The 72089-nt window shown below is 40.9% G+C and overlaps 1 protein-coding gene across 9 annotated transcripts; it reads left to right on the forward strand.

Moving 5' to 3' along the window:
• The first annotated feature begins 16198 nt into the window (after positions 1-16198).
• On the forward strand, positions 16199-50091 carry PCDH10 (protocadherin 10). 9 transcript variants are annotated; one of them, XR_015258536.1, is made up of 8 exons: positions 16199-19932; positions 21235-21293; positions 21872-21978; positions 30429-30734; positions 43728-43823; positions 45779-45853; positions 47033-47079; positions 48193-50091. XR_015258536.1 is itself a non-coding variant. In XM_086747567.1 (7 exons), the coding sequence occupies exons 1-6, from the start codon at positions 17332-17334 to the stop codon at positions 45811-45813; spliced, it is 3204 nt and encodes a 1067-aa protein (XP_086603693.1). In that variant the 5' UTR covers positions 16199-17331; the 3' UTR covers positions 45814-45853; positions 48193-50091. The 9 variants fall into 9 exon arrangements, 5 of the variants coding, with proteins under 5 accessions (XP_086603693.1, XP_086603694.1, XP_086603695.1 ...); XR_015258537.1 differs by having other exon boundaries at positions 47037-47079; XR_015258538.1 differs by lacking the exon at positions 43728-43823.
• The last annotated feature ends 21998 nt before the right edge of the window (positions 50092-72089 follow it).

The raw sequence follows: 72089 nt of genomic DNA on the forward strand, positions 1-72089 counted from the left end.
ACTAATTAATCATCTAAGTTTGCCATAAAAATGCAGTGTAACTTCTATCCCCTAAGCCTGTCCCCACATCCCTGTTTCACTTCTGTCCCTGACCCTGCCAAGCCAGCTGCCAATGCCACCAGAGACTGCCTGCTACTGCAGGTGTACTCCTAGCCAGCTGAGAAGACATGAAGTTATAGCTTGGGAGCCCTGGACACCTGGAGAGGCAAGTAGAAAGGTTTTCTGTCTGGTCAGTGCCCAGAGAAGTCCTGTAATAATGCAGGTAGATTGAAGATCTACTTCCAAACCCCTCCTCCTAGCTCCTGATGCCAAGACTGACCTCCCCAAGCGGCACACTCACCCTCACACTCCTGGTGGTCAAGCCCCAAATCTTCATCACCCACCACAAGTATCTGTACGCCAATCCTGCCACGGTTCCTGATGCTCAGTCATCTGCCAAAACCAGCAAATACATGGATCAAGCCAAACCAGCAACAAGAGGAAGTATATAGATCCACTCATTGCCAAGCTCACCCAACCCTGCTGAATGCAAGAGCTCCCCAGGCACCATGGTGGAGACAGGCCCTGCCTTCCCGCACCCCAAGGACGGACCCCACCTCATCCCAGGTTGCATGGGATATTGCCAGGGCAGGGAGAAGGAAACACATTAAAAGACTCAGTGGGACAAAATTCACTTTTTTTGCATGACAGCTCTGTAGTTTTAGTGAGCATCTGAGGGCTCACCTTCAGAAAGGCTCATTTTCTCATCATCCACCTTCCACGCAACTCACAGTGCAAGCAGTAAGGACCAGTTTGGTTGAGAGCAAGCAACCTTTGAGGCAGTTACTGGACTTGGGCTCAAAGAGCCTGTGCAGTTAAGTAGGGCTGGTAATCCTCCAAGTGACAGGGCCCAGGCCACCCAGGGGCAGGACAGGACACCCACAAGCAGCAGGCTGGTGGGAATGGGTGCTGCCACTGCACTGGGTCTCACTACAACTCTGTCTGGGGGGCCGCATGTGAAAGCAGGGTGCCAGGCTCCTCTGCGGCTCAGGTGCCGGCCCAGCCACTGATGCTACTACAACACCGGGCAGCCACAAAAATAATGAAAAATCTTTGTGGAGGCATGCGTAACTCAGCCACTCAGTTTGGTGTATCAGATGTGAAGGAACACGGACACGGTGGCTGTGGTTGTCACATACAATAGAAATGACTACAGTCAGCTGATGGCTGCTACACATCATTTATTTTTTTTTTATATATATAGGCAAACTAAGCTCAACTTCTGGTTCTTCTTTACTTTTAAGCATTGACCAGTATCTTTATTTAATTATATATGCCTTTCAAACACTGTTCATGAAAACTAAGTTTCTGTAGTACCTTGTGGCTGCCTTCCCATTAACATTTCTCAGACTTCCCATAAAAGTGTGATTTATGGCCTTATTCTGCAACCACTCAGTGGAGGGATTTTGAATTCACTGAGACAATCGGCGTGAGTAAATGTTACTCATGTACATTAGCGGTTTCCAAGTCAGGCAATTAACTTACAAATGTTTGCAGGCTCTTTCTTCATTTTTTTCATACCATAGTCAGGCACAGCATTAATATCCAGTACTGAGTCTAATAAGATTTCCATTACCTTCTGGGGTTAATAATGAACACAGCAGGGACAAAATCAGTATCACTGTATTAACTATCATTAAACAGGGTATCTAAGCATCAGCATCATAGCGAGCGAAAAGCTTAGTGTATATAAAAAATTTGTATTTGTCTACTTAGCTCATTCAAATTCCAACTTTACCATTAAGCCTTGGATTTTAAAATTAGTAACATGCAAACACATTGTGCACGGTCAATTAAACTGAACTCTACTATTTCACATAATTGCAGAAACTGTGAAAACCAGAAGCAAACTTCGTTTGAGCCAGTTTCAAACAAGTATTTTTTTTAATTAATGAAAAAAGTTGTCTGGATCAATCAATTTTAAATACTGAATTCTCTGAAGAATTTGACCCTACGTATGACCACTTTAAAACCAAATCCATACTACATACTATAATAGTAAAATTAAATTTTACTACATTCCTTCATAGGCCACATGCAGCCGTGGAATTAAAATACTTAGACTTACCAAATCTGAAGCAGGTATTATATCTGGTCTAGCACATGGAGGTCTGCGGTAGGCAGTTCAAGGCATATTCCCCACTGGGTAACCTCAGGCACTTAAATTAAGCGTTGGTGTGGACAAGCAGGCTCCATACAGCCTGTCAAGCCAGCAAAGAGAGACAAACTCAAACCACCTAAGTCTGAAGTCACCTCCAGAGAAGATAAAATGATGGCAGAGCTAACATCTCCTGCAATCTTCTCCCATGATGGGCTCAGGATACAGACAAAAGCATAAGCCCAGAGGTCGCACAGGGTAGACACAACCCAAAATTAGATGATGCCTATGCATGGCTCTTCCCTGCACTCTTCTCTATTAAAAGCTTGATGATGGAAAGCGAGGCACCACATGAGCGCTGGTTAGCTTCGAAATGCAGAAGTCCGCACAGTTCTGGTCTGAGTAAGTTTGTTTATGGCTGACCCCTGTTTGGGAAGACCTGCTCATACTGTTCCAACAGACTGCAGCCGCTACAGTTTTAAAAGCAATCCTGCTGTCCTTAGTGTGAACCACACACCAACACCGTAATTAATTCTAGCTGGCATTTATTAGCAGTTTGAGATACAAGACAGTCTATGGGCTTAGAAAGTGTGACCTCTTAAGGCAGGCCTCTTCAGAAAAAAAACAGAGGTAACACAGCAGAGAAACACAATGAGACTTTGCTTGCAGCTTCGTAATCTGGGTTTTTTTGAGAATGAATCCACAGGTGAAATACACAGAGCAATAAGAGAAACTTTCTAGGACTAAATCTAGACCATCCTTGAATACTAAACATCTTTTAAAATACACAATTAAAATGAAATCGTTTCATAAGTATCACGATTTATCTTCCCACATAAATGAGAACACAATTAGTTTTAAATATCTCAGAAGCAAATTTTTTCCTCCTTCACAATCAAACAGGGCTGAGTACTTTTTGAACAAACAAAGGGATCGACAGCAAACACCTGCAAGCATCTGTAGCAACATGCATTTCTCATTTACATCTTTATTTTTCTCCTTCTTCCTCAAAGTAATTAAAATCTTTCTTTTCCTGGAAGGCCCATGGGGAATCATCACAGGGGATTTGCTTCGAGAGAAGATGAGATCCTGAGGTGAACCAGCCCCCTCCAGGTCCTCAGTCAGCACCATCTCCGCTGTACTGCTGGCAGTGCTGCAGTCCTGGTAAAGCCTTCTCGGTGTTGCCCCAGCAAGCACTGGTGGCACACGGAATGCCATTTCCATTGCTCCATGGACTTGAATCCAGGTTTGTGCCTCTGCCCAAGGGCTGACTCACTCGACTGACTTCCACGTTGACTGACCTAGCCTCACTTTGTCTGTAGAAGTCAAGCTGTACTTTAGGTAAGTGCAGCTAAATTTGGGAGATGATAACTTTGTTTCTGCATGGCCACTCAATTAATCTGTTCCTGGACTGACAGTGATAATAATTCTCCAAGAATTACCGATTAAGTCATACACTTAAAATTGTTTTCTCAAACCTCCTGTTGTCATCCAACAACTTTGACAGTGACTCTTGTCTTTACAGCTCGTTACCCTTTAGCATCATCACATCCAAAATAAGGGTTATGGTTTTGCTCGTTCATTCGCAGGACTATAAATGTAGTGAAGGGATTACCACTTCATATTCTACTTCTTATTGCCTTATTTCCTTACCTAATTTTCCCTCTGGGACCTTTGCAAACATCTATTTCCTTATTCTTGTATGGCATTTTCTGCAATTCCTCCTCATCTCCATTATTGCTACTGAAACTATTCACTGTCTTTCCCTTTCCATTCTGTAAAAAACCTTAAATTCCCTCCCTTCCTCAAACTGGTTAAGGGCTTTCACTTCTGGATTATATCACATAAGCTGAAGCTCTAGTTTTCTGGTTTGCCTAATCCTAATTAAACTTCTGGCCCACATACAAATGATGCCTATTACCTCTGTGGCAGCTTTTGCTTTTGACTAATCTAGAAATACTTATTTTCCTATATATTTTGTACAAAAGGAAGTTGTCTTTAAAGATGAGCAACTTTGCTCTTCAAACACTTAATCAGTGAATACCATGCAGAGATGTAATCTGCTTTCATTCCCTGCATCAGTCCAGGACGAGGCGTTTTGTGCTACCTACGAACCAGAAGACTACTTAGGACTATTTAAGCATGATAGGGCATAAATATTCAGATTGCAAAATAACTAAGTGAATTGAGAAGATTAAAAAACAACCAAACAAGGGAGAAAATTAATCCTGATGTAAAGCCAGCCAGTTAAACTGTACTCTCACTATACAGCCACCATTAGCCAACCCCTGCAGTTTCCAGATGTTTATTACAGGATATGCCTGGACAAATCTTCTTTCATAAAAGCTCTTTGAAACAAAGACATTAAACTTTAAGTACCTTAACACAAAAGCAGACCTTTTAAAGGGGATTTACTTGAACTTTTTATATACAAAAACAGCTGGAAAGGGAATAGAATGACAATGAAGTAAAACAATACTCAGAGACAACCAGTTAGTAAATCTCCATCTTCTCCTTTTGGCACATACACCATCAGCATCACGTACACAATAGTCCTATTAAGTTCACGATTTTTTAAAGATTAAGGGCCTGATCAAAAGAACTCTGAAATCACTGAAAATCTCGCTATTTGCTTGAACAACTTTGGATCTGGTCCACACTGACTCCGTAAGAATAACTGCTCATAACAACTCAGCTTAAAGCTGTAAGAAAACAACTCTGGTTATAACCTCCATAAAAATACAATAAAAAGGAACACATGCTTTCTTTCTATTTACTTTACTTTCCATAATTTTTAAAATTGAAACTTCCAGCATTTTGCTCCACAATGTAATCCATTTCATTTGGTCTTGGGAAGCAAAGGGAAAATCCAACAAGGCACAGAAGTTTGGTTCCCTCTTCTGAGATGTACCATTACTCACAGTGAAAATAACTACTATTTTATCCCTCAGTTTGAGGCTGAACCAAAAATTATTTGCCAAAAATTTAGGGGACAGTGGAACATACTTTTTCTTTCTTGAAAATTCTCTCTGTACTGCTGGTTCCAGGGTCCTGGTTCTGAATTTCTTCCCCGTCCTAACTACCTACTGGTTTTCCACCATAATTTCACGTGTTCATTAAATGCAAGGTCAGACTTCTGTAACCGACAGTTTTCCTTCCACTTGTATGTATGTGTGTGTGTGCATGTATATATATTGTACAGCAAGACCAAAAAATGAATACAGCATCAAAAGATAAAAAACAAGGAACATGATTCCAGAACATCTTAACTGAAAAGTTAGTTGGCTGGATACTGACCATTCCTAATTTCAGACAAGGCTTCTACTTTTGCACTGAGTGCCAGGGAAAATGCATTTATATTGTTCCTGTAAGAGAAAAAAAAAAAGGAAAAAAAAATAATCAAAGAACAGTTGTCCACTGGCTGACAAACACACACAGATCTGTAGGACAAATGAAGCCATGTCTACAAGCAGGATCTCATCTTACCCCAAGTAAAAAAAAAATCTGTGTCAAAAACTCCGGTGTTTTAAGTGGGACTAGAACAGATGCCAAAGTTACGATGCTCTTATAGCCAGAAAGGTTAAACCATTTTGTAAATTTTTTTTCTACCACTCTCACAGACTGAAAGCTGTTATTGCCTAATGACACATTTGGCAACCAGATGGTACTGAGGAAACCTCTACTCTAATTTTACAAGTATTTTAATACATTTATGCTAGGCTTCTTAGATCACTAATACATGATTGGCATCTTCTATACACGAGTAGATAGATGATATACATGCCATCTGATCCCCCAGCAATGACAAGCTGGATCAGGTTCAAGCTAATCAGACCAAAACAATCCTAGTAAATTAGACTAATGGAGCAATATGGAACATCTACTGACTTCTTCCAAGTCAAGACAGATGTTACCTGTGGTCCAACATACGAGGGGCAAGCAGTAAACCTTGCCACTACAACATTAACTTATCTGTATATTCTGAAGACATTTGAATAAGCCAAAAGTGTTTATATCAGGCTGTATTTTGGCCACGGCCACTGCATTTTTGATGCAGCTCTGACACTACATTTTTCACACCGCCAATCCACACCAAGTTCCCACAAAAAGTTCCCAAACTTCTGCTGTTAGGATGCCCAAAGCAGACAATTCTACTTCTGTCTCATTTCAGTAGGCAGGCTTACAGAAAACCCTTCTTGGATTAAACTCACACACAGTAATGAAGTCCAATTCCTGTACAGGACCTTCTTAGTCATGGACTTGATTCAGGTTTTTTTCATGTTATGCCCATTATACATATATAAAGACTGAGGCATGGAAAAGTAAAGCAGTTCTTCCAAATCACCACCACTAGCAAAGCGAGGTCTTCTGCCTCCTAACTTTGGTACTACATCAAATGGCAATTTTTGCCATTCTCTAAAAGCGCATAAGCTCTGGATACTGTTTTATTACAGCAATCACCTCCAGAAATGTTCAGAACCAAATAGTTACCCAGAAAGCTCATTTTGGCAGGAAAAAAAATACAGTTAGATACTTTTTTTTTTCTAGACCTATTTTTTGTGATTTCTCAGCTTAGAATACCGATCAGGTATTATCCTCCCTCTTCCTACAGAGACCAGAACACAAGCTGGTTATTTATTACCTACTGAAAATTCTAAAAAGGGGCATTAAAATTTACAGTTTTATATATACAGTTCCATAGATAAAGGACTTCTGATGATGCTATAATTTTCTGACTTCTGGACAAGGATTTTCAGTTAATATTCTTCAGTACTGCCTTGTAAGCCTATAGTTACATTGCAAAATCAATGTATACAACTATTATTTGGCTTTTCTATCTTTGCTTGCAATACGAACCGCATTCCTGAAGCTATTTATTTTTACACTTTGGTAATGCTGTAAAGGCTATTTCTTCCTTCCTAATTGTGCTTCTGTTCCTTTCTGCGCTGAGCAAAATATGGCAAAGAGTCAAAAGCATATATCCTTTCTTTCCAGCAAATGGAACATTATAAACCAGTTTCCTGGTCACCTTTGGATTCTTAGAAACTACAGAGCAGTGGAAACTGGGGGACACAAGTGCACCCCAGATCCCTACTGCCCAACATTACAGCAGCACGGGAGAGCGGCAGACAACTTCCTAAGACATTCTTCCAGAAGAGGCTTTCCTAGTTAAAGCCAATAGTAGGCCACAACCAATAAGAGCGGTAAGTTTTTCCAAAATATTCCCACTCTGCTATTAACCCTGCCTTTTACAGGAAGCAACAATCCCCCTGCACCAAGCTTCCCCCAATTGCAGGGAAATCTATGGGAACCACTGAAAGCCAGCAAACTCTCGAACGCTTTTCAAAGCTCAGAAAATCCAAGCCTTCCTACAAGATTTCTGTCATCTTCCCACTCTACCCTAAATCACATTTCCATGACTCATTCTCCCATTTTACACTTCCCACAACCTGAGTCCTTCCTGTCTTGTCTTCCTTTTCCCTCCTTTTCCTGCAAATCTCTTCACTGTCATGCTCAGCTCACACAGAGCTATCACAGTGCCTGTGTTATATTTTATAAATTGATTACATTTTAAGTCAGCTCTCTGCCTCTGGAGACAGATGCTCCTCTCGTGACCGCACAGCAGAGCAGATTACCACACAACAGCACGCTGCATCGCTGCTTTTATTTGTAACAAGCACAGTTCCCGTTTTCGGGGGGGTATTACATGGCTATCTGGCAATTCAGCTGCTGCCTCCCACAGCTGCAGGATTTTGTGGGACCACCCCTTTGGAGCGGCAGCCGCTGCAGCTCGCAGCTCTCTGGGAGCACCAAACGCAGCAGGGGTGCAGAGCGGCTGTGCTGGGGTAAGGATGCTCTCCCTCCCGGCGGCAGTGGGGCCCGGCACTGGTACTTGGTAGCCCAGAGGAACAGCCACCGAGGCCATCCAGCTGCTCTGCTGAGCTCTGCCGTGGCGGAGTGACCCTGTCAGTCACGGGGATAACGTTTTGCTGCCTTGAGTGGACGTGTCGGTCAGCCTCTCCCTAGAGCTTGGAAGTTCCTCGAATTAAAAGACGTTGCCTCTCGCTAGAGGCAGGATCGGTTCCATCTTGGCCGTTGCTCCTGCTGAACTCGATCGCAGCTGCATTCCCCTCTCCCCCCACATGCACATCTTGCAGTACTGTCATTTCTTTCCAAGCTCAACATCAAGGTTCGTGTAATTACATAGGAGCATATGTATACGATTGCATATGCATACGTTACTTCAAAAAGATTTTGCATAGTAAAGCCTGCAAAATGAGAGAACACTGGTATTAAAGGAAGCAGGTGTGATTCAGCAGCTTGTGGTGGGCATGTTGGGGCTTTAAGCGACTTCGTCCAGTGGAAGCTGTCCCTGCCCACGGCAGGGTGGTTGGAACTGGATGATCTTTAAGGTCCCTTCCAACCCAAGCCATTCTACGATTCTATGCCAGGAGACAGGCCCATGTGGCTACAGAATTATTCAGTGCATATCGTGCCAATTCTCCACTTCCTATAAAATTATAATCACCTCTGGAGCTCTCCTCACTCTATCCAAGTGATCTAGATCTCACTATATCGCAAGTATCCATCCATTCATGCCAAAATACATTCAGCCATACTCTTACAGCCTTTCTTAAAACAGAGGAACTGGGGCACACGTTACCTATGTTAACACACAACAGCATTTGGCATTCAACATATTTGACTACAAGACCTCTCTTTCCCTTCCTCACGCGTTGCACACCCTAACAGAAGCCAAAGTCCTGCAGCTACTAACCCACCCTGATTCAACATCAGCAGCACTGCTTGTTGTGTACACCAATGAAACAGCAGCAGCTTTCTTGGAAAAGATCTCGTCTCAGAATAAAAACCTGGTACCGTTTGAGTCCCTCGTTCCGATGAACAAACCGCAGGACTGATAGGCAGTGGAGAGGAGTCTTTTAGCAACAGATCCCCACAATGGACAGGCTCATTGGAAGCGACAGCACGATTAACTTTCAAATCAAACATTCCTCAGGTCTGATTATGCAACTTGCATACTGTCTTGATAATTTTTCCAAAGTTTTGCTGAGCGAGGCGTATCATCCCTGTCCCCCATAGCTTCAAGATCCTGCTGATCAGAGTGACCTTGCAGCTACATGAGGAGGTGGCTGCTGGGCCGGCACAGCCTCCAGAGATGCCCAGTTTAGCACCGACTTCTGTGGAGAGAGACAATCTTTTGGTTTGATTTCTTAATTGAAAAACTGTGATTGTAGCAACAGCAAGCCCCAGCCTGCATAATGAACAGAGCCTGGACCACTGAGATCTATAGCACAGACTACTCCTACTTCACCTAATTAAGAGCTAGCAGTTGTGAGCTTTTCCATATGCATATGTAAAGCCTGCTGATAAAAGGGAAAGGGGAACTCTGACAGCTTCTGTTGTTGTTGTTGGTAGGCTGCAGGAACTTAGGAAGCTGCTGAAAAGTCTGGTAGGATATTTAGCTTTGTGGTTACAGTCTGATTGCCGTTTCTTTTAAGTCTAAATGCTTTTTTAATTCTAAAAGCTTTTTTAAATTTTTCTCTCCTACCATTTGTTTTGCTGCACTTACACTTTTAGTAATTTCTCTATACTTTAGTACTTGTCACCTCCTTTTTCTGCCATTCTATGTGTTGTCCTGTAGGCATACTTTACTTTTTCTGCTTTCTCCTGCTTCCCTACCATCAGCGAGAGAAGCAAGTGTACGGATGATAAGTGGACGCATGCTTTGGATCTATATCCAGCTCTACAGAGGAACCTGCAAAACCCTGGAAAAAGAATTATTCTGAGAAAAATGGTGTTCATCCTCCACAGCAATTGTGTGGAACACAGGAACTTGCACAGTTTCTGTCATGCCGTCCAGCCACTAAGCAGGAGTTGTGAGAGGAGATGTCTAGCACAGATTTTTCACGGACCAACTTACAAATTTCTGAGAGCGTGTAAGCTGAGGCTTTTCAAGGACTTACCACTTTGGTGTATCTTCCTGAGAATGGCAAAAAGCACTCTTGAGACCTCCATCTGCTAAAGTCACTCTTACAAAATGTGGAGGTGGTGAAATTTCTGAATTGAATCTTGCAATATTTTTAGCATAGACAATTTTTTTTTCCTCGATTATCTCATAAATGACTACACTGGTTTCCAATGGAAACTCCCTCAACACTCAAATTGAGGTGGGTAATGCTATGGAAAAGCTGACACTAGCCAGATGCAATGCGAGGAGAAAAAGCATCGAGTATAGGGTCTTATCGTGTGAAGACTCAAATAGAAAAATGCAGTCTTAACTATTGGCAGTGAAAGTAGCTCCACCTAGAATAGTTACTAAAAAATACAGATGTGTGCTCTCTTCCCAAGTGACTATATAATTGTAACATCATTTTTCCCGTCTTTCTCCTTTCCCTTCCTCGTTGGTGCTATTGTTATCTGTTGTGTAGCTGGCATGACAACTCAGATGACAGAATTATGCTGGAGATTGTGTATCTATGGAACACTGAGGCCCAAGAATGCAAATTCTTCTGGGCAAACAATACAGGGGTGTTTTTTTTAATTTATTCTGCCAAGCACTACACATAGAATATTATAAGGGGAAGAATAAAAGTTTCATATTTTTAACTACTGCTTTTCAAGCTGAACCTCAAACCAAGCTATGCTTTAGTTCAAGGCTTGACCTTGCTGTTGAAAAGAAAATCAACAGAGTAATTTTCTTTATCTTGAGTAACTACATCTACCTATGGCTTTGAGTGTATAATAAGAAGCTTAACAGTGTCTCAAGCAACTGGAGTTTTCCACTGCAGTTTTGTCCTCATTTGCTCTAGTAATCATTCAAGCTTAGTAGCATTTCTTAAATTCAGATACAGGTCAACTGCCTTTTGATGAAGTTCAAAGAAATGGGTGCAGTTGATTGAGCCATATAATAAAAAAAGAAATTTATACAGAAAATAGTGGCTTGATGATGCCTGTCTTGATAAATGTGATAATATTTTGCCTCTCAGCTGATGTAATATCAGGTTTCTATCTGTGGAGTAAACTATCTTTCTGAAAATCCTAGCTACATGGTAAGTAATCTGCCTTAGTAAAGAGTATTTTGTCAAGAAGTATCTTCTGTGAGGTAGGTTAGATGCAGATGTCATCTCTCTTCTCCAAGTAAACAGGTGAATTAAAAGGAATATGTAACTTTGACTGATCACCTTGTGTAAAGTAATTTCTGTTGGTTTATCTGCAGTGCCATAATAAGCGTTAAGTTCAAAATTGGCAGATTTGCCACTAATTAATAGAGTGAAAATAACGGGACATGAGGCAAGCTTATAGGAATCGTGCCCAATGTATGTCGGTTAGTGCCGAGCTGTGCGTACGGAAGTGGGTGTTTTGAAGTGACCAGGACGTTGGGTGCTCCACTATGGACCCTGTAAAGAGGCCTGGTTGCTAGAAAAATCTGTTGAGAGCTTAACTGGGGAAACATAGCGTTTTCTTATATTTATCTCAACACAGCCATGAATCAGCTAAATACACAAGTCATTAAAACAGGCTGGGATTTAATTTTTTTTTCCCATAAACATTATGATAGGCTTTGAATGCTGGAGAAAGTGGAATAATAGCAATGGATGCACTGTTTCACACTCAGCAGCCTCCTGCTGTTTGAGTGGTCTCCCTGAAATCTGTACGAATGTTTTGGGGCAAAGAAAAGGAGGCGGAAGCTGGCCTTAAGAAACCTCTGTGGGACGCAGCCACCGTAATTCTGTTCTGGACTGTGGTGCATTCACTGCAATTCTTAGTCAGAAAAAATCCCAGCAGCTTCTTGAGAGGCTCCATCATATCTGATCACTGCTGCAGTACAGAGCATGTAACGAAGTAACACTTTATTGTCATTTATTAAAACAGCTGTCTAAGGCCATAAATACAAGAAGTTGTTTTTATCACCAGGAGTCCTCCCATAAGCATGAGGATGATGATTAACATCGTATCTCCAGTTCTGCTTACATTTGCAACCTCGCAGCAGATGCTCGGCTCCAGTGTTGTTTAAAAGCCAGCAGAAAATGTCTTGATCACTGGTGACCTCTGCAAGAACTTTGGTGGCTGCTACATCGATCTGACCCAAGGAGCGCTCCTCGGGCAAACGCGAAGGCAGGCTTTTTTTATTGATTAGCCAAATGGTCTAGCCGCCTTGTTTTGTCTCTTCATTGGCAATTAAGAGAGAAATCCATTGAGGGAGTGGTGGCAGTGAACCTTTCCCTCTGACACAAATAACCTTAATCAGGCCTCTTAGTTAATTTCTGAAATTGTTCTGTATCGACCCCTCTTTGAAGCAGGATTTTCATCCTACGGCCCTATCAGTAAAACATACACATCTTCCTGTTAGCAAAGCAGGCTTTTTCGACTAGTGACATCTTTTACTTCTTATTTACAATCCTAATCACATCATTGATTCCAGTAATCTTTTCTGCACTAAGAGCTGTTATTAATTCTCTCAAAGGAGAACCTGGGTGGGTTTTGTTGTTTTTTTTTTTTAAGCCTAGATAATTAAAATTAAAACAAGTAATGACAATCTAAGAGATTTGCTGGGGGGAGGGAGGATGGAACAATTCTCAATGTGTTTTTAAGATCCAGACAGTAAAGAGACCACAGTGTTCCTCAGCCCAAAACCAAGACTGATGCCTCAAATAGAACCAGAAGATCATTTTGGTGACTCAACTAAACAATGGGGATTAGCTTTCTATGATTGTCTAGGAAAGTGATAGTTTAATCAAAAAAAAGTAGCACTTACTTACTTGTGTGGCTCTGTTTGTGTCTGAACTACGGAAATACTTCCCTTGGGTAATGAGATATGAAGAATTTCCTGACCTCTTCCCCAATAATCACTGATTTAACCCTGCTAAACGAATGCATTAATCCTTTACCTCCACCTTCCCCATCTCTGTTTTATACTGTTTCATGAAAGGCCAGGACTTGTTTGTCCTTCTTAATTTCAAGTGATATTTCAGACCAGGAACCACTGAAATAATTTGGAATATTCATAGCTTATGTCACTATGACTTCATCGCTGCGCTGTGATGAAGGGCAAAAAGAACTCAGCTGCGGGCAAGGGGAAGCCCTGGCCGTGAGGCACTAATGCAGGCCGGATCTGGGGCTCAGCCCCCTCCCTACCTGACAGCTCTTCTTCCCCTGACGCACACGCACTCAGTTGTTCGTGTCGATTCACTCTCCCAGCACGTGTGAGTTAAATGCCAAAGTTTTTTTTTATCTTTAAGCAAATCTGTGAGATTTGGTACATGAAAATGCTACGGAAGTTCTGGCTGAGCCAGAGTATTATTTATCACATGCTGTCCTTGACAGAAAATGCCCTTTTGTACTTGGGGTGCCAAAAAGGCACATAAGGATTTTGGCAGGGAGGAAAGGTTTGACTTACCCAGGTGCTGTCCCTGTCAGCACGGCGGATCTACAAACCTGATGTCATCTATTTACATTTCTAAATCGCAGCGTGGAGCGAAATGCAGCGCTACGAAAGATTAGTCTCCATTCGGCCAAGCAACCGCCAAATTAAATGATGACGGACAGAAAAAAATAAAAGCCATGATGTCAGGGGCCTGATGATAGCCCTGTGCTTTAGCAAGAGGTAAATACATAAACCTCAGCCGGTGCCTAGAGAAGATACGCGTCCGGTTTAAAGACAGCCCTTGGACTTTTTATTTAATCAATACCCCCTATCGAAGAGAGCAGCGCACAGCATTAGAGCTAAAACAGTGTTATTAGAAAATGATATACTGCACATTAGGATGTATAATTCATGTCGCCTTCATTTGCTCAGACCGTCGTCAAAATCCATAAATCATTTTCTTGTTCACGTATCGCCTAAGTGCAATTTGTCATCTCGCATTAGAGGGCTGCCTCAGATCGTTGTCTATCAGGATCTCCGGCGCTTTCCACTCCCCGCCCGGGGTTCAACACAACGCGGAGCCGGCGGGGTGGGGGGGCCGCCGCGCCCTGACACAAAATGGAGACCCGGCCGCGCTCTGAAACGCGGGGTGGGACGGGGGAGTCGCGGCGCTGCCCGCTTTCCTCGACGGCAAAGGACCCCGGCTTTCCTCGGCGGCGGGAGCCGGGCTGCTCCCGGTCCCCTTAGACCCCGGGAAGCGGCCGTTTCCCCGACGGCAGGCCGGCACCGCGGCCCCCGAGTGCGGAGGTGTGCGGGAGCCCGGCTGGCCGGGCGCGGAGCTGGCGGTGGCAGCGAAGGGAACGCAGCGAGCTCCCACCCGCGCCCAGCAGGCACCGGCAGCCGGGCTTTTTCTGACGAAATCCGGTTTATTTGGAAAACACCCACCGGAATCGACCCGCCGGCTCTGCGATGGTGGCTGGGAGGTGGGCGGGGGGGATGCTGAGGAGGACACGATGTTATTTGGGGTGGCGTTTCCCTGCCGCACCGGCGGCTGCCCAGCACGCACGCACGATCGCTGCTCTCCCGCCTCTCCCCCGTCCGCCCCTACACCGGGCTTCAAAGCGGCCGCGCGGTAACGGCAGAGAGCTGCGGACAGCGACGGGGTCCCCCCCGGAGGAGAGGGGCGGCGCGGGCGAGCGGAGGCAGGCGGAGGGGTCTCAGGGCCGTGGCGGGGACGGAAGCTCCGCTCCCCCCGCCGCCGAGCGGAGGCGGTGCCGCCGCCGGGGCGCAGTGCGGCGCTGCCGCCGCTGGGGGGCGCCCGCCGCCCGCGATTGCGGCCTCTGGCGCGGGCGCGGTGCGGGGGGGCCCTGGCAGCACCGGGCGCGGAGCTGAGATCGGTTTGGCTGCGGCGGCCTGAGCTCGGCCGCGCCCCCCCCGCTCCCCTCCCGCCTGAGCTAACCGCCGGCGGGGGGGCCGGTATCCCCGCCCGGGGGCGGGGGGAAGCGCGCAGAAAGGGGAAGGCAGGAGTTCGGGACGGCGGGGTGCGGCGTTAGCGCAAGGGAAAAGGCACCCGAGCGTGGAAATGCACGGAGGGGAGCCGCTGCTCACCGGCGGGTCAAAAGTGGGGTCAGAGCAGAAGCCGCTCGTACCCGCTTTGTGTTGCTTTTTAGAAACAATAAAATAACATTTTGAAAAAAAAAAAAAACAAACATCCTTTTTACTCTATCCTTTCGTCATTTGGTGAAGTTAGGGACGTGGATCTTCAGCTGTAAGAGGCCCGCGGGCAGTACGGGACGCGGGCTCAGACCCGCCAGCGCCCGCCCCGAAATTGGCTCAGCGCCGGCGGAGCCGCACAGCCCCCGCGCATCGATGGCAGCCGCGTTGGCCGAGCACCCGCCCCGCTACAGGCGCCGTCAGGGGAATCGCCTTGGTTTGGCAGATTTGGGAGAGGGGAAGAAGCCGCCCCGTTCGCCGTGTGAGGCAGGAGAGGGTGCCCGGGCTGGGGTTACCGAAACCTGCGGGAAACCCGGAGCTCGGCGAGGCTCCTTCCCCGACGGCCGCCGGTAACGGTAGTGGAAATTCCAAAAGTGTGAATGGGGAGAAAAACGGGCGCAGGCGGGCGATACTTTAAATTGGCTGGAGCTGGAAACACTGTGCCGGCGATGGAAAGTTGCACTTTCTCCATCGTCAAACAAACTAATTAGCCACGGCAGCCCATGGGGAGGGGGGAGGAAGGAATAATAATCTCAAGTTTCCCTTTGTTTATGGTTTTTCCAAAAACGCTACTGCGCCCGGCCTCGGGTAGGAAAGTTGGTAGCTGGTGGAAACTCCCTCTCCAAGGAGAAGGCTGTTTACTGTCACCCGTGGGTGCGCGCTGCTGACAGGCGGTGACCTCCCTGGGGCGGGGGATTGGGTGGGGCCGGGAGGGGGTTAGGCGGGGATTGGGGAGGGGGCTAGGCGGGGATTGGGGAGGGGGCTAGGCTCCCCCTGCCTGCCTGCCTGCCTGCCTGCCTGCCTGCCTGCCTGCCTGCCTGCCTGCCTGCCTGCCTGCCTGCCTGCCTGCCTGCCTGCCTGCCTGCCTGCCTGCCTGCCTGCCTGCCTGCCTGCCTGCCTGCCCGCCGCTCGCACCCGCTCGCCCGTCTGTGACGCAGCCATACTTGACGCGCGCCGCGGCCAATGGGGTGCCGCCCCCGGGGGCGTTGCTGCCGGCCCATTGGTTGGCAGGAGCCGAGCGCTGCGCAAAAACAGAAAAGCCGAGCGCTGCCGGCTCAGAAACTGCCGGCAGAGATCAGAGGAGCCGGAGCCGGGGCTGGAGCCGGGACGGGAGAGGAGGCGAGCGGCAGCAGCAGCGAGCAGAGACAGAGAGAGGGGCTAGGCGCAAAAGCAGCAAGAAGGGAGCAAAAAAAACAACCCCAAACTGATCAGCGTATCCATAAAAAGCAGAGTGGTGATGATGATGAACGTAATAATAGCAATAAAAGAAGAAAATGAAAGACTATTAATAGAAGAGAAGAAAATCTAAAATCTTTAAGTAAAAAAGAGGAAATCCCAGAGAAATCAGGGAATGAAACTTTTGCGTAGCAAAGCTGTTCTCTGCCTTTTTTTGATATGAAATCTTTTTGCGGGTTGTAATTTTTTTTTTTTTTCATTTCGCGGTTTCTGCCTGCTTTTTTTTTCTTGCAACGAGGGCATGTCCACCGGCTCTACCAGCAGCATCTACCCCTCCAGCTCCCACCAGGAAGACAAACCGAGGACAATCTTGAAATATAAAAATTTCCTCCTTGGGATTTGCTGCTGCTGCTGCCGCCGCTGCCTCCGCCACCACTGCTGCTGCCGCGGTGCAGCGCCAAGACTCTCGGAATAAATAAAAGCGGGCTACTGTGTATCTCTAGCTACATCCAGCTAATAGCTATTATTAGTTGGCGATTTATTTCGAAGATCACAGATGAAGTGGGGACGCCTGCCTTCTTCGTTGGGTCAGCGTGTGAAATAATAATACTCGTAACAGAAAGGAGGGAGATGGGGGAGAAAAAAATCCTAACATGAATCAGAAAAAATAATATCTAGCACCCCCCCCCCTTAAATCAACCTCTTTCCCCCTCCCCTCCCTTTCCTTCCCCCTCCCCCGATCCCTCTCTCTATCCAGACGCTCGCAGGCGCGGACACACATACACACACACGCACAGACAGATAGACACGCACAGGCACACACGCACACTGTACTCTGTATTTTCGGAGGTGGTGGTGGTGGTGGCTTTTGGAAGAGGTGGTGTTGGGGAGGAGGGGGGATCTCTTTCCCCGGTTGGAGATGATTGTGCTATTCCTCTTCGCCTTGCTCTGGATGGTGGAGGGGGCCCTGTGCCAGCTCCGTTACACGGTGCAGGAAGAGCAGGAGCATGGCACGTTCGTGGGGAATATCGCCGAGGACCTGGGCTTGGACATTACAAAACTTTCGGCTCGCCGCTTCCAGACGGCGCCCAACTCCCGCAGCCCTTACCTGGAGCTCAACCTGGAGACCGGGGTGCTCTACGTGAACGAGAAGATCGACCGGGAGCAGATCTGCAAGCAGAGCCCCACCTGCCTGCTGCACCTGGAGGTCTTCCTGGAGAACCCCCTGGAGCTCTTCCAGGTGGAGATCGAGGTGCTGGACATCAACGACAACCCCCCCTCCTTCCCGGAGCCCGACCTGACGGTGGAGATTTCGGAGAGCGCCACGCCGGGCACCCGCTTCCCCCTGGAGAGCGCCTTCGACCCCGACGTGGGCACCAACTCGCTGCGCACCTACGAGATCACCCCCAACAGCTACTTCTCCCTCGACGTGCAGACTCAGGGGGACGGCAACCGCTTCGCCGAGCTGGTGCTGGACAAGCCGCTGGACCGGGAGCAGCAAGCGGTGCACCGCTACGTGCTGACGGCGGTGGACGGCGGGCAGCCCCAGCACCGCACCGGCACCGCCCTGCTCACAGTCCGGGTGCTGGATTCCAACGACAACGTCCCCGCCTTCGAGCAGCCCGTCTACACCGTGTCGCTGCCGGAGAACTCGCCACCGGGCACCCTGGTGCTGCAGCTCAACGCCAGCGACCCCGATGAGGGCCAGAACGGCGAGGTGATCTACTCCTTCAGCAGCCACATCTCTGCCCGCGCCCGGGAGCTCTTCGGCATCGCGCCGCGCACCGGGCGGCTGGAGGTGAGCGGCGAGCTGGACTACGAGGAGAGCAGCGTCTATCAGGTGTACGTGCAAGCCAAGGACCTGGGGCCCAACGCCGTGCCGGCTCACTGCAAGGTGCTGGTGCGGGTGCTGGACGCCAACGACAACGCCCCCGAGATCAGTTTCTCTACTGTCAAGGAGGCGGTGAGCGAGGCGGCGGCGCCGGGCACGGTGGTGGCCCTCTTCAGCGTCTCGGACCGAGACTCGGAGGAGAACGGGCAGGTGCAGTGCGAGCTGCTGCAGGGCGACGCGCCCTTCCGCCTGAAGAGCTCCTTCAAGAACTACTACACCATCGTCACCGAGGGGCCGCTGGACCGCGAGCAGCCGGGCGGCGACGCCTACACCCTCACCGTGGTGGCCCGGGACCGCGGCCAGCCGCCGCTCAGCACCAGCAAGTCCATCCAGGTGCGGGTGAGCGACGTGAACGACAACGCGCCGCGCTTCAGCCAGCCCGTCTACCAGGTCTACGTGAGCGAGAACAACGTCCCCGGCGCCTACATCTACGCCGTCAGCGCCACCGACCGGGACCAGGGCGCCAACGCCCAGCTCGCCTATTCCATCCTGGAGAGCCAGATCCAGGGCATGTCCGTCTTCACCTACGTCTCCATCAACTCGGAGAACGGCTTCCTCTACGCCCTGCGCTCCTTCGACTACGAGCAGCTCAAGGAGTTCAGCTTCCAGGTGGAGGCCCGCGACGCCGGCGAGGAGCCGCAGCCGCTGGCCGGCAACGCCACCGTCAACATCATCGTGGTGGACCAGAACGACAACGCCCCCGCCATCGTCAGCCCCCTGCCCGGCCGCAACGGCACCCCGGCGCGGGAGGCCCTGCCCCGCGGCGCCGAGCCGGGCTACTTGGTCAGCCGGGTGGCGGCGGTGGACGCCGACGACGGGGAGAACGCCCGCCTCACCTACAGCATCGTGCGGGGCAACGAGGCCAGCCTCTTCCGCATGGACTGGCGCACCGGGGAGCTGCGGACGGCCCGTCGGGTGCCGGCCAAGCGCGACCCGCAGCGCCCCTACGAGCTGGTCATCGAGGTGCGCGACCACGGGCAGCCGCCGCTCTCCTCCACCGCCGCCATCCAGGTGGTGCTGGTGGACGGGGCGGCCGAGCGGCCCGGTGGCGGCGGCGGCCTGGGCGCGGGGGCGGGCGCGGCGGGGGGCGGCGGCGGCGGCTCCGGTGAGCATCGGCCCAGCCGCTCCGGGGGGGACGCCTCGCTCGACCTCACCCTCATCCTCATCATCGCCCTGGGCTCCGTCTCCTTCATCTTCCTGCTGGCCATGATCGTCCTGGCCGTGCGCTGCCAGAAGGAGAAGAAGCTCAACATCTACACCTGCCTGGCCAGCGACTGCTGCCTGGGCTGCTGCTGCTGCTGCCCCTGCTGCAGCCGTCAGGCTCGGGCCCGCAAGAAGAAGCTCAGCAAGTCGGACATCATGCTGGTGCAGAGCTCCAACGTGCCCAGCAACCCGGCGCAGGTGCCGGTGGAGGAGTCGGGCACCTTCGGCTCTCACCACCACAACCAGAACTACTGCTACCAGGTCTGCCTCACCCCCGAGTCCGCCAAGACCGACCTGATGTTCCTCAAGCCCTGCAGCCCCTCTCGCAGCACCGACGCCGAGCACAACCCCTGCGGGGCCATCGTTACCGGCTACGCCGACCAGCAGCCCGACATCATCTCCAACGGTAGCATCTTGTCCAGTGAGGTAAGGCCCCGCGGGACCGCCATTTCCCGCCCTCGCCCCCCCCTCCCCAGTCCCGCTCGCGCCGGGCCGTTGGGCGACCGTTAGCGGTGCCCCGGCCGCTAACGAAGCTCCTGCCTCTCCTCTCCCGGAGGGGAAGGCACTCCCCCCCTCCCCCCACCCCGTTCCTTCTTCTCCCTTTATAATTAATTTTGCCGAGTCGCTGACAGCGATGAAGTGACGCGAGGGGTAATCACGGGGTGGGGGGTGTTTCAAAAGCAACGTTTCGCCACTCTTCTTTTTTTTTTTTTTTTTTTTCTTCCTGAAACCTTTGCGTGTGCCAGTGAGGCGTTGGGGGAACCCCCCTCTGGGACCGTGACAGTCTCTACAGTTAGCAGGAACTTTAATTAATTTGTGAATTAGGCTTTATTAATTGACTTCTCTTTACTCTGCCTGAACAGCTCTTTATAAACCCAAAGCTGAGTGTGCGAAGGGAAGCATCAAGAGTTTCTGTGAAATGATACGCAGAGGCTTAACGTCCCCTCCTGTTAAACATGTCGCCTGTGTTGTGTTACCTAGTGTGTAGAGAATTTCTATCAAAGCATACGTCGTGCCATCATACTCCCCCGTTAGTCATGTTCTACTGGGTCAGCTCAGACACGCTCCCAGTACCTCCCTGCCTGTGCACCAGTGCAAACAACACACGCTCTCTTAACATGGATACTGAAACCTGTCTGGCAAAGCTGGTTTGAATAGCGTTTTCTGAAGCATTTAAGTTTTGCAGTAGAAATTCTAATATTGGCTTGGAAGATTGACCTTTCCTCAAAATGTCTATAAAACCCGGTCTTCTGCTGCCTTTTTAAGGACTCGAGTGTATCTCAATGTATTTTCATCCTTAGGGTGCAGTAACTGTACTGTCTGCCTCTGTTTTTATACACTGTAATGAAAAACAGGCTGAAAACTAGATTACAATAAGGTTTTGGTGTTTCTTTTTTTTTTTTTTCTCGGACTAAGTAGTACACAACTCTGGAAATAGTTTTGTTGATTTTTGTGGGAGTCCTTGTGGTGCTCGACAGCATGTGCTGTGAGAAAACGTGTCAGAATCTCATCCCAAAAAGCTCAGGAAAAAAGCCCTTGTGCCTTCCCACTGTGTGAATAAGAGCTGGGTTCTTTCCCTTTACATCCTAGAAACAGATTGTGCAGGCCTACTTGCAGCTGAACATTACCATTTATAGCAAATATGGTGAGCTGCTTTGGTGTATTTTCTGATGCTGGTTACAGAAATATCGAGAGTTGAAATATTTCCCGATATTTTCTTTTTCCTAGACAAAACATCAGCGTGCTGAGCTCAGTTACCTAGTTGACAGACCCCGGCGAGTAAACAGGTATGGGCTCCTTAGCCTTGTTTTCCTAACGTGTGCTTTAGCAAGTCTGAGTGGGGGGCAGGCATGTGTTCGCCGCAGATATAAAATAGTAGTAAAATCATGGGAAACTGAATGCATGTAGACCTATTAAATGAAACACTGTTGACTGAATGAGTTTGAATTTCAGCTTTTCTGAACTGGTTTCAAAACCAACTGAAAAGAGAAGAAAAATCTCATTTTGTCTTAGTCTAAAACATGCTTTAAAGACTTTAAAATGCTTCTGTAAGGTCTTCCAGAAGACATTGGTCCCTTCTGAGTTAAAATTTAGCTATCCAGCTTAAGTAAATTGCTACCAAATTATTTATACCGGTTACATGAAAACCAGGCGGGGCAGTAATGCTTACTGTCCGTTTCAGCTAGGCTGCCAAGGTCTGAAAATGCCAGTTTTGTTGATGGTGGACAGGAGCACCTTTGCAGAAGCAGTGCAGCAGGCAGGAGTGTGGGAATGCAGCACCGTGTTTGGCCATGTGATGGCAGAAGAATGTTTTATGAGTTCATCTTTCATGTTTATTCTAATGTAAAGATGTTTCTGTGTCTAGTTCTGCATTCCAGGAAGCAGACATAGTAAGCTCTAAGGACAGTGGCCATGGAGACAGTGAGCAAGGAGACAGTGATCATGATGCCACTAATCGAGGTCAATCCTCTGGTAAGTCTGATAAGAAAATGGAAATAGTAGATCTTTAAGTAGGGAGACTAGAAAGAACAGTTACTTACAGGAATATAATACAAGACCGGCATAAATAGCGTAAGCATATTGTATAGGAGGGTGGGTTTAAGTCAGCTTGCTACTACAGTTACCTGGGCAAGGAGACAATTTTCAGCCCCTTTCATTCACGGGGCAGAGGTTTTTTTTATTTGTTTGGATGGTGAGGGGGTTGGTATGTTATTCTGCATCGTTTCGTGTAGCAAAACTTCCTCCACATTAACACAAAGTTGTTGGTACATTTTATAGCATGCCTTTATATATATATATATTTTTTTTTTTTCCCAACAGCAGATTTGCAGAGTTTCAAAGCATTAGGCAATTTTGTTTAGTAGGCACTTGAGCTGGCATGGCAGTGTGAAGTGCAGGGGGAGTTCCCAAGGGAAAGAATGAACCCCGTGCTTGAATGGCAGCCAGACTGTGAGGATTTTTGCTGGGGATCAGTGGGGACACATTGGGTGCTCTGAATGTGTAATACCTCAGCAGTTTTTGAGGGTTGTTTTTTAATTCAAATTGAGGCACCATGTACTATAAGTGATCCCCATGTTAAAAAGGCAAAGGTATTCTTAAGCACATTTCTTTCAGTCCTGACAGTGGAAAGAAATGCTTTAAAAGACTATGGTTGGAATCACCTAGAAAATACATACATTGCAGGGTTATTCCCATGCGTACAGCGTGCTGCCTTTGCTCTCATACTGTCAGTTTTCTTCTGAAAGGGACATTTGTTTAGAGCCTATGCATTAGAATTCATTCTCACCCTCGCGCTGCGTTGTAGCCACCAACGCTGGTGCTTTCTTCCCTACCACAGTCTCCAAAGGTCTGGTATGTCTTGATTCAATGCAGTGATTTCTTTCCCCTTGTTCCCTCTGTGCTCTATCATGTACAAGGATTTGCTACAAGCGTGTCATACAAAATACTGCCAGAGTCTCTCCAGTCATCCAATTTTTTTTTCCCCCTGACCCCCGTCTTAGAAGGCACCAGGGCAAGGGACTCGTACTGTCATGGCAGTGCTGCCTCACCCGCGTGCTCTGTTAGCGTCCTCTGTTTTTTTGCTACTGTAGTCACTGTGCCCTTAACGATGGGAAACCCAGGCACCAGGGGAAGAGGAGGCAGCTACAGGGCCCCTTTATATTGCTGCAAGTCATTAATATGCAGACCTAATGAGACTTGAGAAGAGCCAAGAGTCTCCGGAGCTCCCTGCTTCTTGCAGGGCTTCATGCTAAGTGAACAGAGTGTCTATTTTGTGTCTGGGAACCTGACAACAAACCAGGTCTTGCCAGAAGTTTACATCTGAACACAGAGTCTCTTTCATTTTTGGCCTATATATGGCGTATGATTTATTGTTGTTTTAAAAAGCCATGTATTTAGCCTCCCCCCACCCTTTCTTTCACACTGTTTCTGGTGCAGCAATCAGTGCTACCGAGTTATAAAAAGCTCCCTCTCCTCCTGCCCTCCCTGCATTTTTTTTTTTTTTTTCCCCTTTTACGCATTTTACTGCAGCAGTCATCTCAATGAACATTTCAATCAGCTTAGTCCCTCAACATAATGAACCATAATAACCAAACAGGAGAGAAAAGAATAAACATCTGCAGAAGGGGCTGGATTTGACTGATGGTGGGAATATAATCATATAGTGGCACATCAACTGAAAGCTATTTTCTTTTAGATGCATTCAGTGTTGTTATTGTTTTGCCTCTGCTCTTTATTCTTTCTCCGTTTTAGAAGTAGTCTAGCTCAGATATGAACACAGGAACTACTGTCAAACTTGGCATTAGTCCTTAGCCGGGTAAATTCTTCATTTTCCATTTTATCAAACTAGGGGAAAAAAATCTATACTTTAAAAATAATTTCAAATTGTTTAAGAATCTGATGAGATTTATGAACTTCAGTGCCTTCAGTGCCGATTACATATCAGGTAGTGAAAGCTGACAGTTAGGTTTGGTCTACTGACAACTAACAGTTTGAACTGAAACCTCAAATACACAGAACTTCCAATTTAATATATTGGTGCTGTGATTTGAGAATAATTTTAATGTGCAATTTTTTTAATGCTAGTTCCAAATAGATATTTAAATACAAATCTCCGTAGAAACTGCTTTAACCTTCTACATAGGTATAATATACTTTTCCTCTGTGTTTTGGGCTGAATCCTGCTGTTATGATGCAAAGAATGTGCCCCTTGACCTCAGCAATGACAAGATATTTTGATATAAAAACTTCACTATTGCTATTAACTTTTGGTGATTAATTTTATGGAAAAACAAAAAGGAGCATAAATCTTGTTTGATCTTGAATAGCTAGAGGAAATATCTGAGAGAATGCCTTCTCAGTTTTTCTGTCATTCTGGTGCTCTAGCATGACTTCTTTCTGTTATTGAAGGAAAACACGCTGGTTGATAACATGGCAGAAGTTTGGGCTGTTTCTTTCTAAGATCTTACCTGATACCATGCAACACCATATTTGTTTTCAAAAACATTGTATTTGCATCCAAAAATACTTAGTGGATAATTCACACTGTCAAATAAAACTCACTCCCTGCCAGTTCTAGTCAGCAGCATGTTCTGCTCACAAAACTTTTTTTTACTGTTCTATACCTGACTTCTGTTGCTGTCACCAGTGAACCCAAGTAGCACACAAGTAGCTGTTCTATAGTAGTCCAGTTGCTAGCCAAGCTGACTGTCAAAAGTTATGGTCAGCTATTATTTTGGAAGGAAAACATGCAGGATTAAAATCTATTACTGTGTCATAGAGTTATCCTGCACAATTATTTATTGAAAATTCTGAACTAAGCTGCTCTACAGGTCATAAAATGTTTTATTATATTTTCAAATAAGATTCTAGTTCACCTTTTCACAAAATATATTTTTTAATAGCCATTTAATCAGGGTTTCAAATGTGCTGGAATGTATATAAGGGGTTCATATTGTTCCCATGAAAGTACCCCCTGCATGCCTCGTAATTATCCACATTTTTATCTACTTAACATCCATGAAGTGCAAAAGTACTGTCATCTGCATGTAGCGGGGAATGGCAAGTACTGGGATACTCCAGAGCCTAATTTTCATGGGTTGAGTAGTCATTTCATTGACTGGGATAGGAACCTGAGCTTTTTGGAAAATGACTTTCCGAAGGTGAAGAAGCGCAAGAAGTTTTTGGCAAACAGAGGAGGGGTTTCTCAAACCCGAAGTGTGCGTTCTGATTACTTGTGCTCTTCATTGTCTGAAAATTGTTGAGACAAAAGCTGCTATTTATTGTAGAACAAATGCAACTAATACAACACTACTACCTATTATTAACACGCTGCATTTCAATCGTGTTCTGTAGGAGTAATTTCTAAGCATGAGGTTAGTTTATTTTCCATGGTTGATTAAATTCTTGGCCTCCCTTGTGAAATTGCCGACTTGGGTGCCAATTAATACTCTGCGTGTGTGTATGTTTAAATTGTATGATTAGACACCTGTCCTGTAAGATTTGGACTCATGCCATCAACTTATTTCATATGGTTGCTCACTAGCTACTCGGCTTTCTCGAGCCAAGCATACAGAGTTCTTCGCAATATTACCTTGTTTCGTCTTTTTCACTGAATTAGCGTGACGTCTCAGATGCACTTCAGGAAGGAATATCCAAGAGGTGAAGCTCAGTAAATGTACTGTGGTGTGTATACTGTAAATGCATCAGCTTTTTTGAGAATCTCCTCCGTGCAGTACTGGACAAGATGTATTGGTGACCGGCTGAGATGTAAAATTAGGTTTCCACTAGTGGACTTTATGAAGGGAATTGGTAGGGGTCTAATCCAAAGGCACAGAGTGAAACATTGCCTCACACCTTTTCAGTACAGATTAGGTGAACCCCAAGAGGGCCAGTATGTGTTATTGCAGAAGAGCTGTGATAGTGCAGTGTTCATGGAGGAGAAGAATTTGAGAAGTCAGAAGAAGGGTTTTAGTGATGGAGAGACAGAGAAAACCAGTATTCCTCCTGAGCCTATGCAGAGTGACAGCTAAATCCTGTTTTGAAGGTCACTTGGGCTAAGAGTCTATCTCGGATAAAGTGAGAGTGAACATGAAAATGGCTTAGAAAAGTGCTTTGACTCAAGCTGAGGGCGGTTTCGTTTTCTTTTTTTCCCCTCTTCTTTCCTTGGGCTGCATCCTTAATAATGTTCACATCTCAGTGGTCCAGATAGGGCTTTGAAGTTGAGATTTGGAAGAGCTGAATATTGAAGATGTTTGAGTCTTTATTCATGTTCTCGTGCAGATGAAGTCAGTTTTATCCAAGGCAACACACCAATTACTTAGCAAGATAGAATGATAATATCTCTGTTTCGTAAAGTCCAGTTCTTCAATAGATAAAGTCTTCTACAAAGGAGGTTGACATCTTTATCCTTATTTACCAACACAAAACATAAATCATAGGGAAATGAGTAACTTGCTTAAGGGTAATCTAACCAGATGGATAGTTATTCTGGTAATGGAGCTCTGAAAAGGAGACCTGGTTCCCTATGTCACACCTACCTTGTATCTAACTAGCTTTTTTTTTTTTTTTTAAGAAAAACTACCACAGAAGAAATGGAAAATGCCATTTATTTCCAAGTAAAAGCCAAAATGTAAAAAAAAACCTTTCAAAAACAATACTAGAAAAATGCTTTGTCAACATTTAATTTGTATTTTTGCTTTTTATTCCATCATTTACTAAGTAATACATCTGAATGTGTTCTCTCATTGCTCTAAAGGCTTGGTGTATGGCTCTTCTCCCTTAATTAAATTAAGAAAGCATATATTATTTAAAAATGGTTTTAGGCCTAATTTTTGCTTTGATCTAAACTGTCTTTGCAACCAATTAGAATTCATGCACATAGAAATTTTTATTTTCTCCTTTTGAAATACGAAAAGGAAGCAAATTGGGAATATGCTTCAGAAATGCAACACCACCAAGTATCTGATTCCAGGCACCTGAGCTCAGGAAATTCAGATGAAGATATCAAACTTAATATTTAACTCCTTTCCTAGTTTTTTGCTTCCTTTGAGGGAGGGACGGGGCCTTGTTTTCAGTCAAAATCTGCAAAGTTAAGGTTGTGTTGAGAGCTCATAGTGCCCACTGGCCTGTCTAGTAATAAGACTTGAACAAATAGGAACAAACTAGTGGCCTTTGCCATGGGCTTTTATATGTATGTTGTATCTGAAATAGTACGGTGCTTATAATTTTTCAGTGCTTCAGTGCACTGTACTGTCTATTTGTATCCACAAAGCATATTTGAAATTCATAATTCAGAGTCACCTTTAAAATCTCAGTTTATCTCCATGCAAGGACTAATATGATAACTAACTGAAAAATAGAAAGCATTTTTCTTTAACGTGGATTTGCAATTATGATGGATAGTTTAGTTTGAAGGATCATACATATAACCAGATTTATGAGGGAGATGAGATGGAAGTGTTATACTGCTGAACGTTTCTTTTTGTTATAAATCAAGACCATAATTCTTGGTGTATGAAGGAGTTCTATGCTGAATGTCTTTCTTCGTTTACCATGATATATCCTTCTTTCTTGGAAAATAGCAAATAGCCTTTCTTTCCTCTGTTTTTAGTGTTTTTCAGTTAGAAACAGAGAATTCTATACCACGACCCACAGGAAAAAGGTGGGGGAAGAATAGTCAGCATTTGTATCATACTCAGTGAAAATATACATAGGTGCCCAGGGATTTCAAAAGCCGACTGCTAATTTGAATTTATTTTCTGTCAAAACACTGAAACCAAGGTCTTGGTTCTGCACCCATTAAACTCTTGGGGAATGTTGTGACTGATTCCAGTAGGAACAATATCCAACCCAGGCCTCTCTGAACGTTTATTCCCATCATAAACAAGCATTTACAGTCTAGCCTTGTGTTCCAGCAGTGTATATTAAAATTCAGATGTATATGTATATAAAATTAGGGTTTTTTTCTTTTACAAGTTCTCATCTTCCAGGGGGGAAAAGTTTGTCATACGAGCTTACATTTTATATCCCCTACGCTCATTACTTTGTTTATTCAAAATCCTGATTTATAGTGGCTATAACATCTCTTTTATAATAAGCTGTTATATAATACTATTCAGTGCACTGCAGTAGACAAGCAGTATTCAAAAGGGAACTGAAAAAATAATATTTGCATAGAGGCATTTTGCGGTTTAGCAGCTGATGTGAAAACAAAATAGTAAAATGGGGGGTAATTTTCCAGGGGAAATAAAAATCCACGATGGGGAAAAAAAGGGTCTATCTTTGAGTATGTATCTTAAAAACAGTATTATTATAGCATCTGCCTCCCCACTGACTAAATAATATAATTTACTATTTATCCATAGGTTTTTCTTTCTCCTGCTGTCTGTCAGGAAATGTTGAATGAATATGGTCAACTGATACACTGTTAGCAAAATGTAACAGTAATCATTTTCCCATTAAAAGCCGGGTTACTTGTTGTTTATGTGTAACTTTGCTAGAATATCTGAAAATTGAAATAATCACTTTGGCAAAAAGTTAGATTCATAAAATACGTCTTTTCTTGCATAAGAGATATTTTTGTGCAGACATTTCAATACATAAGAGACACCCTCACACAGTTTTATAGACTTTATTATATATTAATTTCTTTCTGGGAAGCCTGCATCTAAATCTTTCTTTTCAATCTTAGAGAGCTGCTACCACTATGGAATTTAGAACTGTACCACTTGTACGCCTGATGATCTTCATCTGATTCCTTAATCGTATCTGCAGCTCACGTTTGCATTCTTCAACACTTCACTGATCAGTAATTTATTTTCAGACTTCTGCATGCCAATTACCAGTGCAAGGTTCTAATCGAAACTGGACCTAGCATTGTATGTTACTTAATTTAAAATTAAAAAGTCATTATAAAATGAGATTAACCTGAGATAAAAAGCTTTTTTTTTTTCTTCGTATTTTTTCTGTCTAAGTGACTACCTTTAGTACCCAAGCACTTGTTGATAGCTCAGAAAGATTCTTGCTTGCTGGTTTCTGTAGTGTGAGATAGCGCATAAATATTACTAACAGAAGTCAAATTATGATTCAAAACAGTGGTAGAATTCTTAATACTAATCCTCACGTTGCAGATCAAGCTAATCCAGTTCTTTACAGTGTTGGCTGGTGAATGAGCTACATTACATGAATCTTATTACAGCTGTTCAAAATTTTTTCCTATTTCTCTTGTAAGTAGTGTCATTTTTTGCAATTCTAATGCAATGCTTGTAAATGCAATGTTTATAACAGATTTAGTTCAGTTTTGACATACACCTATTCTAAGACACTCAGTTCTCTTTATGAACACAAGAAAAAGATACTTCTTTTACTGTTTTGCTTTTCTGTACGACGTTGAACATCAATTTGGAGACGCTGGTATTTATTTTACTCTGTGCCTATGATTTCACACACCATTCCTCTCAAAACAAGTGTAATCCAACAACTTAGTAGCTAACAGTCAGGAAATATTCTTTTGGAGGGCCAATCTGAAGGTAGTCCATAGAAGCATAGCTTGTCATTTGAGATCTTAATAGCATTAAAGGATTTGTAAGCAAACAGTTCCATGTTGGCAGGGAGAAGTGTTTGCTTATATAGGGGAAGCATTAACAATTTTGTCAATAATATCCACAGTCATGTCGCATCGGACTACGGCCACCTTTGTACCCCTAATTACAGTAATTTATTACGGGATTCCGTCCAATTACTTGGATGACTTGATGCTAGTACGGACTGCTGCAGTAGCAATGAAAACTATCTCTGAAAGAATGATGTAACAATTGATTAAATAAGCCATCCTGATCGCTTGAAAGCTGGATTCCTGCTTTGTATGATCTGCTTTAGATATCAGTAGGGTCTGCCTGTGTACTAATGTATGCACAGATAGTTCCTTTATAGAACTTCATTTTCATAAATGAAATCTGTGATTCTTCAATCAGGACATTTCATTTCTTTGGTCAGAGATACATTTATGTAGAAACCATTCCTTCATGTTCTTAAACAAGTATTTTCAAATGGTGAACCACGGAGATCAACCAACAAGTGGAACTGAGCCTCATTTGAACAGGTTCTGAACAGTGAGATCTGCAAGTGATTTTGTGAGACAGAACCTCCAATACCCTTCTTCTTGTGGTATTTTTGTGTGTGTGTGTGACGTTCTGGCATTTAATTACACTCATTGAGTGGTGTTTTTGAAGATTGTCCACTTCTGAAGAGTGGACAATCAGATTTTTTTGTTGTTGTTGAGGAGATGAAAGTAGTGGAAGAAGTTCTTAGGACATTTCTCTTCCCACTTCTCTCTTTTCTCGGCACAGCCTTTCCTATCTGTCAGCAGCTGTTCATGATGCTGAAGCTTGTATCTGCAGTTTCTTTTTCTCTCATGCTTGCAGGCATGGATCTCTTCTCCAATTGCACGGAGGAATGTAAAGCACTGGGCCACTCAGATCGGTGCTGGATGCCTTCCTTTGTTCCATCTGATGGACGCCAAGCTGCAGATTACCGCAGCAATCTGCACGTACCTGGCATGGACTCTGTTCCAGACACTGAAGTGTTTGAAACACCAGAAGCCCAGCCGGGGGCAGAAAGGTCCTTCTCCACCTTCGGCAAAGAGAAGGCCCTTCACAACACTCTGGAGAGGAAGGAGTTGGATGGACTGCTGTCTAATACACGAGCGCCTTACAAACCACCATATTTGAGTAAGTACTATTCAAAAAGCTGTATGAAAGTGGTCCCTTTGCGGGAATAAAAATTAGCTCTTTCTGCTATTCATGGTAGGAATAATACAGACACAATTTTAGGAGCAGTGGGGAAAAATGGCTTCTCTTGGATTCAGGCACCACTGAAGAAGGCACTGTTCAGTGCTTTTTAAAAAAGACAAAACCTTGATTGTTTTTAGTGTGACATGATTGTCAACAACTAAAGTATCAGCTGATATTAGTGGGGGAGTTGCTCAGTTTTGTTTTCTGATGCTGGATTATTTTTCGGTTTCCTTGGATAGATGGGATTAAACATTGACATTGCCAGGCTAACATTTTGTAAGAGTAAAATTAAGTCGAGAGAACTGTCCTAGGAGCTTCATTTTGTGACTGAGCAGTATCTTGTGAATAAGCAATATGTGCATTTTTTTGAAGTAACTATTTACTTAGTCAACATTAAGGGTGTGGAAGGATGAAGACAAAACTTTTTGCCTTCGGTCTGATCATCTTTCAGCATACGTCGTATTGACTTGTCAGTGCTCCTCCGTGCCTTCTGTCTTGTTCCAAAATCTTGCCTCTTCCCTTGGTCACCTTTTGACTGTGGTTGGGTGGCATGAAAGAGTGTGATAGATCTCAAAAAGACCTTCGTAATTCCTTTTGGAGTCTAAGCCAGTTGTAGAACCCTTGAGTAATGCTTTGATCTAATATGTCTTTTCATTTTATTTAGAAGCCTTCTGTATTTTATTAGAGACTGTAATCTCCTTGACTTCAAGAGTTTATGATGTTTATCTCATCCAAATAAGCCAAAGGTATTAACATTGCAATACTGGCCCTTTTTAAAGCAACAAAAGTCTTTTAGGCCAGCAGATCAAGGGTGAGAAAATAAAATCCTCACTGAATGACACTTATTTATTTATTTATTTTAAATAAAGCATTTAGTTTTTCTGAAAGGTGCTGCACTGGCAGTCCTGGAATGTGAAGATCTTTGCTACAGCTCATTTTCAGCACAGGCAGCTCAGTTCTCCGTTCTTAATTAGCTGTCCAGGTATTTCAGTCTTCAGAGAGGTCTTTTTACCACTTCGCTCTTTAGGTTTGTTTTACTGAAAGCTTCTAAATTTGGATACCAATTCTGATATGGGAAAGCCATTCCTAAAAAACCTGTCCTGAGAGAATCAGCTTATTTTGTGTAGGCTGAAATGCCAGGTGTCAATCATCCGGTCATACTCTAAAGACCAGTGTGAAATTTCACTTAGCTATGACCTAATGACTCATCGCTCTGTCTTTCCCTAATCGATCTTCCATCTTTTGCCTCTAAGAAACGTTCTTTAGTACTAAGCTGTAATCTAGCAGTACTAATTTCATCTCTATCACTTCAGTTAAAAATTTGAATTTTGTAGCGCTGATAGTCTAATCACAACAGGGTTCCGAGGCAATACGTGCGCTGCAATGATGAGTGCATCTGCTGACACCTCAATGGTGGCTCTGTTCTGTTTTGCTCTAGGCCTGGGAGTTTTATTTCAAATGACAAGTATTTCTTTTATTGATAGTTTAGGGATTTTAAACCGTGTTCAGCTAACATAAGTAGTCTTGTTGAACAATGTGTTCACAACTAGACATCGCTCTACATTTTGCAGTTTTATGGTATAAGGGCATAAAAAATTGGAGATAAAATGTCAGAAATAAACAATGTAAATGAGTGGTATTATGTAATCCACACTTGAGAATCCAAATTTAGTTTTGCTTTTTTTTCTTTGAACCTCAAGGCTAAACTGCTGCAAAACAAGAGTAATATTTCTTTGTTTTCTTTTCCCTTATTTAATATTTTCTTTAGTAAAATTTTAGATTATAATTGTGTAGCAAATAATAGGAGCAAAGAAAAGAAAGTGAGCACTATGGTTGTAGCAATGAGTAATTGATTATTAATAACGTATTCAGTGACTAAGGCAAGAGGAATGCATAGAGGAAGTTGATTCAGGAAGGAATTTTAGTTGAGCCACTGGGTAATTGTGATTGTAGTAAAATGAAATTCAACTTCTTAACAAAGAAGATCATATCAGAACCAGTTTGTTAGTAGAACTATTTTTTTTTAAAGAAGTGATTAAAATTTATGAAACAGAACCCTCATATTCAGAAAAAATGCTGTATAAGAAGTTGCAGCAAATGACCATATGAAAAACCAGTAGGAAAGAAGAAAAAGTATATTGCAGAATACAAAAGCTATTTGAACTAAAAAGATCTCTTAAAAAAAAAAGATATATTCTTAAGTAAAATTATCAGAAAAGAGCATAAGTTCCAGCAGGTAGACTTCAGGATAGTAATTGGTGGAGATAAGAGAGACTTCTTAGAGCAAATAGCCAAAGACATGCAAATAAATATAGACAGTTTTTAATGTGCCAGGTGTAGTAAGCTAGGAGAGAATTGGTGGGTCTCCTGAGCTGCAGTTAGTGAGGACAAGGACGTTGCAGAGATTCTCAACTGTGTTTGTATTTACCAGAGAAGGGACAGAGAAAGGCATATTTTAGGAAGCCACCCATCCCAGGTAACTGTTTAAATAAATGTGCAAGACTCAGTCATGAAAGAGGATGATGTTGAAAAATTGACTAAAACAAATAGAAAGAAGTCAGTGGACTATGTCTTTCTTCAATTTTCAGTTTCTAACAAAAGTTAGTAACCAAAGAATGTCAGAAGTTGTGTTTATCATTTAAAAAGGTACTAGAAAATCTTGTAAATTAGAGACCAGTGAGAAACCTTAGCATAAGACATAAAATTGTAACTTGAGGGTTTTAGGAGCAAGGTAGCTGGCATCTGTCCAGGAAAATTGCACAGAAAGATGGTCAATCTATTAGAATTTTGATAGAGTGGGTGAGAATTAATCAATATAGTATATTTGAACTGTCAAAAAAAAAAAACCCTTTAGCATAGCTTCTGTAGTAGAAGAAGGTACTAAAGTAAGCAAGTGTTGTCACGGGGCAAAGCATTACCAGATTCTCTGTGCCCAAGAGAAAAAAAAGTAAGAGTAAATGGAACATTTTAGCAGAAGCAGAATTTCCCAGGGGTCTGTGTGGAGATCTATGGAGTTTAAAAAATTAATTATCTAGAAATGGAAATTAGAAAAAAAGGGGCAGTATTTGCAGATGACATAAAATGGTTTAGATCAATCAAGTCTTATAGACCACATATGCCCACATCGTGCAGTGAAGCATGGTCCAGAAAACCCAGTCTGCTCCTGACCTTGCTTGCCCTGGAATGGCAAGCTCCAGAGCAGTGTCAGACGGTGGAATAGCTGAGCGAACTTACTCGCTTAAGCTGTGCCGTTAGCGCAACAGCTACATGTGTAAACTGGTGGCTCTACGTGGAGCTTTCACTGTGCCATGAGTGTATCTCCTCAAGTCTGTCTCTGCTCCATGATTCCTGTGCTGTGTTCCAATGGGTACGTTCGGTGCAGAACCTTAGAAAAGATAAATAAGGAAGGTGATATATGTTATCGTGAGAAATTTGAAGTCTTCTTGAGAAATGAGACCATGAAATAATTCCCTGAAAAATGTCCTCTGATGTACAAAGCCAGCAAGAAGGAAATAAAATGCCAGGTTGTAAAAAGGAATTGCATTGACTAATCCTAAAAAAGTATTACAAAACTCTTGCACAGAACATGTCACTACTGGCTCTAGCCAGTCTATTCATTCCATAGAAATACATAGCGTAATGGCAAAAATACTGAAAATATTGCTATGCAAAATCATATCAAAAGCTTAGCGCTAATTAATTTAGACGGGCTGTGATAGGTACATGAAGTAAACAGGAGACTCCTCGAGAACAGGGGTAAGCGGGGCGCTCTCGTTTGCCGTTCTCAATAACAAGAGAGCAGCAAGGCAGCAAAACAATTGAAGAGCAACCAGGTCATGAACTGATAGGATCATACACATTTGACACAAACAATACAGTAATCTGTCAAACTTATGATTATGGGGTATGATTGAAACCAAAGGCTTAATAGTGGGGATTTGGGTGTTTGCCTCTTTGTTGTTTGAGGTTTAGGCCGTTGCATGGGCAAACGAAAACAGCAGCAGCTATATTACAAATTATGGTGTAGAAAAAGATATAAATCCTTATACTTGAAACGTTTTTTTTTATGTCTCATTATCAAATTTTCACATTACTGGTCTAAGCCATTGGGCTTATTCATACACCAATTTCCACATAACCATACATATTCTCTATATTATTCTGAGCAGAATATACCGAAAGTACATCTCTTTATACTCAAGTAATATATTTTTAAGAATATATTTTTACATGTGTTTTAAGTATTTATCATGAATACAAGTTAAAATATTGTGATGGGATCAATAAATTGTAGGGGTTTTGAAAACTGTTCTCTCATAGAGTGACTCTAGGTTTCTTCTAACTTGCATGTTCTCTTATTGCGTAATTTTTTGTTTCTTCTTATTCATCCATGTGATTTGAACACTGCCTTTCTGCAAACAGTTAAGAAATTTTCATAATGACTTGAGTGTTCAGAAAACATGAAAGAGATTCTGAACTTGGCTGGAGAAAATAAAACAAGTGAAATAACACTGCTGAGGAAAGGAAAATGTAGGTTTTGAACAGTTCCTATATTTTAAAAATAGACTCTAACCATTGCTATCTAATCTTTCATTCAGTGGTGGCTGTATTAGCTATTCTTTTTGTAAGTATTTTATTGTGGTGACCAAAAACCCTAATCCAAGATTCAAACTCTGTTGTACCAGATTCTGTAGGATATCTAACAGAGACTGAGTACTCGATCAGTCTGATTCTGATCTATTTCTAATACTTTGGACCAGGTCCTGAGATAGTAACAGTGGGAATAACACCATTACATCCATCTCAGTAGTGTTTAAAGTGGCTTTAGTTTATATTTCTCTTTCCTGCAGCAGTGGATCATTCTAGATATGCATTTCTTTTATAATACTTTAGAACTTTCCTAAAGTTACATTAGTAATATAATATTTTTTTCCTTCCTATTAAGAGGTTAGGATTTTTTTAATATATAAAAGCAGTCAAATATTGCCATAACACCTTAACTTTCTATGTAGAAATGCTTATTTTGCTCTGAAAAATGACTTTGACACAGCTGAATCTACTCTGGAGGCAGGTTAAAATAAACTACATAAAGGCACAATTTAATAGACAGAATATCAGTGTTTATAGAAGGAGACATGCTGGAATAATAATTGTGTTCTAAAGTAGCCCCCTAATTAGCTCTACAATATTTTCTACATACACAGAAGCATCTTCATCTTCACTGATGGAACTATATTGTTATGGTAATTACTGCCAACCACCATCAACACATTTTATGTATGAATCAGGATTTTATCATGTTAGGTATGACATATACATACAGAGAGAATTAAAAACAGTAGCCTCTTCCCCAAAGAGCTGGCCACCTAAGAAAGGTGAATTGGAAAGAGAAAAAAACCCTTTCTTTGGCTAACTATTTTGATTTGTGTGGCGTGGTTACTAAACCATGGTATTACACAGTCAGGGAGTTTGTGCTTGGGTCTGAGCACAAGTCCGTGTGTTTATGTGAAAGTATAGATGTAGTCTGAGGTTCTGATTCTGCAAAATGTGCGTCACCTGCGCAACTTGACCTATCCCAGTCAAATTGGTTTACAAATAAAGTTAAAAAGCTTTCAAAAGGCTTTGCACAGTTGAATGTTTGGGAATTGGACCATCAATTTATTTTAAATAATCTACCGCAGAGCTAGCACAAAGAGCGGTTTAACTTACCATCGTTATCCATCTCCCTTAATAAGATGAGAACAAATGACCTAGAGGAGAAAAATGTTCATGTCTTTCTACCAGGACAAGAAGTGTCTCACAATCCTTTGATTATTTTTCAAAGGAATAAAAAAAGTGCATGTAAATATTTTGGGGATGTTTTGATCTAGTTAGGATCATAAAGGCCTATTTCTGTGTGGCAGGATATGTAACAACATTTTCTGATGATGTTTGACATAAATATGTGAGAAGATGTTTTAAGCAAGCAGTCTTCACTGTTTTGGAAAAGTTTCCAAAAAGAAAGAATGAAATTACAATTTTGCACATTTAGTATGATGGAAGAAGAATTTTGTTTGGTTTTATGTTTAGTTGCATCTCATTTCTGGAAATTATTTGTGTAGTTTTGTCACAGCTGTGAGAGATGCTACAGCATTAGCTTTCCATAAACATAAATAACAGCTATTTCAAATGGGACACGATTAATTTTTAAAAATGAGGCCTGTCCAACATTTTTGCTTTTAAAAGTAGCCTACTTGATTTCTAATACAAATCAGATAAACTTGTGAGCTGTCTGATCCCTTCATTAACCCTTTTTAAGTCAATTTGTGATTTTAACACATGAAGTAAAAGTGCACAGAAGTAAAAGGAAACAAATTAGCACCAGTAAGTTGCATGTACGTAGTACACTTCTTGGAGTAAGAAGAAAGAAGACATTGTAAGGCTGGATTGGAGAAAAAAAAAAAGAAAAGTAGTTGTATTGAAATGCAATTTTTATTTATATGAGTAAACAAATGATATGTGCAAAGTAAAAGAGCCATTCCTTTGTGAGTAGTGCAATTTTGTGCTCAAAAAGAATGTTACAATTGTATCTTTCAACTTTAAATCTGATCTGCTTAGCTGAATATCCTGGATATCCTGTAACAGACAGCAGAACTCTTCACTTAGATTCGGGAATTTCTCTCTGGGACAGGATACTCTGCACAGATGAGAATGACTTTGTACATGCAAAATTGCTCAGCAAAAATGGAGGCTGAGTTGAAAAGCCAATATCTAATAATTCTAAGAAACCTAATTTAATACTTTTCCTTATCTAAAATGTCTAATAGAGTGTTCCCATTTTTGCTGTATCTGAAATACTAAGAGATCTATTCACTTACACCTCAAGTTAGCCACTTCAGATGCATCATCTCTATTAGGTAAATAAAGCTTACAAAAAAAACCCCAAACCTGAAATAAAAATTTAGCAGGTAATACTAATTAAAATATAAGAGGAGAGCAAGATGATGATGTAATTTTTTACTCATTATTGTAGGTACTCTATGATCTTGAATAAACCGCTTATGATGATTCACTGTTCAATGATTATTGCATAACTTCTGAAAGGTATTTTTATCTCACATTCATGACTGGTTTGCATTCTTCATCTGAATGTATTTCTCTTGCAGCTATTGCTCAAAGGGAAGAACGCTTACAGAGTATTGCTGCAATAATAGAAAGGAAATGGATAATTCAGAAAGCAAAATTAGAAAGGAATATATAAATATGAAAGGATAACTTGGCTGTAGCACAATAAAACCTATAAATTACACTATTTTTATCAATTTTTGTTAAAATAATGACTATAAGAAAAAGAAATGAGCATTCTTTTTTAATTTTAAAGCACAGGTGTTAGCTGTTGTATTTAAGTATTATTTGCTTGAATCTCTGTGTAACTGTGATCTTGGACAGAATTAACAGTACCCTGTACTGTACAAAATACTGATTAAAAAATGTACCCATTATTAGGTTTACATACCATCTTTTATCTTCAATGACTCTAGAGCTCTTTCGCAACTACAGTGCAGGAAAATAATTGCAAAAGTTAAACATACTTGAGTAACTTCTATTTGAAAGAAAATTATATTTTTAGTTTGTCTTAAAAATGTATAATTTAAACTGTTTCATTTCCTCTAATAGCTGTGAAAGTCCTGGAACATATAGAAGTCTTGTGTATCTAACTCAGACTAGTGCTATATTTATTCATTTAAGTCAATTTTGAGAGCGCTTATGTCTGCTGTGAATATACCATCTGTGGAGATTTTTTTAAAAATAATGAAATACCATTTTCTAGATACCTACTAGTGGAATATGAAAAAAAAAAAAACCAGCAGAAAGATTGTTTGAAATTTTAAGACTGATTTTTGCGATTGCTGTGTTATGTTGGTTTAAAATTCCAAAATGCCTCTTGTCCTATAAACTTAAATTCTGTGACAAAAGTAATTCAGCTGCTTATGGGCAGGAGTCTCTTTGGAAAGCAACAAAATGTTTGCAGTTAAAATTTTCAAAAGCACTGAAGTTATTTATTTTTGATAGGTAAATTCTAGTCATTATGAATAAATGCTATTCTTAACTGTCCAAACCTCCTTATTGTGACAGTCAGGAGCTGGAGAACTTAACGTGTGCCTGATCTTGGGTCTACACGCAGCAGTCTGTTCCTCTCTGCTTGCCTCTGTCTGAGGAACTCCCTGGCCTGCACAGCAGAGGAAATTATTCTTATTTCTGGCTCTTTCACCACACAGGATAACTGTGATTTTCCGCTGCTTTAATTTTTGAGGGCTTCCCTTCCCTTTTTTTTTTTTTTTTTTTTCCTCTCCCCTCCTTGACCAAAGGAGTAAAAATAGGGAAAAGCCATTTGAAGAATGCACAAATAGCCAGTAAGAGATGGAGCTGCATCTGTTTATCGTGTTTGGGCCGGCAGACTATAGGGACTGGTGTTGCTCTTCAGCTGGCAAACCTGTAAACAGCTCTCTTAGCACACTAGCCACCAAGAATTCACAGTTCCATGCTAGCAGTAGGATGACTGCTACTGGGAAGTAGCTGTCATCCTATTTAATTTGTTTTAGAAACATAGTATGGCAAAGTCAAAAGAGTGAAAAATGATGTGTTTGGTACCTTCTTGTAAGGCAGGCAGTAGGAGATACAGATAATTACAATGTAATTTTTAACTTCAATACCTAATAGATTGTTGGAAGAACTAAATACGATGGTAGTAATCAATGTGGATTCACTGAAAATCCAAACTCTCCTAAGGTAATTTAATTTCTTTTTTTGATAGGATAATGGTCTTTATTGGTTAAAGAAAATATTGTGGACATGAGAAAGCAAATCTTTAGAACTTGCTTCCTAAATTCTGCCCGAAAATTGTGTGCATGTATGAGTTGCAAGAGTAAATCTACATTTCTTGCATACACATGAATCTATTTCATACGTGTAAATGATGTTATTTTACACAACATTTTCACAGGTTATCAGGCGTAATGTGGATTAGAAAGGAAAAAAAATGGATGCAGAGTAGATTCACCAAAGAAGTCACAGGGATGACAGACTCCTGTTTTAGCAAGTGACCTGAGTCCTCTGACTTTTATCTTTTCACCTCCAGCATCATGGCTGCATTCCGCACTGGAAAAGGATTCATTATGAAACTGCTTGAATGCAACCTTTCTTTATTCATAAGGAACTTTATAGCTGCCGGTACTGTGGATTCATCTTATGTCAGAGTAAAATTCTGTCACTTTGTGACTTTTTTAGTTGCCTATTTGTGGTTTGATTTGACATCCATCTCTTCTCAGTTGGAATTCAGATGACAATTGAATGTAGCTGCACACAGCTGTGGGTATGGATAGGAAATGAGATCTAAAACAGTTCTTGCTTACAAATGAGATGCAGTAATAACTTTTTATCTGCTCTACCTGAGATCAAGTGCTGTGTGCTTTATACTTGCAATATTCTTGATGTCCAATGCGGCTCCACTGCTTTTAATTAATTCAACAGGATCCTTCTGAGCACTGGAATGTTACGGTCTGTACCCTTACCCTCTCTGGCATGACTTTAGCCTGTGTCAACTGGCTTTCTTCCCTAACAAGTCCTGGACGTGGTGCGGCCGTCAGAACATGGGCTATTCCTGAAAGCAGCTTGAATACAATCACACTATATGGCCCCCATATATTCCTCAGTGTGGCTGAGAAATTTTAATAAAGTGGATATAAGTCATTCCATTGTGGTAGTCTTAAGTGACAAAGAATGGTCATGGGCAAATTTCATTCTTGGGTAGAAACTGAGCCAGTATGTTTTTTTGAATAAGAGAAGTTTTGAAAGGATTGCGAGAAGTTTATATCATACACTGAAGTATGTGATCTTGGTAACCTGCGAAGGACTCTCTGGAATGTGAGTGTATGCTGCTCATGAAAAACAATGCTAAGTACTGTGCTTTAGAAATGGAAAATAAAACGTTCACAAAAAGAGAGAGGACATACCTGCTGGATCCTAATGCCACTTAATCCCTGCTAGGAGAAGAGGGGTGGTGGAAAAAAAATCATGGCAAAGATAAATTGGATAGGAATACACAGTGTGATGCCCCATGTAATACTGTAATGCATGTTACCTCATGTCAGAACAAGTAAATTTAATTATTTCAAGCCAAATCCAGCATGATTAATTTAGGCACCTCTGAAGGCCACCAAACGGTGACTTACACACGTCTGCCTCTCCCTTGACTCTACAGGGAACTTAGGCACTTAGAGCAATTTAGGAGGAATGGTTCATATCCCTCCTCTTCTCCCCAGGGCTCTGAAAATTTGAAGTCACATTGTAGCCAACCTTTAGTGTATTCTGCATTGGTTAACTCTCAAACTGACATGTTCATTTTCAGGCTTGCCAGCTTAAAGAGATGTATGTTGTAGATTTCGGAAGAGTGCAATAAAATGGTGAATTTTGGAAAAAAAAAAAGACGCAAAACCACATGGAGGAAGATTGAGGAGAAGACATTATTGTTGCATACAAATACATAAGCATTTTTTATTAAAAAAGAAAGGAATCCAATGCTGGTATTCTAAGGAGAGTACCAAAATAATTAGCTTACAGTGAATCAGGAAGAATGTGAATTTGCTTCTAGAACATGTATGCAATTAGAATAACTTGCTGATGGAGAATTTGGAAATATTCTTAGGGAATACGCTCTGTGCTAAGTTTGACATACATCAGGAATAATTTAGGAGTTAAGTGGTCTTAATACAGTATGTAATTATAAGAACTTTTGCAAAATTAAATATTCTGTGATTCTCTGAATGTAATGGTGATGTCTTGTATTATCTTTAGCGTTTTCAGGTAGATAATGTGATTATAATAGTACAGGCAGACAAAAATGCTTTCTTCTGCTCACGGTATCTTGTGGGAAAAGTATCTTTGGTGTTTCTATGGTACATTATAGAATATAGCTTAGCACTTTCTGTGCTGAATTGTAGTAACTAAAAAGCATTGTTTCTGTAGTAAATAATGGCAACCAGAGATAAATCAAATCTGACATGTACTACGCCACTGGGCTGTTGCTGGCAGTGAAGAAAAAAAAAATTGTCAGCATTTAGAACAGAAAATCAAATACACATAAAAGTGTCTTATGTGCCACAGAATATTCATTATAAAATCCAGGACTTTATTCAAAAGAAAATCTGTCTTAATCGTATGTTTAATGTAAAGCATATGTTGATTAAGGTCAGTACTTAATCTTAAGCCTAGGCTTGAGGATAGTCCTAAACAGAGAGAAATTTTATCTAGTGCTTACATGATACTTACTCTTAAGAACTGAAATGCTTTTTTTTTTATTTTTTTTTTTCTGGAGGATCAGCTAAATCCAGGTAGAATATAAAACTCAGAGCACTCCGTAACAGCAGAGAAACATTATTTTAGTGACTGTCATGATGTGTCAACATTTGTATCAGGTTTCCCACTTGCCATATGAAAATATTTATCAACACATATTCCAAACATCAAAAATATATTTTATGTATGTCTTTTCAGATCTTGAAATGACGCTAATAGAAGTAGCAATGTGTGTCAGTCAGAAATTTCATCAATAAACTTTTTTCAAAAAAGAGTGACAAACTGTTTAAGTTGTTGATATACAATTCAACACTATGTTCAGATTTGAAAAGCGGCACTTGTGTACTTGAGTGCAAAGGACAAACCTCTTTCCGCCCTTTCGTGGAGTAGGTAACGCTGTTTGTCATGTTCTCTAGATTATCTATCCACCACTGACAAATTTTGGTTTGGCTGGGAATCCCTGTTTCTTGAATTGATTTGAATGAGTATAGACATGGAAATACATGCACTTTGTGCAAGGCAAAAGGAAAGAACAGTATATGTGGTTGCATTGTTTGTTTTATACAAAAGCTTTTTGGCATAATCGTCTTTGTTCCAGAAGTAAAGACATATTCTCAGAGGAAGGAAAGACTTTAATGGTCTGTGGGTTTGGTTTTTTTTATTTAGCTAAAAGCAATTCTGTTTCCAGAAAAGACTCAGTGCAACAATTACAAACTTTTGCATTTTGGTCTACTTTATTTATTCACAGCCTGAAGACCTAATGCTCAATTTTTTTTTTGTTCACATGAAGTCTGGGTAATTGTACCCGTCAGTCCAAATGCTGTTGGTTTATTTTAGAAACTATTTATATTTTGGGTTTTGCAGATCCCAGAAAGAACATTTCAGTCATGCTGAATTCCATGTCTTTATTAGGGACAAATTCTCCCTTGGTGCAACTTACGTGTTCACATGCAGGAGCTTCTCCTGCCTTCCCTCTCTTGTCAGATGCCAGAAATGGCCAATCAGAATGCGGTCTCATTCTTACCTAACTCCCTTGGTGGCCTTCAGGAGTCTTCAGACATATACATAACACACAAACAACGGCCACCAGAGCCAACTGCCTCACTGACATTAGGGGAAAGTTGGGCTTTTTTTTTTTTTTTTTCTAAAGTACGAAAGTAAGTATATTCCATCATCTTTTTTTCAACTACTTGCTGTAATACAGAGTTGACAAAACCACATTAATTGTGTAAAATGTAACATGGGCATCTGGAACGCAAGCTATTTTGTCCAAGTGTGCTTTACGGAGTACATAGATTTGAAGCACAAAATCTCTTCACTAAAGCCTTGAAAGAAAAGAAAAAGAAGTTCCTCTTAATTAATGAGGAAAAGATATTATGAGAAAAATATTATTTTCATATTTGTGTACCAAAGTTTATTGGGCTGGATAAGACAATCTCTTTATAATGCCATTAGTGGAATTTTCATAAAATATTATTAGCGATGCTTTTAAAAACTTCTTTAAGTAATAGCTCATTTGAAAAAAGAAAGTCTTTATGGATTGCAAAAGATGCTGAATTGACACCTGCAGTGACTGGAATACTTTTTTATCCACAGAACATGGGTGGCAGCAGAGTAATCCCCATCCTACATCCCCCAGCCCCAGCCCCAGCCGTGTGTCTCACCCTTTGCCTGGATACACCACTACAAAGGGTGAGGGAGCTATGGTAGTTTACTCTGCATTCCCATTCACTTGTTGACCTTTTTCCAAAAATATAGTTGCTGATAGCTAAACTAGAGCTCCAGGTTGACTGACACAGCCAGGTTATTTCATATAGAATACCTCTACCACTGCTTCAGTCCTGGTCTCTGTTCGCTTGGGCTGAGTTAAAACACGAATGCTGAATTTGCAGTCTGTTGGTTGTCACTAGAATTATCCATTCCTGGCTCTGTCAAAGCTAACGGGACTTACTGAAGGGCAATATTTCATCTGCTGCAGTTAATGTATAGACTGTAAAGCAAACCGTAAAAAATATAAAGAGAGTTAAAATTAATAATGCAAATTTAAAACCAACATTACTGTAATATATACAAGGTAATTAGCTCCTTTTAAAATTATTGTTCACTACAAGTGAAAGGCATTCAGTGTAAAGCCTGAATAGCTGGGCTGTCTCTGAGTGGAATACAGGAGATTAGAGCCTCCCGTAACCTCTGCATCAGTTGCCGCGTTGTGTGGGGACCACCTGATCTGCATAAACGTGGCATGGTGAGGCACACGTCTTTTACAGGGGACCTGCAAGGAAAAACGTAGTGCGTTGAGTGCTTGCATAGAAGCCCATATCTGAAAGCCTGTATGAAGACAAATGTTACTTGGATATTGTGGTAACTTACTGAAATAGCAAGATGGCAGTTTACATACTGGCTTTTCCCCTTGTTCTCCTGTTGCATAGCTTGCTTTGATGTAAAAGAGAGATTTTTAGATGCAAGTGCTTTCATTCTCCTAAGTGAAGGGGGATCAGCGATATTTCTGTAACAGCTGCAGCACACCTGGCATTTGATATTCTTTGGAGATTTTGTTATCTAGGGGTTCATTTGGATCTTTAGACTGTTGCACTTGAGGGAACTCAGGACTCATTCTGTTACAGCAGGTGTAATGCTGTGGGAGTTTATGGAGATCCTAAATGTAGGACAGAGCGAAAGTGACAGTAGTTGTAATAGGTACAGGATGTGTCTTCTGCTGCTGCTTTGGTTGCCAGCTGCGGAGGGGTGCAGTGGGCCTTCTCTCCATCCTAGTTAGGCTAGCTAGCAATACTAAGCAGGGGAGAATTTTTTTGGGGGGAGTTTGAAGGTCTTCCAAGTACAGGCAATCCCTTCTAGGCTTTGCCAAAAGAGGAAATGTGTATGACTATTCCTGGCTGTAAAGCAGTCTGCCGTCAAGTTTGGATGCAATAGGATGATTCACAACAGGGTGAAAGGAAGATTTATTAAAGAGACTAGGGCTTTACAGTATTTTCCGTTCATTTCTGATTTATAAGCTAGAAATAATCATTGCATATTTTTATTTTCTCTTCTTTGTTTCATATGTTAGTGTTTTTCATTTCTTTTTCTGTGCATCTCCCACTGATGTCTTTATATGTCTTCTTGCATCAGTCTACACAGAACTAGCTCACTGTGGATGGGAGGCTTACTAACGTGTACTGAAGAAAAATGAATCTGAATATATTTTTGTTGGTTTTTACTTCCACTTTTTATTGCAATTACATATAAATTTTATGCATTAAACACTCTTACTGTAACACTCTGTTAAGGTCCTTTGGGGAAGGATCAGTAGTCAGTACAACACAAATCGTTTAGCCTAATAATTTTAATTGGAATAGTTGTGATTCTTCAATCATCTTGATCACCTCAAACACTATTAGAATATATGTACAAGTAGTATAATTACATTAAGAGAATTATGAAACTGCTTATTATTAAAACCCTCTTTCTAGCTAGTACCCATGCTTACACAGACTTGAAGCTTCCCTGACCACTAGTTTGAGAGTTTGGAACAGGAGATAAAATAGGGATGAAAGAGAGCTGTGATTTCAGAGAAGGTATTAGGCACCAGAAGTTATGGTGTTCTTGTTCCAGCTCTTACACTGACTCTGATACTTCCATTTCTATAGCACTTGCCATTTCTGGATCTCAAAGTGGATTATAAAGAATAGTGATTTAAACCTTCCTGCACCTCTAGGAGATAGGTAAGCAATATTATTCCCATTTTACAGATGGAGAAATTGTGATGCAGAGAGGCTCAGTGTTTCTTATTAAAATTTATTTATGAACACACATGCATGTACACACGCAGAGACAGAAATAGATGTCAGAACTTTCATTGCATTCTGTTTTAAGCTAAGTCCATCCTCCTTTCCATTTAACCTCTCTGATTTATATTCCCCATCTGTAAAAAGACAGAAACTGGTATAGACATGGAGAGATTTGCTTGCACATAAATTCCCTTGCAAATGCAGAAAGAAAACCCCATGGAGGACAAAAGTTGACTTTGAAATCCAATGCATTTTATGTGTTGGCAGAGGATATTTTAGGATTTGGGACAAGGATTTTTGTAGGTGGGGAGAGTTGCAGGTGTTCTGCACCCTAATGTGTAATATTTAGTTATTGCTGTAGAATGGCCCAATTGTTTTGTAATATAAACATATTAACTGAAGTTTAAAAATTAAAAAAACACACTAATTTCCATGGCAAAAGACTAGACACAGCCAGTAACTCAATCTCTGTATTACCTCAAAGAATATTGTAAAGAGCTTCTGCTGTGCAGTGCCACATCAGCCCGAGGAACGCACTGTGTCAGACAGGAGTAGGACAGTAGTGCTGCACGAAAGCAGCAATTGCCCCGGCTGCGCATCTGTACAGTTTTCTCCCATGAAAGTCCTGCTGTGTCTGTACTGCAGCATGAGTTCCTCGATGGCAGGCAGCAATCTGGACTACTGTACTTGCATATTTACAAGAGAACTGAAATTATTGGTGAACTTTTGGAAAAAAAAAGTTTTGAAGATCAAATATAAGTCTTGTTAGTGTTATTACTGTTATTGGATTCATTGTTTCATGTAATATTTAAAAAGATATTTTAAAAGATATCTAGAAACTTGTTTGGTCTGATTGTATACTGCATCAAAACATCTCAAAGATTCTGATCTCATTAATCATAACTACAGTGTAAAAAAATATCTTGCAGAAGCTTTTAACAATCCTTTCTAATTCTGCTACTAATTTGCTACAGAAGTGAAACATTCAAAACATAATATATTAGATGTTTTCATTTTGATGTTAATAACGTGTCTGGCAAATGTCTGTATGTTGAATAGATAGCTTATAACTCAATGTTTTTCACATTTTTCTGCATGCATCCTGTGGCATAGGCAGGCTAGATTAGACGACCATACCATACCCATGTTAACACTTTCCTGTAAGTAACCTGACTTCCCTGTGATACAGTAGATACATTTCATATATTTACTACTGAATATATACCATGAATAAGTATGGCTGATGTATATATTTATGTTAAATGGAACGGAGACTGGATGTGTTTGTGTGTCAGCATGCAAGCATCAACATGTACATATGGATGGCTTGATTCAAAGATTCATTCTGAAGTTAAGATTCCTTTTTGTTTTAGTTTTAACACTTCATGCACAGAAATATGTTGAATTTCAGGTAGGGATTTAGTTGATTTGGAGCTAAGGTAAAACCTGATTTTATCATTGCAAGCTTTACTAAACAATAATGATGCTGCTGCTGCTGATAATAATAATAATAATAAGTGAGTTAGTTCCTTGTCTCAACTTCATGTGTGACTGAGATCAGAATTTAACCCAGGGTCTTCCTGAATGCGAGTACAAATCATTTGTTACCTTTGCTCCCAATTACAGTTAAAATAGCCAGTGTCTTCAGGTAATATAGCTACCACAGCTGGTGGATTAGGATATGGGTTTGCTAATGCGTTGACCTTCTTCATCTGTGTAACACGAGTTAATTTCCAGCCTGACAGTAAATGCTGAAATTTGAATTGTGGCACTAATGCACCATTTTTTTTTTCATCTCTGCCAAACCAGACTAAAGGGTCATTTGGTGATGAGGATAATGGTTCACTTTGCAAGAGAAGGAAAACCGGCTTCTGAATCTTTGGGGGATTCTAGATCTTGCTTCAAATAACAAGCTGAACTAGGAAAAAAATAGGCTTGGAAATTCCAGTAATATTGAACCTGCAAGTCTGACTGTTTGCCGTGTTCTTATACTGATTCCGTATAGGCACATTGGAATACTTGCCATGACACGTTAGACAGAATAATAAAACAGCATGTGAAGTTTGGTTTTCAGGCTATCGAGCCTCAAAAAGACTTTTCTCTGAAAAGTGAATCAACATTAAACTGTTTGCTACAATGGGAATTTTAAGCGACAGTTTGTGACAAGTTTTGCTTGTTTCTCTAGACTCTAAGAAATACTAAACCTAAGAACTGTTGGAGACTGGTTATTATTTTTTTTTCCTCTCAGAAGTGTCTTTCTTTCTTTCCTGCAGCACGGAAAAGGATATGCTAGTCACTTCTACAGGACTTACCTGAAGCAGCATGATTTGCACAAAAGTCGACCAACAAAAAGCATCAACTTTCAACTTCATTATCTTGGCCATCCAGTTCTGTGTAACTGAAGGATTTGTGTGCTGTTGGAGACATCATGGCCAACAATAGGACCTAATTGCTCTCAGCAGGCCTGAGAAATGAGTTGAAATGTGTAGAACTGTAGAAACTTCAGAGGCAACTGATCTTGCCTCTCTGATCAGTGTGTGCCTGTTTACAGCACTATATATCTTTCTCTCTCCAAAATGTCACTGAGCCCTTTAGATGTTTATATTCACCACAAGAAGCCAATCGTACAGATAAAAGAAATGTGCATTATAAATGCAATATCACTGTTTTAAACTTGACTGTTTTATATTATTTTTGTGTGATCAAGTGTTCCCCAGACTATTCCAACTTTACAAGAGAGATTGTGGTCATGTTCTTTTCACCTGTGGGTCAAAAAAAATGTTGTTAATCTGAAGACCCACAAGATTATCAAAGACATTCTGTAGTTTATACACCGTGTTGCAAAGTGTTTACTGTACTATTTCAAAGCTTCTAAATAAATATAAAATATATATATATTATATTATATATAATTTTCCGAAAAATGTGGTACAACTTAGTTGATTTTTAAATGGATTCATACAGTCTACACCATACACTAAAGTGAGAAGGTAATTCAGGGTTCCTAAGCTATCCTTGCTAAAAACAAAAATAAAATAAACCTTTAATAGTACTTCCCCAATATTCGTATTTTGGTCAATCCTGTTTTTCTCGTTTGAAAAAAAAAAAAGCTGTAAGCAACAACATTTTGTCTAAAAGTTGTAATGAATTTTCAATGCCAAAGATGCAGCTGTCGATATTACCAGAATGAGCGCTATGTACTATCAGAGGTATTAATCACTCGCCATTATTTTGATTATATTTCTATGGTTTTTAATTTGGAATCACAAAATCTTTTATAAGGCTCTATAAACTCACCTGTATATGTTGTTAAAAAGAACACTGGGTGTCTGTACATTTTGCAATGTAAGATATAATGTAAGTGAAGTTAAGTATTTTAAGAAAATCATCCCAAACTCATAAGTGTGCATACATACATAGGTACATACACACACAGACAAACACACACACATCTCTCTGACATAGTTTTGTGAAACTATACAAATATATTGCCTAAAAATATTTCTCTTGTGGCTAGGAATAGTTGTTGATAGAATTCAAATTACCGAGGCAAAGTATATGCCAAACTATTGACTCTTTTATCACAAAGGAGATTTGAAATTAGGAACATGGCACATTCTCAACTGACCCTTCTCCCACTGGAGTTAAAAAGGTGTTGGCTACCATCTTTGTTGGGAAAAGGATTAAGCCCTTGCATATAATCTTTATGTTCTGTAATAATTCTGTGGTCTGAAATGGTATCTTAGAGCATTTCTTTTCTATGAAATATTGAAAAAGGTAAACTTGCAAAGGTAAAGTTTAAAATTACTTTCATGTCCATGGAGTTTAAGTACCATTTACTAAATGTAAAAATCTAGTAAAATGTTTTTTTTCTTTTTTTTTTCTTTTTGTATTGTGGTTTTTTCCCCACTGTATCTTAATATGTCAAATATTGAAAACAAATGAGAGAACACTGTGTTATCAACCAATGTCTAGCCAAATTTGAACAAATTGCTAGCGATGACTCAATATTGAGTAAGGCAAGAGAAAACCTCTCGTTGATTGCAGTGGAATTTGGATCGAGCCGTTACATAGAAATCCTGATATCCCCACCAGTGCTGCCACAGGATCAATGTGTGAGAAGCTGAATTTAGCCACTGCTATGTCATAATAGAGTTTGGATTTCTTCCTTTTGTTTTTTTTGTTGTTGTTGTTAGTGTTTATAATGACAGCTTCTATTAGATAGAAGTATATAAGTCATCTGTATGGAAACCATCCTGCTATGGATCCAAACAAGACTCCTGATCAATTTGCAAGAGCTCTTTGTACAAACAGCTGGACCAAGCCCTGAAGTTATTAATTTAATACTCCAAACAAAAAAAAAATATGCTTGTTACGTCTAGCACATTTGCTAGTAGCTATAGCTACAAAATATTTTATGGGATCCTTTTTAAAATGTATCTATTGTACAAAAAACACAATCCAAAAAAAAGCACCAACCATAGCTTATTGATGGGAGCAAACACAACAGTGAAATGTTTCTCTAGCTGTAGGAGGCAGGACCTACAGGCTTTGGTAATTTCATTAAGAAAAGCAACAAAACTTGTGACAAATATTTAACTTAAAGGAATTTGTTAAATTCTTGTTTCTGCTTTTACAGCAAGAAAGTCCTTGCCCTTCTTAGAAGTGTTTTTCTTCTTTTCCAATTATCTCTTTAATATTAGACATGTACTGTAAATTGAAGTTGTTTTCAGTCCTTGGGAGGAAAAGGAAATGTTTTTCCTTTCTAGTTCATGGACAGTTGAAGTGTTCGTATTTAATGAAACTGCCTTCACATTTTGCATGCCATTCTGTAAAACTTAACCATATCATAGCCTGTCATTCATTTCCATAACTGAACCCTTTCCATGAACAGTGTATGTGATATACATACCCTTTTTTGTTGTTGTTTGTTTGTTTTTTAAATGTTAAATGATGTTGACATTGGTCTGTGTATGCATAGAAATCCTTCTGAGTTCACTAGAAGAGTCCCAGAGGGAATCATGATAGGATGCAGAACTGTTGAGGAAAAGGAAGTTTTTAAGTACGACAGCCTGGGCTCCCAAGATACTTAAAAACGTATCTTTTGCTGATTTCCCTAGCTCACTATGAATTTCAGTATGATAACCTTCCACAACACAAGCTTTAGGATGCATTAAAAAAACAGTTCATAGCTGCTGCGTCCCAAGAGAAGTGCTGAGAAGCGTATTTGGCAGCACAGAGGCTCAATTTCTCCCCTGTTTCTTTGTTTTAGTGGGGAAGATAACCTGTTGCATCCAGCCAGCTCCCATTGAAACTGACTTGTTCAGCATCTCCCATATATTTCATCATGCTACTAGGTGCCTATCTGCAGTGGTAGGTATGTAAATGCCTTTAAACACTAGCTTTTGTATTTGCCTCTTCCTTTAAACATATGTGATGCAGATGTCTAAGGACTCTGTTTCGCATATTGGACACAAAAGAAGTAGTCAGAAAACGTTGAGATTGGATATTAAGGGGAAATAGCTATACCCATAAGCTGGGATAGGGGAGGTTCTGAAATCTCCTTCATTAAATGTTTTCAAAAATAGTTCAAAGTATACCTGTCAGGGATGATATAAGTGTACTTAAACTTGCCTCAGAGAAAAAAACATGGACTAGCCTCTCAGTCTTGTTGTTCTACGATGTTCCTGGTACGGCATGCTATGCTTTGGAGGATGTGATCTGTAGACAGCTGTAGGAATAAGAATGTTCTATTCTTCAGTTACGTATCAGAAGCAATATTAAAGTTTAATTTCACAATTTTTGAGCATAATAGAACAAGCTGTCTGTGTGGAGAACTGTCTTTGGAGTAAATTAAAGTTCTAGCATGGAACACAAGATCTTATAAAGGACAACAAAATTGAAACAGACATGTAAATTTTTTTTTTTAATTCCTGATTTAGATATGTAACAATGGGTTTCTAAGCAGCTTGCCTATTCAGTTTCTTCAAAACCAGACTTCAATTTTTTCTAGACAAATTCTTCCACAACTTAGAAATACTGAAATATTTCACTACTTGAAAGAAAATTCCAATTGTTTAATGCAAGTTTTTACTAGGCTGCCTATTGAGAGAAAGAAAAAAAAGAAAAGAGATATTTCCATTAATATATTCTCAGCTGATTTCAACAAGGTGTAGTAATTTTTCATCAGTATTGCTGCAAAGTTAAGTGGAATGGCAATGCACAGACAAATGCAGTTTGTAAAGATTATGCTTCCTGCATTATAGTCACTGTATATGTGTGTGGGGAGGGGTGTGTGTGTGTGTGTATAATTATAGTTCAAAATCTGGTAAGTTGCCACTGGATTTTTTTCTTACAGGAGTACACTCCTATCAGTAAATGCAAAAACAAGGGTAGAAACATTTATGATACTACAAAATTAGACTTGTTCCTTCTTGTAGAATGGAGTTTTGCATTCAAGATCTGAGTTCAGCCCCTTCTTCGTGCATTATACCCACCACCAAGCACATAGTTCAGTATTTGACTTTCCGAATTTTACCTGCTTGTGGTAGGCTTTTTTTTTTTTTTTCCTTTGTTTGAGTACTATCATTCCTCAGGGTAAAGGTTGGATAAATAGATAGTCTTCCTAGGCTGATAAATTGTCACTGCAATTTTGCAAAGTTGTGAAATATTTGTGTGTCTTATATGGAGAAAGCTGATCATATCCTGCTATTGTTCCATGTTCAAGTCTTGAGTTTTATGCCATTGAGACTTTTGAATTAAAATCTATACAAAGGCATAGGGGCCAAAATAAGCATCTTTGAGATACATTTAGTTGTTGCAATTTGATTGCAAAACATTGGCATCAGATGTCTATAAAGAATACAAGTTGTTTATCCTTTTTGAAGTAATGTAAAGGACAGCCAGTAAGAATTTATTATAATATTATGCTATGAGAAATTCTGAAACTGTGAGTTAAATCCATTGCACTGATCCCTACAATCAGAGCTCAAATTCTTCTTAAAGAGCTCCTTCGTTTTATTTTGTCTCTAATCTGCTAATCTGTCTTGGTATGAAATGGATACCTATATATAAACAAATACACACATCCATTAAAATCCATTGTTGAGCATCTGTGTTTTTGTAGATATCCTCATGTGTAAGAAATGAGCAAGAACTAACTTGGACAGCTTTCTTGAATTGAAATTGTTTTTGAATTTGAATTTGTTAATAAAGTTCATGATATTGACAGACATCAGGGAAAATGAAATCTATGTGGGTGTAGTTCTCCAGAAGGCAAACGCCTCATTTAGCGAACATCCTGTCAAAAATATATAAATGTGAGTGCTGGAAATCTTGCTGAGTCAGGATGAAACATACTGTGCTAAAGCTTTCTTGTTTGCTGTGTCAGCACTGATTAAAGCGTCCTCTGGATGTTAACCACTGTAGCCAGTCAGAAGATCTCAAAAATGGCAAACAGGATTCAGATAACATTTACCATTCTTAACTGAAGACAGCTGAAGGCAAATAGGTGAATATAGACTGAAATATTTGTGTATATTATACAATATGGAAAATTCAGTTAAGCCAAACAATTAATGATGCTATGCTTTCGTACACGTGCGCTTCAAAGACTGAAGTTCATCTGATGCTCAACTGAAAAGCATATTTTGGATAACTCATCTTTGAGTTGCACTGACAGTGAAGAGTAATGTATTGTGTGACAAAGCCTTACGACAACACGAAAAAGGAATGTCACCAAACCAACCTTAGGTTTTAGAAGTCTTGGATCCAAACATTCAGGTTGCAAAACTGAACTGTATTTTATATGCATCAGAGCCTAATTCCATTAAAGGCCTAAGCCACAGTGGTTTGGCGGAGAGCAAAAGGAAGTTTTCAATCCTTTCTTTATGCACATGCATTTTTAAGCAAGAGCAGCTTACAGTAAAATTATTGACACCAGAGAAAGGGGAAAGTTCACTAGCTCTGCTTTTAACAGGCTGCACTATCGAGTTTGAAAATTTGGATATGGCTATGTGTCAGTTTAAAACAAACGTGGTTCTAATAATTTTATCTCAAAGCAAAATAACACAAGTTAATATCACTGCTTAGATTTTCTAGGAAGACAAAGACAGAAATGCAGTCCTGTAAAAATATATTCATGTTTTTATTATGCAGAAAGGCACAGAATTAATAATTAATTGGAGCAGAGTATTCTTACACTGCCATAGATGGTGTGAGCAAAGCAAGCAAAGAAAATACCACCCTCAAAAAAGAATAGTTTGGAAAGTTTTGCTTTGGAAGGTAAAAACAGATCCCAAGCACGTTCTCTCCTTTCAGACCTAGACTGAAACACATTTCCTATCATCTTTTCTGGTCTAATTTTTACGTGGAGTATAAAAGCAGTCCTCTGAAGGGTTTGCATGTTCACCTCTGTGGGGGGTGATATTCCCAGCTGATGAGAATAAAACGGAAAAAAGATCTAGATGAAGTCTGATGTCAAAATTACCTAATAATTCCCTCTCCATCACTACAGCTTTTTTAGACAGATATCAGAAAAATTTAGGGCAGAAACTTTGTGGGATGCTGAGAGAAGAGCAGTGGTGTGGCACTGTTCCACTGTGAAGAAGAAAAAGAGAGAGAAAAGAGAGAGAAGATTCTCTGCTTTTCCTAGTCTCGCAGATGACATTAATTGGTACTTAAATAGTGCTTTGCTCAGGAACATAAATATCATGAAAGAGAAAGATTTCACCATGAGAGCAATATATTTGTTGTGGCTTATGCTATCTGCAAAAAAAAATTATGAAAGCGAGTAAACATTCTCCTGCTCAAACCCCTGAAGATGAGGCTAAATGATGCCCTTGGAGCTCACGGCCATTCAGTTTTTGTAAGAGGCTTAGTTTGATTTATATTCTGACTGTCAACAAAGAAAGAGAAGAGAGACAGAGTGCTGCAAGTAAAAGATAGTTAATTAATATAATCTGGGGAGAAAATGCAATATACCTTGTAATGACATCATTAAATCTCACTGAGCTTCAGGAAACGACCTTTTAAAAATTAAACAAACAAACAAACAAACAAAATCCCCAACATAAAAAATAAATCCACTCCTTGACACTCCAAGTACACATTTAAATTAGATCAATCACAGCTGAGTTGAAAAATAATGGTGTGTGAAGTACCATATTCCCTCTTACACCTCCTCCCAGGGACACTGGGGGACAGCCCCAGCATCCAGCACCTGCCCGGGGACAGGGATGGGCTAAGGCCGAGATGGGCGTCCGGCCCACGGGCGGGGGTCAGGATCAGGCCCAGTGCAGGGAACGAGTGTGAGCCACGGCCTAGGGACATCTGGGCTGGGGGGGGGCCCTGGCCATGGCCACACCATGGGATGTCAGCCCCTGGTAGGATGAGGCCACCCTTGGCTGCGCTGGTGCTGAGCTGGTCCTGAGCCCCAAGAATCAAACCCCCAGGAGGGTTTCTCACCCTATTGTGAAAATTTAACAATTTGCAAACCTATTCACAGATATGTTATTATATTCTGCTTCAAATACTTTTTAATGGATGTTCCTTCATTGTGCTTTTCACCATTTATGTCAGCTGGTTTTTGGGGGTTCCTGGCATTGTGTATAGTTAAGTAGTAGACCTACCAGCCTAACTTTTACATTATACCTGTGTAATTATAGGTGGAGTTCAATTAGCCCTTATCATATAGAAACTAATATTAAGGTTTCTGGGTTTAATTTTCCTATTTTAATTCCTGTTGTCGCTTCCTGTGTGAGGACACAGGAATTAATTTCATTTCACTATTAATGAAATAAAATCTTGTTTTATTTAGTAAATCTGTTCCCAGAAGTACCACTTATTCAGAAAAAAAAATTCCAGGCAAAAGCAGGTAGTTTACCTTTTTTTCTTTCTTATAAGGAAGCAAAATATACTCCAGTGTTACGGCAGATGCCTGTGTCACTATCCTTATTTTACTGAAGCGTAAGTGAGAAATTTCATAATGCAGTTTTATTGCAGATGTGGGAATAGAACCTAGTTCCTAGATCAAAATAATAAGAAAAAAACCACCACAACAACAGTGATTATAACATAAAATAACGTAAAACCACATGGGTACTGCAATGCTGAGATCTCCCCACATGGAGGTTAATGAGCTAACTAGTAGTCTAGAGAGCAATATGTAATTCGGTGCCCTTGGTCTCTCTGTCAAAAGAATATATAATTATTCTTTGCAAAATGGGACAGCTTCAAAGAGAAAAATGAAGAGCTCTTCATCTTTCCACTCAGAGCCTAAATCCTTTTGGATGTGATGATTAAAGAGGGGTGGGAAAAGAAAACTGGGTCTAGATCCCATCATATAAAAGAAGCATTTGTTCTCAGCGGCCAACATCATGGGCAAATACTGTGACCAGTGTGGTATAAAAATGGCCTCTGTCAGCGTTTCTTTCTCTGGTAGTTTTTCTGTTCAATATATGTCTCCGCAGAACACCTAAAAATAAGATCCGATTTTGTTAAGATGTTTAAGACTAAGTACCTAAGATTTCCAGAGCAGATGGTATGACTTTTGGAATATTTTTTCAGGATGTGGGAAATCTGTATTCAGTTCTCTCCATCTCAGATAATTTCTGCTTCCATATCCAGCTTAGAAGAGTTTCTAAACAGCAAGTTGGAGGATTATCTCCTGTTTTGCTGTTCCAGTCTGCAAAAGCACTTGAACATCTCTTGGTGCAGGACCTAGGCACATGTGCCACCTTCTACGTCTAATCATTGATTAAATATGGGCTCTTGCTTGCTTGCTCTCCAGTGAACATTTAGTACTGTATAAAAAATTTTGCTCAGTAGGTATTTGTACATGACACACGGAGTGACACTAGGGATATAACAGAACTACTAGAGAGCTTGCCCTCTTGCAAAAGGGAGAGATCAAGAGAGCAAATCGCACCTGACGTGTTAGTCATACAGATGAATGTATTACCAGAAAATACTCAGATAATAACGGTGGTAAGGACAGTCTAAAAATATTACACTAAGAGAATTGAAAGTCCCATTCCATTCCACTGGGAAGGACTTAACTGGTATTTACCTGGCAGATGTTGAAAAGTTCAGAGATTCTGAACAACTTGGTGGATTTCCAGAAGTTAAGTCTTTCCTGAGTCATCCTATTGATGACAACAGAATTACTGTACCAGATAAGTTGGGAAACAATACCTCTTGGCCATTTCCCTGGAGTAAGTACCTGCACACAAGTATTATAAACTCAAAAGACACAGGGAAAAAGTAAAATAAGAATGTGACTTACAGAATTGCTGACATGAAAAGTATTTGCCCACCCCTCTGATTCCCTTCGACTGCTTCAATGGCCTCAGACATCCTAGGGCTGCATCTCACCCTGGTTCCCCTCACTGGACCTGGTGCTGACCTCCACCTGTGGGCCAACATTCCAGCCCTTCCTCAGCCCAGCCCTGTCCCTACGGAGGTGCTCGATTCTGATGGATGGGATTATCCCTGGTCGATCTCTGCCTGCCCTGCTCCTGTCTGGGGTGGTGGGATGGGCCCTGCCCTCACACCCTCAGGGAGCCCCCAGCCCTGATGCTGGGAGGACATTGTTCCCAATTCTCCTGCCTTGCTGCAGGGTCAACACTTTGAATGCTATTACCAATACATGTTTACCTAACCTGTCCTTACAGACTGTACTAATGCCCGGCACAACATGCCTCCGATGTTAAAAAAAAAAGAGATTCCAAAGAGGATGGAAAAATGAATATTTCATTTTGAGATGGAGTTTTGTCTTGATAATTTTATTTCCTTGCTCTTATGCTATTGTAAAATATTGGAGTGTTTAGACTGCAGAATAATAGCTGTTTCAAATAAATCAAACAAGAACATTTCCTGTGCATATGTTGTCACTAATGTTACTCAAGGTCCTTGTTTTATCTGCTTGGTCTTGGTTTGTTATTACAAAGAAAAACCTTGCACCTATAATAGTTCTGTCTCTCCCTCTTTTCCCCAATCTCCTTCCCCTCCAATTCACTTAAATTGGCCTGACAGTACCTTGAACAAGTAAGATAATACGAGAAACTTTAGGAAACATATGAAAATAAATTCATTTGAAGACATTTGTACACGCAATGGTGTGCAGGTAAAATGCTATTTCAATTCCAGTTTAGTCTAAATAAACCAAGGAGAATAAAGATAAGTTCTTAGCCTAGTGTGTATTTGTTTAATTCCAGTGTACTACAGATTAACGTCTTGCCCTGACAGGTCCACTGTGAAGAAGGTAAACTAACCCATGAATCAAAATACCAAACATCTATGTAGAACTACAATTTTATAGTTGAGTGAATATACATAAATAATCAATAAATGCAAACTGAATTAAAAAATGAGATATGGGGCTGTCCCTCTCAAAGTCACAGCACAGAAATCACAACTTGGAGAAGAAGAAACGAGATAATATAAAAGGGTATCTGAATTAATCGCTCTGATTATACCAGAAGTTTGTCTATTTTTCAGCAGCCCTCCAGACTACATTGCTCCCAGACTATATTGCTAGAAGTGAACATCTCTTTTCTATTCCCAGGATTTGTGTTCCCCTAGGGCTTTTGAAGAAGAAAGAAGTGGGCAACAGAGGCTGTTCTGTCTTGCTGCTGGTGAGAATACCTCTCTGGATTGATTTGGTATTTTAACAGCCTGCTGCACGCCCCCCCCCCCTTACTAACATACAGAAGCTAAATTGGGAGAAAATGGCTTGCTTAAAAGATCAAAATCTCAGAAGGCTTTGAATCTTTAAATAATATGGAAGATCACAAGAAGCCTATTCAAGTTAGAAGAATCTGTTCATCACCTTGAATTATATCAGTACCATCCTTCTCTTTATTGCCCTGAGAGTGTGCGGAGTTAAAGACAAAATGGCATAACAAATGACACTCTGTGGCCCTCTGATTTCTGGCGGCCATTTGTACGTTAAATCGCCAGCAGCTGTCATGACCAGAAAGAGTGGTAGTCAGTGTCGAAGGGAGTAAACATACACAGATAAAAATGAGGGCTTGATTCCTCAGAAGAAAGCAAAATGAAATAGAGATGGAGTGGTATAGACAATACAGGTGGTGAATGAATAACTCATAATGTTGTGAAAGGAATACAAGGCAAGTGCTTTATAAGCATCATTTACATATCTCAGTACTTCTGTCTGGATTTGGATTGTGTGTTGCCTCTCAAAAGTGAATGGAAAACATTTTTAAATATCAGCCATTTTTATTAGGATTCTTTATATGTGCTTATGTCGTACAATTGTTACTAGGATAAGCAAAAGTTGGAGTTTCAGAAGGTTACAACAAGCTTTCATATTTGGGAGATAATGCCATCTGCTTCTTAGCACAGTGAGCTCACTTCATGGGGACGCCACCATGGAGCCACTTTTTGGTTACCTTTCTTTGGATGAGCTGGGGAGCAGGCCACTCCTGTGGAACCATCGCTTGGTCCGTACTCTGGCTGAAGAGAGGTTCCTTCACAACTCATAACCTAAAAGAAATTAGTTGTTGAATGTGTTTTTAATCTAAAAATACTTCATGTCTCCAAAGACTGATTTTTAACATTTCTGAGCAACTGGAGCTCCTGTTTAGGTCAAAGGGTGCCAGCTATACTCAATGTTTTTCAAAAGTAAGTTGGTACGTTAAAAAAGAATCTGACTTCCTTTCTCCCACAATTATAGATGCAGTATTTCCATCATCTTTATTTCAATGTCAAGCTTTCTTTGTTCAACAAACACAAGATACATTTACAAATGTCTGCTAGGAAAGTACCGTGACTTTTTCTTCCTCTCTTAGGTGCATATTTATGCAATCCATGCTGAGCACTGTTTTGCAGTTAGGAACTTATGCATGAAACACTGTTGAATTCCTCTTGTTTGTAGATTGGATACCTTTCAACTGATTGAGTCTCACCTGCTACATCTGTTAGCACTTCACTGGAAAGTGTCTTTCCTTGATGGCCTGTCACTCTTCAAGCAAGATCTTTCCCTTTTGTTCCTAATCTCTGCACAGCGTTGCTTTCTCTTTGTTGGATGGATCACTTCTCCAGAACTCACAATCTTTAATAAACACATCATTGACAAAATGCTTTCATCTATTCTTTAGATTTTGTAACATCTCTAGAAATTATTTTGCTCCTTCTACGTGTTTTGCATAAACTTGTCAGCAAATCTGTTTACTTCACTCTCAGAGAGCCAAAGTTTTTACTTTAAAAACAATCTTTGTTCTTCTCCCAGCTCAGTAACTATTCATCACATGGCTTGCATGGTTTTTTAACCACTCGCCGTGATGATCGAATTGATCGTACACAAGCCCAGGGCTCGGATATCCCACTGGTATTGGTGTAAAAGAAAAATCTAAAATCCAGATTTTTATTATATGTGAAATACCTGCAGCAGAGTCTTGACTTTTTAAGTTTTAGTTTTACCATGTGTTACAAATTGACACCATCCAATGCCCCCATTCAAATATACTTCTGTATTATATATAAAAAAGTTGCTTGCATGTATCATAAAAATTCTGCTTCATATTGTGTGTGATTTGCTGATTATTGAAATGCATGTAATGTATAACTACAAGGACAAAATAGCTTTTCTTAATCATACTTCGGTGTGGACATTAGATTATTATTTATCGGTATTGGTAAAACAATCACACATAGGAGAGCCATTTGTAGGCAGAGCCGTGTGTACTAGTGGATGCACAAACACACTAATAAAAGATGCTCTCACCATACTGATCTTACAGTTTAATTGTTAAAGTTAGCATCAGGATTTAGACAAACAAACAGAGGACCACAAGGGAACATACTCAACAATGAGAAGTGGGAACCTAATCTATACAGTACTGAAATTCAGTGATACTGCATAAAAGAGGTGTAGGATGAGCAGGAAGTGCTAAACAGTACTGGGAAAGAGAGAAGAGTATCAGGGGAAGTTGAAATTGAAGCACCACTGTCTGCTGGTGCTGCTTACCTGGCCAAGAGGGAGCTGAAGATAACTACGCTCCAAATTCTGACACTTCATTTAAGCGCCCAAACTTCAATACAATAAACTCAGTCTTAGGAGCCCCATCTTTTTAAGTCCCAAGGCAGAGAGTCCTCTTCAGAAGCTGTACATTGACCAGAGAAAGCTGCATTTAAAAGATCTTGACTAAACTGAGTCATTGTGTCTGTGCACATCATTCAGAAGTTGGTGCCGAAGGTAGAGCACTTACCTGGGAGGTGGCATGCCCGTCACCTCCCTCCATCCACAGCCCTGGCTGGTTTCCTTCACATCACTGTCATGTGCGCAGGGCACGTGAGGTGAGAGGGACTGCACGCCTGCCCATTTTGGAGGTCAGTGAAGTAAATTTTTTCACCCTTTTCTCTTGGGATGCGCCATCTAACACAAGTTTCTCAGACGCTAAGCAGCCAGTAGTACTTGAAACTATAGTCTGTTGTGGGGCTATTAACACTAAAGATGGAGCTTTTTTCACTTGTATTAATTTTTTTTCCTTTTTTTTTTTACATTTTAATTGCTGCTAACCATTATTTTAAAATAGAAGATAGCAGCTAAAGTTTTAAATCAACAACAGAAACTCAAATAGTTACTGCAGTTCATTATTAGCTTGGAAGAAAACAGAGCAGCGATTATTTCCCTAATTGTCCTTAAAGTCATTATTACATATGCAAGTACAATTTGGTACTCTCCAGAGTCTTTCCCTCATTACACTGTGTGATTCACTAAATTACACGATTGTGATTAGTGCGGCAATCGGTGTCCAAGTGGTATCAGGCAACTACTGGGCTCCTTTTGCGGAGGTCAATTTAATTACATTGTGCATGACAGAAACCAGGCCAACTGAGTATTGCCTTTGCCACCAGCAATTGACACCTGAGTGTTAATGAGCTGGTAATTAAGAGTTGGCACAGACAGGCACATTTTAGTGTTTGGGACTGGGATTACCATATGCTTCAATGCCTCTATGCTAAAAGCCTGAAGTTATCAATTTTCTAAAATAGGCAGGATTTTAAAATAAAGGCAAATTATGGCATTTGCAAATAACAAGGAAGAAAACACTTTTAATCAGGACTGGATGCTGCCTCTCATGAACTTCTGAGAAATCCTGTCTTTCTACTTATAATCTTTTTGCCAGCATTTTATTTTTTGTAACACATGTTTACCAATACATGCTCACACTGGAATTGCCTATAATGAAAGGGATGTTTTAAAGTTTTTTTAAAAGTAAACAATCACTGTTATTAATCTCACTACCATAGTTTGGCCTAGAAAATTTAATCAGAGCTGAACTCATATTGAAATATCTTTCTTCCAATTTAGAAATTAATGCAGTATCTTTCTCAAAGAAGAGAAAAAGTTGGTAAACATTAACAGATGCGCAGTTTATTAGTAAGAGGCTATAAATACAGAAATGTTAATTGTACATTTCCTGGTTTTTTACTGATTTCCCTAAGTTGTTCCAGTATTTTTGAGGGTCTGGACTATTGTCATCTGCCATTATTAAAATGCAGTCTTGTGTTCCAGGCTCTTCACAACATAGCTTTATAGAAAAGTCATACATCCCTGCATTTCTAAATATCCAGGAGGCAAGTTCTCTAATCGTTGGTATCACGGGTAATGTTAGTTCTAACTTTTCGTGAGGCTTTTCTCAGCCAAACGATGATTCCCAGGCTCTTCCTAGAAAAGCAGAAAGGCGTGGGTTAGTCTGCAGCACGTCACCTAGGGCAGGTGAAATGGCTGGCTGCTTTTGCAGAAGGCAGTGGGAGAGGCAAAAGGCAGCTCCGCTGGACTTGCTTTCCCAGTGCCTTTACGCTCCTTTGAAAACTACCTCTACATGCTGTCTAGATTTATGAAGAAGAAAGAAGCTCATGAAGGACACTGAGCTTAAGGAGAACTGAAAAGTGACTGGCACGAAGGAGAGTGATGACAAGTGGCGGGGGGGAGGTGGGAAGGGGACTGGAAAATCAGAAAGAAGGAAGAACTGTGTGCTAGGGAAACCACGTCTGAAACATAATCCCAGAAACATAAACCCCAGAAACATAATTCCCAGGAAACATAACCCCAGGAAAATTAGAAAGAGGGAAAAAGGAGAAACTGTGTGGTAGAGAAACCACCTCTGAAATGTAATTCCAGGAAATCAGTATTACCAGCACTCATGATTATGTTGCAAATATTCCAATTTTAATTTATTATAATGTTCTTCAAGTCTTGTGACGATATGCAGCTCAACTTTCAATTTAAAAAAAATATATATTTCTAACTGTCAGATTTTAAGCCAAGTGCATAAGGCGAGTAAGGTAAATTAAAAACACTCCAATGATTTTTAGCACTTTCATGAGTTTCATGAGGTTAACTCTGCATATATACACTGCATATTCCGTGTAAGGAATATTACGAATGAACTAATTTCTGTCATGCAGCATGTATAGTATCTGTGGCTACAATTCCTGTATCTCAGTTTTGTTATACAGTAGGGTGATATGATACAGTCAAACCCAACCAATGTTACACAACTCATTATCACGGTGAAATTTTTTTGAGGGGGAGACTGCTTTATGGATGTACCTGTTTGAAAGTCCTGTTCCATATCTCTTTCTGACATCTTAAGCAAGTAGTGTTGCTACAGACCCCTCCTTCCTCAACAGCCTGTGGCAGCCCCCAGCAAGAAAGGTGCTTAAGCTCTGGGAGGCTCCTTCAGAGCTCACTTCAACAAACCCACCTTGCAGGATGCCTTGAGGTCAAAAAGGGACCCACGACGCACCCCAGCCAGCCACAAGCTTTGAAGCCGTGGGCCCCCCATAGCAGCTACATTTTATTTTTTTACATACACAGGTTGGCTTGGTGCAGTGGCTTAGACAATTTTCCGGTGGCTTTACAAATCCACAGACTGTTCACATCAGATGAAAAATGTATTAACGTTACTGAATCTCCGTTGTGGGATTTACTCCTAATTTTCTTCTTTCGAGGAGTTTCCTTTTTTCCGCTGAACCCTCTGTAGGACATATAGCCTTTTATATGCAGATTGCTATAATTATGCTTTGAAATAGCTTTGAATTCCCAGTGGCTTAAATGGAGAACATGAAAGGGCAAATGTTAGGCTGAGCTGAAGGATATGAAAGTGGCACGTACATCCGTCTAAAATGAGATATAGGGACGAACAGCTCTTTACACAGCAACGTCAGTTCTTGACAGGTTATTGAAGGATCTTTGCAGCCACAGAGGCTGTCTTGGGCAGCACAGAAATGCTGCCTAGGGATAGCTTATCAGCTTACATTTTTCTTTTTTAATACTGAAAGGTGTGTCGGTGCTAAGCGAGGTGGGAGAAGCAGACCGCCGCGAAAGCTGCAATCCTCCGCACGTGGGCTCCTGGGCTGAGGAGGGGAGCAGCCAGGCCACCATCGCCCTGGGCAGTCCCCCGTGGTCACAGCTATTATATTATTTTATAAAATATAAAAATATTATATTTTTAATACCCCTGTGGCCCAGCAGGAAGGCTGCAGCCCAGGACGCCCCTTACCTCAGGCCTTGGGGCCTATATCACTGTGGCCGGAGAGGCTTGGGGGTGAGGGGCTGAGGGCCCAAGGCCTCTCCTGTAGGAAGGAGAGGCGGAAGGGAAGCCACAAAGCTGCCCACTGCCTTCTGACTTTATTGACTTATTTATGACTTTATCGTTTTGTTTACGTGGAGAGACTACACATGGTCAATGGAGGGTGGTGCCGGCTGTGTGAGGGGATTTTTTTAAGGGAGGCAGAAAGGCCTGACAGGGAGCTGCAGGCCCGACAAGGTGGGTCTGACAGAGCCAAGTGGCTCGTGTTGGGCTGTGGAGGGGGGGAAAAGGTGTCAGGAGGGCCTGTAGCCATCCCTCAATGGCTTCAATCCTTGCACCAGGCTGGGCAGTGGGGCTGAGCCAAAAGCCGTGAGCTCTTCTCTCAGATGGCGGCATTCAAAGACAATAAAAATAGGATAGATAATAATAACAATAGGAAATCTGGGCTCATATGTGGTCTGGGGCAGAGCGAACAGGTCGAGCTGGGTGGGCTTTGCTGAGAAGGCAGTGTCAGGCCTGGGGGAGGCTCTCCCGGGGCTGCCAGCACCCTGTGCTAATGCCTTGCAAAGACCTCTGCTCACACCCTGCCCTTAGATGTGGTTTAAAAAAAAAAAACAACACAAAAAACCCCACCAGAATCCTAATGAGGTACTGTAACCAAGGGGCTGGTGTAGGCTTGGAGCTATGTAGGACGGTGTTGTGGAGTGTTACTCCAGAGACGTTTCCCTTCAAGGCTGTATCAGATGTTGGACCTCAGCGCTGGGGTTTTTTTTTTGGTTGATAGACAGAAGCCAACTTCTGCGCTTATCTTCTTGGTGTTAGTCTGAAAATAGAGGCATAATAAATAATGAAATAGAACTGAGTAGAAAATAACTGCTTTAGAGGTAATACTTTCTGAATCTTGAAATTGTGTATATTGATAAAACCTTTTAAAAAAAAATGGGTGAAACAATAGGAAGTTTGCTTTGACCAAGCTCAGGCTGAAATGTAAGAACTTAAGAAACTTGCTCTGTCATGGTCAATTGGTGGTGGTTGTGGACAAGCTTCAGAAATATCCTCCCCTTCTTTTTCATTCCTCCATGGAAAGCCTCTGTCTTGATCTAGCTGGTTTGAAGACTTTAGTGGATAGGCCAGTTGAAAACCTTCATTTTCCTTCAGTACTTGAAAATGGACTGTGTTCAGAAGTTATAAAGTAACAAAGAGAAAACGCAACGTGTCCCAGGATTTGGTTGTGTTATAGCTAGATGCATTTAACTAATACTATTACTGACTTGTCTTTTGTTGTTGTTTGGTATGGCTTGGAGATGGAACAGAAAATTGTGGTAGTTCTGGATATTTGGGAAGAGTTTAAATACTTTACAGATATTAAGATTGTTACCCTTGGGTGGATGCAGCTCCTGAAACTTTTTTGATTGCACACCCCTAACAGTAAAAAAAATGCACACCCAATGTATGAGTGTGTGTTTATAAATTATATACCTGTACTAATATGTTATGGACGTTATAAGACATACACAAAAATAGAAATTAATAAAGGATGAGATAAAGATGAAACAAATTTTTAAAATATTCTTATTTTATTTATGAAGGCTACAAAAATATTTTTTTCCTGCACTCCAGTAGATTATCTTGCACACTCCCTGGGGTGCATGCATCCCACTTTGGGGACCACCGCCTTAGAGCATCTTTATAGTTGGCCAAGTAAAGAAACCAACTCTCAGTGTGGTGAGAACAAGAGATGATGTAATTTGAAATAAATGCTTTTACAACTATAGAGTTCATTGTCCTATTTCTAATACCTTCTTTTCCTTCCTTTCTCTGTATTCAAATTCTTCAGTAGGTTATCAGCTTCATGAGGTCAAATATCCTAATTCAAATTCACTGGCAGTGAGAACTGAATTTGGCTCAGCCATGGAAATACTTAATGAACTTAGTTACACCCTTTGCTGATACTCTCTGCCATGATCATTATCTTACAACTGCTTCCAGAGTTCAAGTTTTACGAAGGCGAGGGAAGTTTTAATGAAGTTCTTAGATTGCAGCAATAGCTGAAAACTTGGTTGTTTAAAGTTTTTTGAAGGGATCTTGAGGTCAAGACCTATTAATTTCTGGGAAACCGGACACAAGTTTGTATATTGAAGTTCAGGCATATGTTCTGCTTTCATTTTTATGTGCTAGGTTTTTTTTTTCTCTACTGAAAGCTGTTCTTCTGCAATGAAAAAAAAACTGACAAGAATATCAGTATGAACAATACATTTTCTTCTCTGTAACCGACAAATTTCTGGCAGTGGGAAGCGATAGGGAACTTAATGAGAAGTCTGATTTGTCTGGTAAGATCTCATATCTTAGAATTATTTGGTGTAAGAGTTTGTCTTTTGCTTTTAGTGAAGGAAATTATTAAAAAAAAAAGAAGTTTTCTTTAGCCTACCACTTCAGAAAATTGCATGAAAATCCTCATGGAAATGAGAAAGCAGGAAGGTGTATGTTTTTATTCTGAAAGTGAATCCTTGCTCCCAACAGGTGTGTAGCAACTTCACTCACTGTCAAATGAAAGATGTCACATTTATCAATGTTTGTTAGGAACAATAATTAATGAGGTTTGTATTTCCTTGGTAAGGGGGCGTGTTCAGCAGCTCCCTGGTCCTATAACCTCACAGAGAACTGATCCAGTGTGCAGTGTGTACTTTAAAGGGCTAAACTCAAAAGAGGAGATACTGCATGTCCACTCTTTAACGCAGGGCAATGCTGAGCTAGCTCAGATGTCTCCAGCATGAAATCCTGCCCTCAGTAAGGAGTTTTCCTCCCTGCTCCTCTGCCACTTAAGATACATGCAGTCTTGCACTCTAGCCACTGTTTTTACATCTGGGCCCTGAACTGGTATCTTTGTGTGGCAGTACACTATGCTGACTTTTTTTATTAACCTATTTGCTGTGAGCTCTGAACTGAGATGTACGAGCTGGTGTCTACATAAGTTATGGCTCCAGAAAGTTTCTGTCTAGTTGAATAATTACTGTAGAATCTTTATGTAGTATATAAAGTTTGGTAGATGTTAAAAACTGAATTCTGAGAAATGAGTGCGCTGAAAGCAAGACCCCTCCAGTTAGCTGACAGGGAATTCTGGCTGAAAACAGGATGCCAGTGTCTATGTGAATCTCATTTTTGCGCTCATGATTTAACTCTTATTTATTCATTACACAGGAAATCTGGAAGGCAGAGTTCTGAGTTAGTCAATTATCACACAAACTGTTATCGAGTTCAGATAGCGTGTTTTAAATTGTACAAGATGAAGTATTCAAAGAATAGATTGAGTGCTCAGTGTTTGGAGTAGCACGTTCGGGGTGTATGACAAATGTTTTGCTGATCACGCAAGATGAACAGTGTTTGTGATGTTAAGTTGTGGCTGGATGGGGAAGAGAAACTGTGTATGGCTGTTGCTGCGCTCTTGGTCATATTTTATTTTCACTGGGAAGAGGGAGAAATTGCTGCTTTCCTAGTGCACTCAGAAGGCTCTGGTGAAGGGAGGGAAGTGGTCAGCTAGTGAGATGCGCAGCAAGAGGAGACCCTGTTTTCAGCAGGGAACTGCTGGCCAAGCCCAACTTCAGGAGCAGTGACAGACTTTACAGAGACCTAGGAGAGAGTTGTCTGATGTCTGCTCACCTTGAGAAAGCGCTGAAAGCTGTTGGGCTACTAATCAGGACTGGGAGGGACCCCTCCCCTTATGTCAGAGATGTGCATGAGGGGAGGGACACGTTCCCCCTACCTCAGCAGTTTCTTTATTCTGATCACCCGCTGGATTTAAGATTTTTTTTTTTGTTCTGCTTACGTGCTCTCTTGCAAAATGATGTCCTGGTGCATTCTAATAAAACACTGTTCAAGTCTGTAAGCCTGCTTTCTTTGAGGAAGAGGCATAAAAAGATTAGGCAGCCACCCCTCCAAGTCTTATTGAGCTCAAGTCTCAGTGTGGTTCTGGATTTGATTTCAACTTGGTCTCTTTCCTTTAAAGTGGAGAAGAAATTTGAATGGAGGAGAAGAGGGATGGGAGATAATTTCTTTGAATAACAAAGATGCAAACTTTGACATTTAAGTTACAGATGTTTGGCCATTTACTTCTTGATATATAGGAGCTTTTGTATCTTCTGGTGCATAAAAATCTTGTTGTTATTCTTTAGTTAACAAAAAGACTACTTTGGAAAAGAGAAATCTGTAGGCAATTTAATTCATAGAGGGTAAGGTTTCTGAACTTGCCCGATCAACATAACCTCACTTAATTTGAAAGAAATTGCATTTCATACTGCTGTTTTTAAAGTACCTGATTATTGTCATTGCATACAATAAAACTGCTGCTTAAAAGTCTTTTTCTGTATAAACTCCTTTAATCATGCTGGGGAGAAAGTAATTTTCCCTAGTGCTATCTTCTTGCTTCATATACATCCGTCTTCCCCACTATATTTGTGAGCTCAGATACGTGTAAACAAACAAACATGCCATTGAAAGATTCAAGAAGTGTTTTAATAATTACAACCCTTATCCACTCTTCTGATTGTTGAGGGTACTTTGTATTAGATTTATTTTGGGGATGCTACACCGATGGCTGTATGGGCTAGTACATTGCATCTCACTATGCGGTAATTTATTTATTTGAAAATCTATGCTTAAGAACCGACTGTTTAGAAACGAGGGTAGATGCCAAGACGAAAACTCTTCTTGCTTTCTTACAAGAAAATACAAACAGGTGGGCTGCTAAGTCCCACTTGCAGGATGACGTCTGTGGATGTGAACACCAGTGGGCTCAGTCCCACGGCTTGCAGGCCATTCATTCTGTAGTGCATCACCGAGCAATTGTCAGACCGTGATTAGCCTCAAACATTTCTGAGGCTCAAGATGCTGACCTGCAGCACATGCTGTGCTGTTCATCCCTTGAACCTCTTTCTGTTTCTCGCAGATGCTGTTGAATAAAAGAGGAAAGGTTGGATTTTGAGGACTGAAGTGACACCCTGGTAATTTTGCTATTAGACTGATTTTTATAGGCAGAAGAAATAGAAATGCAAACTCACAAACTATGCCTCATCAATTCTGATCCTTTCTTACTGTTCTTCAACAACAATAAGCTTATATCTAAATCTGAGATCTTCACCTCCTCCTCTTAAATCCCTTTGATCTGTCTTATCCTCCTTTGCTTTTGGCAAAACATCATTCCTTTCACTTTGACTCATAAGACTAGATTATCTTTGACATGAGAGCTGTGTTTCTGTAGCGAGAGGTAAGAGTCAGAAGGCAATTACGTGCATCCCCTGATCCACAAACCAACATTCCTCTTGAAATGCAACTGTGTAGGTTAATAAGATACCCTCTGCAGGTTTGCTTAGAAGCAAAGTTGTGAAATGCCCACAACTTGCTTAGTTTCATCTTTTTGTAGATTGGGAAGCATCAGTTTTCTTGATTTCAGTATCTCAGGATGCAAACTGTGGTACTTGGTCTTAGTGATTCAGATCCTGGGCTACAGCCGTGTGAAAGAATGTGTGTCCACTTGCATGCAAGTGAGAGTTATGTACTTTATGATATTTCACTCCTAACTATTCCCTGAAGAAACCAGAATAAAATGCTGTATAATGAATTAGGAGACACACTAAGATTTGTATAGCTCTCAGAGCAGTAGAGAGGACAGACGTCCAGGTACTGTTAGGACCATTCCTCGTCACATTGAACCTCAGTTCTCCTGGGAATCATAGAGCCCTTGCATGCTTCACATCTTAGATGAGTCTCTTTTGTCAGTCTCAAACACTAGAAACCCTGTCTGGTACTCTAGTGTTGCTGGGTATTATATCATCCCCTGCCCTTTTCTTGAGTCTCTCACATGTCTGTCTGTGGTGCTATTACCTTCAAGAGATGTCACTCCTTTGAAAGCCTGTCTTCTCTCAGCTTTTCAAACTAGTGCATGGTTGGATGATGATTGCTATTCGGCTCTTCCTGTGAAGAGCTAGGTTTGAATTGATGACCAAATTGACTTTTCACGCGCAAATTTGGGCATGACAGTGAAGAATTACTTCTGAGTTTTGCAATAAATATGATAATTATAACAACAATTATCATACAGATAGGAGAGAGCTGGAAAAAAATTGTTAGTCTAGATGGGGAAGTACACTCCATTTCCATCTGTCAGTAGGGTCAGTTGTGACAGGACAAGGGGTAATGGTTTCAAAATAGAGGGAGGTAGATTTAGATTAGATATTAGGAAAAAATTTTTTACAATGAGGGTGGTGGAACACAGGCACAGGTTGCCCAGAGAGGTGGTGGATGCCCCGTCCCTGGAAACATTCAAGGCCAGGTTGGATGGGACACTGAGCAACCTGATCTGGTTGGAGATGTCCCTGCTCCTTGCAGGGGGGCTGGACTGGATGGTCTTTGAGGGTTTCTATGATTCTATGACAAGTGGACAAGTAGTATCTGCCTGTGGATTACTTACATTCTTTGTTTAATTCCAGGAGCAAGGAGGACTGGAGAAGTCCATCCAGCACCCGCGCAGTTTTTGGGTGACCTGATACATAGTTTCTGTTCAGGTTAATGGTGGTAGTTTGAAGAGCTGATTTGGGTTTTTTTGAACAGCTTTCTTTTCTATGCTAGCTAATATTTCAAAACTCTCAGTTTTCAAAGATAAAATTGATAAGACAACTTGAAAAGTTAAGTTCTTCACAGTGAATATTCCAGAATGACTTTAAGGGAGATGTGCAGAAAACATGAAAGCTAACCAGATGAGCACTAGATAAAGTCTTTTTCATTGATTTTGTTACATACCTGACGAAAAAATGAGAAGATAACAGATGTCTATTTGATCAGCTGGATTTTGATTAATGAAGAGCGGAAGGAGCTAAACCTTCGGAATATTGTTGGAATGTTGTCCTTGAAAGGAGGAAAAAAGTGGTAACCTTCATTCCCTGCAATGTTGAACCTAAACTGTAACTGGCACTGCTTACAAAATAGTAAAAAGGAAAGAGAAGAGAGAGACAAGAATAACCTGTATAATTCAATGAGATGATGTGAAGTTTCAGAATGTATTTGCACATATAGCAATACAGTTTGGTTTTTTTTCAAAAAAGGAAGGAACCCTGATGTCTTATATTTATTCACAGTTCTATCTTAACTCTCTAGACACATCTGAAGAACCTGATTCTGCATACCATTACTTTGTATATTAAATTTGGAGTTCAATGTTTCATTTCTACTATAACTTTGGATTATAATCCTTTAGAAATAAGCTTTAGCTGAATATTATTTGAGCTCCATCAGTTCTGAAGAGCAAAGGAGATGATTACTGTATCTTAAAGTCATGAAAGACGTACTGGGGCAAAGAGGCACTAATGTGCTCAGAACTAGTATGTGTGTGTGTATATATACATGTGACATTGCAAAAGTATTATAGAAGAGGAAGAGTCTGGAATTTATTTACTTAACTCTAAAACACTTCTTATCCCAGAAAATGTGCTGGATTGAAAGAAGTTGCAAGTTATTTACTGTGACAGAACAAAAATCTAGCTGCTGCTGAAAACAGAAGGTGAAAATACAGAATGGACAGGTGATATTTAATGAACAATAGCTGTGTATTATTGAAC

Source organism: Chlamydotis macqueenii, chromosome 4 (genome assembly GCF_036417535.1).
Source record: "Chlamydotis macqueenii isolate bChlMac1 chromosome 4, bChlMac1.mat, whole genome shotgun sequence".
NCBI classification, from domain to species: Eukaryota; Metazoa; Chordata; class Aves; order Otidiformes; family Otididae; genus Chlamydotis; species Chlamydotis macqueenii.

Bases quoted from the DNA above. Each gene is read 5' to 3' on its own strand.
- PCDH10 (XM_086747567.1), top strand. From the start codon at position 17,332: ATGATTGTGCTATTCCTCTTCGCCTTGCTCTGGATGGTGGAGGGGGCC. The intron at 30,735-43,727 runs GTAAGTACTATT...TTTTATCCACAG, and splicing joins TTACAAACCACCATATTTGA to AACATGGGTGGCAGCAGAGT. The intron at 43,824-45,778 runs GTGAGGGAGCTA...CCATTTCTATAG, and splicing joins TGGATACACCACTACAAAGG to CACTTGCCATTTCTGGATCT.